Genomic DNA, 72,089 nt, shown 5'->3' with positions numbered 1-72,089 from the left:
TGTTCCATACATAAATGGCTTCTTGTATTGATAATCAGATTAGCAAGGTTATTAGATTTCAGGTTGCTACACAAAGCATTTTTCAATTTACATAGCAATGATATTAGGCTCTTTGCATTTAGCTAACATATCTGCAAGTATGCATTTCTAAAAGGTGCTTGCCATTTCAACATTTAAAGAATAAACGGTTTTAAAAGTTTCCAGGTACACATGTTTTATAGAGTCTTTTCTGACTCTAGTAGTTATACAAATTAAAGTAGTTATACAAATTATTTCAACAAGGATTTTTTGTATTCTTTGTGTATTCTTAGAAGTTTTTTTTATGGAAAGGGTAAGAAAGTCCACTTTACACCTAGATTTAGTGCTGTGATAACACAACCCTACATTCTGTTTTTACAATTAGGTCTTTTCCTAAAACATGTTTTACATGGTTGGTTTTCTTGAGATAAGAATTCCATTTGCACCAAACTGATATCTCATACAAGAGAGTGGTGTCCTGGTCTACATAAGACACTTCTTCATTCGTTTCTTGACCTAAGTGCCTTAGAGTTACAATCTTTGTTAAATACTTTGTACAAAACACAAATTTGAGTAAACAATACACCTTTTAAACATAATAACAAAGAAAGTAGTGTAAAGTTTTTAAAAGGTCAGGTTTAAAATAGAGCTTTTCTGAGTTTGGATATCACTTTTAGGGGTAATAAACATGGTTTTATGGCTATTGAGGGCTTATCTTCAGGATATTTGCTTGTCTCTAGAGTCACAGAAGCAGACACTACTTGGAATTTCTTGGATTAGCTTGAACATTTTGTAATATTAATAGCTAAACTTAATATGTATTGTTATATTTTCAAGCATCTTGGCTGTAACTATATCTTAATATTCAGTAGAGACACAGACAAGTTTCTAATGACCTAACTTAAAAAGTTAAGTTTTATTAATATCACATGTGCACCAGTATTGAGGTCTCTCCTTCATACCACATAGAGGTGCAACATTTCAGTAAGTGAAGTTCAGCAACATATATGCCTTAAATTACACTTAAACCCAAAGAACTGTATAATGAGGGATTATGTGACATGTAGTAGAGGTGTACCAGCTTTCTCTGGGATGATCTAAGAGAACCTCAGAGTTATGAACACCAGAGTTACAAACTGACTGGTCAACCACACACCTCATTTGTAAGGCTGCGAGTTTGTCAAGGAGGTCCTGGAAGTCATAGACTCTGTAACTTTTTCTGGGACATCTGTGACTTCTGCAGCAGCCAGTGGGCTGGCCTGGGGGCTGTCTGAGCAGCTCAGGCACCCCCTGGCCAGCTGCACCAGCCACTGCTAGGGCAGTCTCGGGCCACCGCATCTTCCCCCCCGCAGCAGCAGCAGGAGTTTGGGTGTGGGAGGAGGCTTGGGGTTGGGGCATGGGAGGGGATGAGGGCTCTGGGTGGTGCTTACCTCAGGGGGGCTTCCCGGAAGTGGTGACATGTCCCTCCCTCAACTCCTAGGCAGAGGCATGGCCAGACGGCTCCACGCACTGCCTCCACCTGCAGGCACCACCCCGCAGGTCACGTTGACCACAATAATAGCTGCAGAGCTGGCATTCAGGACAGAGGTAGCACACGGAGCTGTCTGGCCATGCCTCTGCCTAGGAGTTGAGGGAGGCACATGTTGCCACTTCCGGAGAGCCATGATACATCAGGTAGGGAGCCTGCCAGCCACACCAACCTCCACCCTCCAGCACCAGCATGTGTCCTGGGCCACCCCCCCAAGCCTGCCAAGCACTTGCAGTGCCCTTGGGTTGCCCCCCACCCCTGAGCACCTGGGCTGCCCTTCCTCCCAAGATTTAGTCAGGGGTATATAGTACAAGTCATGGACAGGTCACAGGCCATGAATTTTTGTTTACTGCCCATGACCTGTCCACGACTTTTACTAAAATACCTGTGACTAAAACGTAGCCTTACTCATTTTTAACCAGAAGTACACAATCAAGCAGCAGAGACCAAAATTAAAAAAAAGCAAATACTGTACAGTACTGTTAAATGTAAACTATTAAAAAAATTAAGTGAACGTTTTTTTAAAAGATCTGACAAGGTAAGGAAACTGTTTCTGTGCTTGTTTCATTTAAATTAAGATGGTTAAAAGTAGTATTTTTCTTCTGCATAGTAATTTCAAAGCTGTATTAAGTCAATGTTCAGTTGTAAACTTTTGAAAGAATAACCGTAACATTTTGTTCAGAGTTACGAACATTTCAGAGTTACAAACAACCTTCATTCCAGAGGTGTTCATAACTCTGAGGTTCTACTGTACTTGGACTCACTCTTTGTGTATATGATCAATTCTGTGATTTAAACATTCAGGTACAGTGGTGATTCAAGCCTTTCACCTCTAGCTTTTACTCATAACTACAATCAAATTACTCTTTTGGCATTGAGAATCATACAAAAATATGAATTACCCCATTTTCTGGTGCAAGGCCAACCCTTTATTGTTCAAACAAAGACATTTTGGCTTGAGCTAGCTCATTTTTTTTTTCTAAACAGAAGTATATACCTAACTCAAGGTTCTCTTTAGTACCAATTTCCATGGTACCTAAGTGTTTCTCAAACAACTAAATCTGTATGGTAAGATTCTTAGTGAATATCATGGAGTTTTCTGCTTTTTCACTTTCCTGGTTATCAAAAGTTTTTTCTTTGAGGTGTATTATCTGTAACTTTTTAATATAAATTGTTCTGTTTATGTTGGGAAAAGGTATCTCAAGCAGGAGGATCCTGAAGCATGTCCTAAAGTGGTCAGATAGGATTCCCCTACTCTTTTTGAGAGCTTGTTCCAAAGCCAAACCCTCTTGACCAAGAATGCTTTATATCCAGCTGGCAAATGCTTCATCCTGGTTTTTTAGATGCATTGTTTCAGAGGACCAGAGCTGTCTTGGTAGGTCCTGGATGGAAATTGTAGTTATGAAATAAAATTTGGTCCATTGCTGGTTCTGAAGATCAGGACAAAGGACACAAACTGGTAATGGAAGCAGAATAGGAGGTAGTGCAGGGACTGGAACATAAGAATGATGTACTCACTGCAGTCCATCCTACTGAGAGCACAGACTGCCACATTCTGTTCAAGGTACAACATCTGCACTGCTGTCATCTTCAGGCCCAAAAAAAGAAAGTTGTAGTATTTTAGTCTGAATTTGATGAATGCACGGATCACTGTAATCAGATCTTCATCTGACGGGGAATGAATGAAGAAGGTATTTCTCACCACTGATGCTCTCCGATGGAGTCATATAGGACCCTAAGTAATACTTTCACAAACAGTGGGGAGGGGATACTCTTTTGATGGAAGAGGTATTCAATACATTTCTTAGTTCTTCAAAGCGATTGCCTGTTAGAACCAGCTTCAGTCTTGCGCAGAATTAGTTTGAGCCAGTTCTTCACTCAAGTGCTAATCTTTTGTAGGCATTTTAGCATTTTTTCGATATCATAGTCAATTTCTTTTTTTGCAGCCTTGAAGCATTTAGGAGTACTAATGAAATGCAAACAACTCCATTATTTTTCAAGTAGCTTCACATTTTGTTATACATATTTTTACAGATTTGTGCGTAGTTTTTGAGATGGAAAGACTAGCAGCTGTGCAGGAAAATGATTAGCAGTGAGAGAGGCGCTGACACAGGCAAAATATATGAGGCCCTGAAACAGACAGAAGGAGACTGTGAAGAAAGAAAACCAAACAACACTTCCATGTGATTGAAACCATTTTACAAAACATGTCTTAGGCTATGTTGACAATAAATAATTTACAGCGGCATGGCTGCACCAATGCAGCTTCACTGCTGTAGCGCTTCTGGTGAAGACCCTCTAAGCTGACAGGAGAGAGCCCAGGAGACACGGGTAAGGAAGAAGGAAGTCTGTTTGCTTTTCCATTGAAGTGAAAATGGTTTCTCACAACCATCTACAACCAAGTAAGGTGGTGGCAAACAAATCTACATTGCTGCACTTTGTTGGAAATAATTTTTGAGGAACTAAGTGCAATATCTGCAGGTATTGGAGCTGGTCAGAACATGCCAACAAAAATAGTTTGATTTTAAAGGAGGAAAGGAGATTTCATGAACACCTTCTGCAATTTCCTCTCTTGGCTCAGCTTCCAACCAGCTTTACTGAATATACTGCTAAAAGAGAACAGCATTTCCACTGTGTAACTTGAGGTGGGCATCCAAAAAGCAGAGTTAATGTCCTTTAGGGGAGTTTGATTAATTGCTTGAGAATGCTTTTTTCTTTCCTTTTTCTTTTTTTTTTAAACCTGTAATCTGGTGCACATTTGCCCAAACCAAAGATGAAAAAATTTGCCCTACAGAAATGTTAAGTGACACTGGGTTAAGTCATTTTTGGCAGGGATGATAAAGTAGTATCCAAAGAGGGGAATAGACTTCATCAGCGGCTGGGAAATTGTCCCAATCTTCCAATTAGTGTAGCAGTGTAATTTTAACAAGAAAATCTAAGGAGTCTTTGATGGCTTGCTCCCGTACAGACGTGTTTTCTGTTTGCTGGCTTCTGTAACTTGTACTGTGTGTGTATAAAATGAAACAGATATTGCTGTTTATAATATTTATCTGTCATCATAATCTACAAAGTCTTCCCACTCTATTTAGGAACTTAATGACCCATGGAATGATTTATTGATCCATGCACCTTTTCTGCCACAATGACTGGTTTATAGTTGCATTTAGAAACTTGAACAGAGAATGAATTAATTTCACCTCATTAATACAAATCAGTTTTCCAAGGCTACTGGCTCTTTATTCAATGCAGAAGTCAGACATGTTTTGCTAATAATCTGGGCCTCAATTTGTGTTTGTTTTCAATTTTTATGTCAGCTGCTTGTTAAATACAGATCAGTTGCTTGATTAGCTCCTGGTGCCTCCATTTATTTGTTCCGCAGAAAACTTACTTTTTGGTTTCATTGTCTGTCTTTGGAAGTATAAGTACTAGTGTCCCTGGTCTGCAACTACTATTGCTTTAGTGTTATGCCAGTGTGTGCTTGTCTGCCCTTTTCCCTGAAGGAGGCTACTGGAAGCCAAGAAGGATGTTGTTAGTGTGGCCTTAGCAATTGGTGCCGCTGTATATTACTTGGTCTCTTTACACAGGATGAACCTGGTTAACTGGAGTAATAGTACTGAGTCAGTGACAGTGAGAGCTGTATTTAAGAGAAAAATCCGTGACCAGAATGTGTCTGTAGCAAAAACTTTGTGCAAGTGTTGCATTGTGGTGCAGGACAATTATATAGTGGGAATAATGTTCTGTGACTTCCAGCTTACTCAGTTTAGTGTTTCACTAGTGAGTAAGCTACTGCTTTTTTCACAAAGTGTTGCTAATGAACAAAGGCATCACCAGCATACAATATATGAGCTCCCCTTTCTCCTTTGCCTGCAGTTTTTTTTATTTCTCAGGTGTCCCTAGGGTCTTGAATTTTTGGCTTTCCCATCTTTTAAGCTTGAATGTAAACGATATCCTTAAATCCTTACAAAAAGTTCTCTCAATGGGAGTCTAGACCTAACATTATCCCAGGAGCTTATTCATTCTACTTGCATCAGTAGCATTCATCAGCAATGATACAGAGACACAGAAGTTGGCAGTGACTCAAGGGCAAGGAGTAATTTTTCTAATCAATGTCCCTTCAAAAAATCATTTACTACCCAAGTCTAGAAACACAGTAGAAATCTACTTTGCTTTGCTCTACTTAACATCCAATCTATTCTCTAGAAAGCTGAGAACAACTTAGATTTGCTGTGCCTCATGCAGATTTGGCATGGTGCCACATGAATTGTTAAGCTTATCAAAAACATGCCCCTGGAACTCATTTAAATAGCCTCAGCACACTTTGAGAGGCAGGACAGATTGGTTCATATCTGACTTTCATGCCTTTTATTTTTAGGATCCACTTTCTAATACAGTGGTTTATGTTGTCTTCCAATAAACATCTCCTTCACCTATTACTCTGGTGATTAACTACTGAATGGTTCGTCTAACACAGATCTCTCTGAACTCATTACAGATCTTGCAATAATAAACTGTGTTTATCAATCACATTCTTACACGTGATCTTTGTGTGTGTTGACAAAGATGTAAAAGTCTTGTAATGACTTCCTAATTCAAAATAATTTCTCCATAAACTAATCATAGTATCGAACATTTCTCAGTATGTGATTTTTCTTTTCCCTCCTAACTACTCTCTTGACTAACACTACTCCACATACCCCATTACCAGGAATAACTTATTACTCTCAGACATGTTCTCACCATGTAGGATATTGCCTTTTATTGAAAGCATTACCTGAGTGAGTCATCACTTCCTATCGATAGTGCTGTTGACTTGTATATTTCTACTGTGTCCAGTATTCCTGATAAAATTGCTCTGCTATGCAGCCATGGTACATGCTAGAACGCCATTCATTTTTGGACCTCAGAGACTTAATTCAGAGAGTCATAGAGCTGTAGAGAACAATTATATAATTTTAAGACTTTTACCTCAGTTCCCCTAAAAACCAACCCAGGGTCACACTTGTATTGGTTTTATTATGATGCCACTGTTGTGTCAGATAGAAAAGAGATGGGGCTTATCCACACACTCACATATTCACCACATTCATACCCTCATGCAATCACACACTTACTTACACAAGCGGAGAGTTACCGGAGACAGCATGGAAGCCGAGAAGCCACAGCGTGGTAGATCTGGTGTGTCTGCCTGCGGTCATGAATCCAGGCTGGTGAGCAGGTCAAGGAGCAGCAGCTTGTGTGCATGCCTTCTTCCTTTTTCTGGAACTGAGTGGCTCCTGTCACGTACACTGAGTTTTTCTTCTGTGTCCGTCAACGAGAAGCATTCTCAGACCAGTTTCTTTCATGCATACCAGATTCTTCTTTTCTTAACAGCACCCCATGATTGCCTTCCCAGGGCAGATTACATCAGGCACTCCTGGCTCCGGGCTCTTTTCTCCTTGCAGTGCCTCTCCGCCCCGTCCCACATACACTCCCTTGTTCACACTCCCTTATCTTCCCCCCACACTCCATCATTCACACTCTCTCTGATTGCGTGATGGGATATTACAAAGCTTGGAAGTTCATACAGGTGGTAACATGAAAAGGTTACAGAGCTTGCAAAGGTTACAAAACTTAAAAGGCTATGCGAACAAGAACTGAAGTTACAAAGTCTGCAAAAAGGTTGCCGAACTTAGTGATACAAGTTACAGATCTTACAATCGCATTTGAGCAGAGGATTTACATAACAAAGACTGAAATATTTATATTGCAAAAAGGTCTATTTTTAGAACTATTAGTGCATCGTTATTTTAACATATTAATTCTATTAAGAACAGATTTTTTAAGCTGATTTCTTAAAGAACAAAGTCAACCTCAATTCACTGATTCAGATGGTGTCTAAGAGGCACATGATGGAAATGGTGCAGGATTGCACTACACTACAGGATCTCCAGGAAGTCCCAATGAAGTGATCCAATGTACCTGTCAAATTTACCAAAAATAAACTAAGATTCCAGCAGGAGCATAGTCCAAGGAGAAGCTATTGCTACTTTTCTTGTCGGCATGGAAGGCTGGTGGGATCCATGAAAGGGATTTGGGCCCCTCTTTGCCACTTTTTTTCTTTAGTAGAAATAATCTAGACTGCCATTAAAACATAGGCAAAACATTTTCAGTAAGCAAACTTTTATTCTATTGTCCATGTTTTCTCTATATTTCAGCATCTTTCTTCTCTTGTTCTTAGTGACTCAGCTTTCCTGAAAACTCACTTTTTCTCTTTTATTTTTTTTTATCTGACTTTGAGTGTTCAGGTAACTGAATCTACACATGTAAATGGGAGCAGGGCCGGATAAATCTTCTGTGGGCTCGGCGCCAAACATATCTGTGGGCTCCCTCCCGTGGGAGCAATGGAACATGGTGCAGGGAGGTCGGTCTCTGGATTGAGGAGCCGGCCAGGGGCAATGGGACATTGTAAGGCAGGGGCAGCCCCACTCTGCCCAGTGTAAGGGCACTGTTTACAAACTGGCAATTGGCAGATGCACACTAGCCCACCTGGCCCTGTGCTGCCAGTGTGCCTCTTCCCCCTGGGGGCTCGGTCCATGCTGCACCACACAACACCCCCACCCAGCACCCCTGTACCCGCTATGCCCAGCCCCCCCAAATGTACAGCACCCTGCACACTATCACCTGTCCAGGGCGCCCCCACCCTCAGCCCCACCACAACTTCCCAGTACCCCTACTCCCTAGCGCTCCAACACGCACAGATCTCCTCCCCCGCCCAGTGTCCTTCCCCAAAGCCCCACCACAACTACACAGTGCCTCACATAGACCCCCCACTGCCCAGCACCCTAACACGCACAGATCTCCCCCAACCCCACTGGCCAGTGTCCCTCCCCACAGCCCCACAACTACACAGCGCCTCACATAACTGCCCCCCACTGGCCAGCACCCCAACACACACAGATCTCACCCACCCTCACTACCCAGTACCTTTCCCCACAGCCCCACCACTATGACTACACAGCGCCCCCAACAGACCCCTACTGCTTAGCACCCCAAACCACACAATCCTCCCCCACCGCGCAGCATCCTCCACCCCCTTACAGTCCAGCATCCCCTCCACAGACCCAATCCCCCACACCCTGCCCCCACAGCCCTTCTAAGCCAACACAGAGCAGGGATCCTGCCTCCCAGCACAGTGCAAGGGGGCAGGACAGCTGAAGCTTGGGAGCAGGGCCGGCTCCAGAGCCCAGCGGGGCAAGCACCCGCCTGGGGCGGCCCTTTCCCGGGGGGGCGGCAGGCTGGGCCGGCGGACCTGCCGCAGTCATGCCTGCGGGAGGTCCACCGGAGCCCCGGGAGCAGCGGACCTGCCGCAGGCATGACTGCGGAGGGGACGCTCGGCCGGCGGCTCCAGTGGACCTCCCACAGGCATGACTGCGGACGGTTCGCTGGTCCCGCGGCTCGGCTGGACCTCCCGCAGGCGTACCTGTGGTAGCTCAACCGGAGCCGCCGGAACAGCGAACCGCCCGCAGCTGCGGGAGGTCCAGCCGAGCCGCGCGACCAGCGGACCCTCCGCAGTCATGCCCGCGGGAGGTCCGCTGCTCCCGCGGCTCGGGGGCGCCTCCCGGGCATGACTGCTTGGGGCGGCCAAATTTGTAGAGCTGCCCCTGCTTGGGAGCACAGAGCATCCCTGTCCCCTGGGGCCCTAGCAGCCCTACCCACCTGGCTCTGGTGATGCCTGCGGCAGAAGAGATGTTTCCTTGCATGGGCAGGCGTGGGGGGAAGAGGCAGTCACCAACTTCCCCAGCCCGCCACTTCCACAGGGGAGCCCAAAGCAGATGGTCATCGGCCCAGAGCAGCAGCAGCTGAGGGCTCCTCTCCGTCGCCGGCAGAGATGGGCTGGAGAGAAGCCCTCAGATGGCCGGCAGCTGAGAGGAGCAAGCAGTGGATGAGGGGCCAGGAGGCAGGGAGGAGCCAGCGGGTGGGCCCAAGGGCAGAGAAAAGCCCTGGACGGCCAAGAGGAGTGGGGGAGAGTGCTGGGGGGATGGAGAGGATCCAGCTGCTCTGAGCGCAGCAGCGGAAGTGGAGCAGGCCGGGCTGAGCATGGGCCTGGTGCCGTGGTGCCATGGTAAACCCGGTACTGAATGGGAGTGTGCACAAAGAAACTAGACCCCTCCTGATACCGGCAGGCAGAGGTGATCCTTTGCACATGAATCATACAGAATAGGGAGTCAGGCACCTCCATGGATCCATTCCCTTCTTTTCCCACATCCCATGGAGTGTGTTCTGCAGAGATCCCACAGGGACAATGAGGCTTGTGTGAAGGTCCCACAACCTGTTGCATGTGGAGCAAATGCCACTTCACTAGCAGAACAATGTAGGGTAATCTCCTGAGAAATTCTTCAAGAGTTTATCCCCTCCAGCTAGAGTTCCCATAAGAGAAGGCCGTCTAGGCTAGCTTGTGTGATCAGCTAGACTCTGTAGCTGTCTAAACATCTGTTTGCACAGGTACATGCATACCCACCAAGCATAAACACACACAATTTGTGAATTTAGATAATACTTTCTGAAAATTTAGCCCTTTAAAATTGGAATCTGAGCCTGGTCTGCAGAAATCTGATTGGAATGAGATATTCTGCTCAGGTATCGGATGTGGAAGTGTATCTCTTGTGACAGAAAGTAGCTGGTATTAACCAAAACTACATGGTGGCTCAAACTAAAAGGCCATATCATTAACATTTTTTTCTGACCATTTGAGCCATTACTGGCACCTGAATGAATTAGTCATACCTCCAAGCATGTGACTGAATTTGTGACTTTGTCCCACATCCTCAAAGGTATTTAGACACCTGTCATTGATGGTGACCTTGTACCAAAACTGCCTTTCTGAAGGTTTGTGATGATCTCTTACTGACAACCTATATGTAAGCAGAGTCAGGATGAGATCTACCCTGACATCTGGTGGTACATTATGAGGAGTGGGCAAAGGAATTTTAGGAATGTGCATTTGCATTGGTAAACCCACTCCACTTAGCATAACACACAGCAGCATAGGATGGTTATTTTCACACTGTGGAATCCCCAATTTCTTTGTTATTGGGGCAGGAAGGGAAAAAAAGTGCTGTTAGCTTAATTATGTGAATGAGGAACTATGAGACTGCTTTATGACAGAAATGACTCACTCTACATTAAATAGTACTTGCTAGACAAGGGACATGGGTTCCAAAACCCAGTGAGGAGAGAGAGGCTGGGGACTGGCGTGTGTACCTGATGGTATGGGCTCCTTTTGAGGGCCTGGAACACCAATTGCACATCCTTCTCTCTCCACTGTTAAAGAGCAGAGCTAATTTTGAATCCTTTAGGAGTCCATCTGGAAGCTGCTGACCTGAATTCACGTTGGGCCAAGGTGGCACTGGGGCTCCTCTACTAAGAGCTGAAATCACTAAAAGAGCTAAGCTTACTGAGCTGAGATCACTGAGTGGGGGAGCCTGAAGATCGATCACTAAGCAGCTGGCAGAGCAGAGCAGTCTGCAGCACGTTGGCGCAGCCCGCGGAACAGTGAGCAGTGTGGAGCGGTTCGCGGGGACGGCTGATGCGGTTCATGGGTTGGCTGGAGGAGCGGCACAGCTGATGGAGTGGAGCCAGTCGTGGTGAAGGCTGCAGCAGAACTCCACGGAGAAGCGGGGCAGTCGACCCTGGCCCACGTAAGGTGTCCCTTAACACCCTGTGTGTGCCCCCCCCATTTCCACCCAGACTGGGGGGATAAAACTCGGCAGATAAACTTTTGAACTCTGGGGTGGCACTGACCAGAGACAGAGACTCTTGGGTTGTTGGACTTTGGGGTGATTGGACTTAAGACCCTAAGGGGGAAAGGACAGTGCCAAATGTACTTGGAGGTGGGTTTTTTTGCTTATGGTTTGTGTATAGTCCTGGTTGTGGTGTCTCTCCAACGTGAAGCCGCATTGTTTCCCTCCTTTATTAAAAGGATTTTGCTACACTCGGACTCTGTGCTTGCGAGTGGGGAAGTATTGCCTCCTAGAGGCGTCCTGGGGTGGGGTAGGTAATTGTCCCAGGTCACTGGGTGGGGGCTTGAGCCGGTTTTGCATTGTGTTATTGAAACGGAACCCCTAGATACTGAACCCGGCCCTTGACAGGTTACCAACTCAGAGGGGCAGAAGGGTTACATATAGAAGGTTTGCATTATATGTTAGTACTACTTGACCCCTGGCCTTGGTAATTTAGGACAGAAAATGATCTGTCTGACCTTGCTCTTTTAGTGATGTCTGCCAATTTTTCTGCCTCAGGCAGGAATATCCCACATTAGTGGAATGTTCTCCTATTCTGTTCTGTTCTATATAGGGTTTTGTGCTGTGCTCATCAACATAGTATGGGAGCGCCTTCCAGTAGTGCATTAAGCCCAAGAACTTCCAATTCTCTCCCACCAGCTCCTGCTTCCCTCAGACCTATTCTAGTTTTCTCCCTTGAAGAATAGTTCCAGAGGAGTCTATATGTTTCTTGGTGCGCAGTAAGGATTTTGTAAGTACAGGGGGATAAAGCAGAGGTGTGTGCACAATAGGGAAAAACCTACCAGAGCTAGTCAATTTAACCTGTCCTGGAGACTCCGCACAATGGGAACTCTGCTCGAGAAGCTGCAGGAGTGGAAAACAAAACAAGGAAAGGGAAGAATGAGACAAAGGAGGGAGGCAGAGGAAGAAGACAGCAATAAGATAGAGGAAGAAGCTATGGATTCAGAAGAGGGAAATGTGCAGAAAAGAGGCAAGTCAGAAGATAGAAGATTGTTACTAATGGATAAAGAAGAAAGCTGAAGTATTCGTATCACTGATACCAGTTGTCATCACTGAAGCAGCACGATCACCAGGTAATCAGCCCACTCCTCTCTTTAAGATCAATACTGCCTGAAACACGCAGGGCCAAACTAGGCAGCCAAACCCTGACAGAGTTCCTCACTCTGCTTAACACCTGGTAGTACTACTCTGAGCCCCTGCAGGAGAACTGATGATCAGTGAGGATAAAGGGTCTTTGCACCACTTAAATCCCTCACAGGCCCTGTACAATTCACACTGTGCTAGATTCTGATACCTTCCTCTGTGTGTGGTCCCACTGCAGTCGATTAGATAACTCACAGAGAAAGGTATTACTCATCATAATTAATGGATCAGAATCTGGCCCAGTGTGAATAAGTGTGGCAAAATCTTCCCTTAAGTGCAAAAATATTTTAAAGCGCTTCAGGAACACTAGACAATATGGGCTATACATGTGCAATGTATGATGAATTAAGACGTGCAATACATAAAACACCAGTCAACAATGGTCAATGTTAATGGTTTACATTATCCTCTTAAAGCTTCCTATCTTTCCAGTTTATAAAGGACTAAAATACAGTTTCCTAAGATATAATGGCAGTTTGAATAGAAAGTTGTCACAAACAATAGCCTCTGACTACTAGATAAACACCAAGAGGAAGCAGGGGCATTTGTTAAACACTAACATTTTGGCAAAGCCAAGGAAACAATGTTTAAAGGTAGAATTTTTTTCCCTGTGATGCATCTGCCTTAAAGATTTGGGGCCAGATTGTGACATCCTTATTCATGTTGAATTCAATGAGATTACTCAAGCAGTAAGGCCCTATGTGAATAAAGGTATCAGGTGTTATGACTTTTTTCCTTTCCATTATTTGTAATATGTTCTCAGACACTTCCAAGTTAAACTTCATGTCCCACCAAATTCCTCTTTCCTTCTGGTGAATAATCTTTTCTCTTTCTTTCTTTCTTTCTTTCTTTCTTTCTTTCTTTCTTTCTTTCTTTCTCACTAATGAAGCATAAATCCACAAAGCTCTTTGCTGATCTTCATATCTCTATACAATGAGGCCTGAATGAATGTTCACAGCTCTGGAAACTACCAGGTTGTTTTCTTTGAAGTTGTCACCAAAATATGGTGTGGTTTATTTTATTTTTCTTATTGGAATTTCTCAGTAACAAAATAACAAAGTAGTAGGTTAATTTAAAACTGGCAATAAATAAGTTAGCCACTAGAGGATAACATGAGAATAAGAATACACAAACACAATCTCACTCATTCTGACTTAATTCAGAAATGTCAGTGTTGTATCTGTGTGGTGATATGTAGCCATAACAGAACAACATCATTCTCTCCTGAGCAGATCACAATAGAAGTCAGTAGTGCATAGTCTGTATAGGAGACCAACAGGTACTCAGATGTGAAATATTGTAGCTATTATTTCAGAATCTAAAAAATGTAAGACTGTAAAGTTGTGTCAGGAGAGCAGATTGCATTGCTTGTAATGGACTTCTGGGTGAAAGGCTAGTGGGGACAAAAGGTGAGTTGTAGAACAAAGGGTAAAGTGGCAGACGCTCTCAGATAGGGAATTTAGTCTGAGATTTAAGGATGAGGTTCTACAAGGTTGGACAATAGCCAAACTGGCTGTGATAACACCAATGAGATTTGTGGGGGAAATATCCACACATATTACAAGAAGTATACAAGCTGCTTTTGGCCCAATGAAAGATGGAAAACTTCCTGGCAAGGAGCCAGGGTGGTGGTGCAATGATATGGAGGAGGCAGTAAAGAAGGAAAGGTTTAAGCAATGGTGGGAAGTTATGAGGAACACAAGCTGGTAAAGAAAACTGTGAAAAGAATGATTGCAGAACCTAAGGATCAGGCACTTACAGCCTTTATATGCAGCACTACTAATGAAGGAAAGGGAAAAAGGAAGATCAGCCAAAATTAGAGAAAGAAACACAGAAGAATTTGAAGCTGTGAAATGTGTGAAATAGGAAAACAGAAAACTACTAGTGAAAGACAGTGAAATCCTAAGTAAGTGGCAGCAATTTTATGAGAAACTGCTCAATGAGGAGATTGCAAAGAAACGGTTGAGGGAAATTATGCACGAGCAACAATCTCACAAGACCTATCACCATAGTGGACTCAGATAGTGCTAAAGATGATGCAATATGGCACTTTCCCAAACTTGGGATGCTGCTTGTTCAGGGAAAACCCCTGGTGGGCCGGGCTGGTTTGTTTACCTGCCATATCCCCAGGTCCGGCTGATCGCGGCTCCCACTGGCTGCGGTTCGCTTCTCCAGGCCAATGGGAGCTGCTGGAAGCAGCGCAGGCCATGGGACATACTGACCACCGCTTCCAGCAGCTCTCATTGGCCTGGAGCAGCGAACCGCAGCCAGTGGGAGCTGCAGTCGGCCGGACCTGTGGACGCGGTAGGTAAATAAACCAGCCCGGCCCGCCAGAGGCTTTCCCTACACAAGTGGTGTCCCAAGTTTGGGAAACACTGCAATATAGGAAGGCAGAGGGACTGGACAGTGTACCAAACAAAGCACATAAAGTATTAGACCCTGAGGGAGTAGTAGTGATAATGATGACAAATAACTTTTTCAGCTTTTTCCATACTGGAAAAATGCCCGACAAATGGAGATAAAACACAGTGGTTCCTATCTCCTAAGTATGAAAATGTGCAAAACTTTAGCAATTAGCACCCATGATGAAATGTCAGCAAAAAAATATCAAGAAAAGACTTCAGAAGGAGCTGCAGCATCAGGTAAACAACAATCAAGTTATATAGTCTAGTGATCTGAACTATGTGTGAAAATGTGACAAGCTTTTTGCTAGTTCAGTACTGGAAATCTGTGTTCTGACTCAGTCAAAATGCAGGCTTATAATATTTTTCAGCCTCTCAGAAATCAGCTTATTCATGAAAACTCTTTTTAAAAAATATCTACTGTACTTTTTTGAATAGGCTACTTTGGCAGAAATTTTGTTTTTGTAACTTATGATATTCTTACCAGCGTGTATATATACAAACTCTGATTTATAATGTGGTGTAACAAAAATTCTGCAAATCAAAGCTAACAACCACTAGGAATTCTCAGGCCTATTATTATCTTAGCCCTAGAGAATATAGACTCTAAGATGCACTTTTGCTCAGCTATAAAATGGCTACAAATATGATTTGTACTGTATCAGAGAAATGTTACAGATCCAAGGCCAGCTTGTCATCTTTCCACAGGGAAAACCCATGGGAGGAGGGGATTAAGAAGAAGAAAACCAATCAATTCTTCAGTCAGTGGGAGTGAGATTTGCCATCCCATAGAATGGACAGAGAATGCAGCATCCAGAACTTGCAAACCTGGTTGTATCTACTAGAGGTCAGGGTCTTCTACGCAGAGGCCCTGCACTTTTGCAGTGCTTCTCATCCCTCTATGGTTCATTTTCCCGCTATAGCCACTCCCCTTCCCTGTCAACCTGATCCTTCCAGACTCAGGCCTGGTCTACACTACGGGGTTAGGTCGAATTTAGCCACGTTAGGTCGATTTTAAAAATGAATGTGTCCACACAACCAACCCCATTATGTCGAACTAAAGAGCTCTTAAAATCAACTTCTGTACTCCCTGGCGAGGGGAGTAGTGCTAAAATCGACTTTGCTGGGTCAAATTTGGAGTAGTGAGGATGCAAATTGACGGTATTGGCCTCCAGGAGCTATCCCAGAGTGCTCCATTGTGACCACTCTGGACAGCACTTTGAATTCCAATGCACTAGCCAGGTACACAGGAAAAGCTCTGGGAACTTTTGAATTTCATTTCCTGTTTGGTCAGCATGGCAAACTCAGCAGCACAGGTGACCATGCAGTCCCCCCAGAATAGTAGAGCATAGAATGTTTCTACACTCCCCCTATCATTTCTGTCCCTGTGGTTATCACAGATTAGAAGGCGAAAAAAACCCAAACTTGCGATGACATGTTTTCCAAGCTCATGCATTCCTCCCGCATTGATGGGGCACAGCTTAATGCAGGGAGGCATTCAGTGAGAGAGGCCAGGAAAGGGTATAATGAAGCATCTGTTGGGGGAAGCAAATGGACATGATGATGAAGCATCTGTTGGAGCTGCAGGAAAGCCAACAAGAGCACAGACCCTTGCTGTATCCACTGTATAACCACTTACCCTCATCCCCATGTTCCATAGCCTCCTCACCCAGATGCCCAGTGGCTCCGGGTACCCAGCCACTCCACTGCAGAGTATGGCCAAAGCAACAGAAGGCTGTCATTCAAACAATTTGATTTTTAGTGTGGCTACAATAAGCAATGTGGCCTTGTCCTTCCCTCCTCTCCCATCCCATCCAGGCTACCTTGTCCGTTATCTCTTTTTTTTTTAATTAATAAAGAAAGAATGCATGGTTTCAAAACAATAGTTACTTTATTTCGAAGGGGGGAGGGTGGTTGGCTTACAGGGAATTAAAATCAACAAAGGGGGTGGGTTTGCATCAAGGAGAAACACACACAAGTCTGGCCAGTCATGAAACTGGTTTTCAAAGCCTCTCTGATGCGCAGCACGCCTTGCTGTGCTCTTCTAATCACCCTGGTGTCTGGCACAAAATGATTGTCTGCCATTGCTTTCACGGAGGGAGAGGCGACTGACGAAATGTACCCCAAACCACCCACGACAATGTTTTTTGTCCTATCAGGCATTGTGAGCTTAAGCCAGAATTCCAATGGGTGACGGAGACTGCAGGAACTGTGGGATAGCTACCCACAGTGCACCAGCCCATAAGTCAATGCTAGGCATGGTAGTGAGGACGCACTCTGCTGACTTAATGCGCTTAGTGTGAACATACGCAATCAACTGTATAAAATCGATTTCTAAAAATCAACTTCTATAAAATTGACCTAATTTCATAGTGTAGATATACCCTCACTGTTGCCAAACAGGGCATTACACTTAATGCAGTCTTAACTTCTGAGTGGATTCTCACTATTGCATACAGTTCCTTAGTTCTAGTGTTACTGGAAGATTTTGATTCAATTCTACTAAGCCAGTGATGTTACTTAGAAACAATGTTTTTAATTTAAAACCTTTTTTTCCAATGTATCTATTCTGGTATTAAAGGTTGTGGCCTGCCCTAAGGGATTTTCCACAGAAAGTCACAGCTAGCCAACTTTCCCTTGAAGGACACGGATACAGCCCTCCAATCAAGAATACGCAACAAGCAATAAATTCTTCAAAAACAAAAATGATATTTATTTAGAGAGAGAGATAAAGATTGGTCCTGCTTTGAGCAGGGGGTTGGACTAGATGACCTCCTGAGGTCCCTTCCAACCCTGGTATTCCATGATTCTATAAAAGTAGAGATAGAGGTAATAGTTACAGTATAAACATGGAGCGATGCGGCAAATAAAGATAACACTACAATTACAGTTTCAATTAACTCTACCACATATAACAATATAATAATTCACTTAATACTCTATACAGGATAACAATACAGCAATTACACATGTAAACTAAGCATCCAACAAGTGCTGATGAGGCAGTTATTAGATGGGTAGGGAGATCTCATTCAGACCACAGGCATCCCGCTTTATTTACACTTGAAACCCTTATGCTCAAGGATGTTAAACAGAAAAAGATTTTAACTTACAGAGGCGTCTCTAAATTCCCTCTGAATTGTCTAAAAGAGGTCCTTCTGCTCTGTCTGGTGCCTAGGGAGCATAGTCTGGTAGTGGGCTGTGAGCTGCTGCCTGCTGGGTTGCTCATGGCTGCCTCCTCCTGAGGTAAAGTGTCTCTTCCCACTGGTCAGAAGCAGCAGCAGTCATTGCCAGGGGTAACCCTGGAATCCTGGTTGGGCTGCTGCTGCAGCAGCTATCTTTCAGGCAGCTTCTCCTTTGCTAGGTTCTGCTGCTGCTGCCGCCACTGTTCGGCAAGCACCTTCTTTCTTCTGGGTGTCCTGCAGCATTCCTCGCTCTTGCTGGTCCCTATCCCTACAGAGTTTTAGCCTGCTGGCTGCTGCCTTTATATATGATTTACAGCTCATTAACATAATTTATTATCATAATTCGATCAATCAGCTTACAGCTGAGCTTAGTACATAATTTATGATGGCCAATCAGCTTGCAGCTCTTCTGTGATGTCACCTCAAGTCACATGTACTTACATGTGACAGAAGCCCCATTTACTTCTATGGGCTCAATGTATTCCTATGGGATTTTTCAGATGACCTCTGGATGAAACCTAGCTACTTCCAGTCTGGAAGTCCCATTTGTTTCGATGGGCTACAATGTATTCCAACTGGGTTTTGCTGAATCATTCTACACAGGAAGTGGAATTTACCATTGTATCAAAAGGAATAAGATTATTACATCATATCCAACAAGCACTAGAGAGGGCATTTCCCATTCTATTACTTACATCACCCTATAACGGCCATTACTAGATTCTCTGTTTTAAACTATTATTAATTTTTATTTCATTAAAGCCTTATACTTAAAACTATTACTGTTCTAAGCATGTTAAAGGGTCCTGAAATTATCACCACTCCTTAAACGTCCAGTTAAGCCAATTATAATTTCGTCAAACTTAAACCCTTTCTGAGGTTCTTCATCTCTTGTCCTACTAGTACTGTGGCAATGAAATCTCAGAGATCTACACACCCTCTTGGACCCTCTTGGACTCATTCCTAGAAAGTGTATATCTTTAACTCTGAAATGCAAATGCTTTTTCTTAACCAATATGAAATTATTCTGTTACAGTTAAATGCATCCAATGGAGCAATTTAGATAGGAACCACTGGTAATATACCAGAACACAGTTCTCTGAAAAATCAATGGGGACCTCTCTGGTGTATTGATTAGCAGACTAGTATCCATATTACCAGAGAATACAAAGTAATGTAAGCAAAGGAAAAAGAGTAGAAATAGATCAATATTAATAGTTAAGCTGGATGGCATGCCGTAAAAATTTAAATTGATTTTGGACCCTTTCAAGTAAATAGGTCTCTAGGAAGATCACATTGTAGTTTTGAAGTGGAAAACAAAGGGAATAAAGTATCTTAAAGTGTCCATTCTAAAATTGTTTAGAAACTTCCTTAAAAAAAAACCCAAAACCTTCTCTAGGTCCCCTGGTGTGTTTTTTTTGTTTTGTTTTTGTTTTTGGTTGTGGCTTTCCCCTCCCCCCCCCCATAACCTAGTAAAAAGAAACACAGCTAATATATTGAAAGTGACAACTTCATATTAAAAAGGAAGTGTCCATTCAGTTGTGCCATAGGAAATCCATGGGGGGGGGGGGTGAAGGGGATCAGTATTACCTTTATATTGAGTACTGAAGAAAAGGCTTAACATTAATATTTTATTGAAACTGCTGGTTCTTTCTCGGGTCATTCCCTCCATCCTGGCTGAGCTAGAGGGCAAGGATCTCTCCAATGGCAGGCAATAGTATCCAGCCCAATATTCAGCAGATAGAGGGCACCATCATCCCCAGAGTACAAGTGAAGGAAGTACAGTAATATCATGGGGTCAGAGGGCACTAGGCTGGAGGGAGCACACAATCAGTAAGCTGGAGCCGTGAGTCTCACCTTTCCAGACTACTATACTCCTTTCAGGATCCTGAAGCCCAAACCCTGCCTCCAGGGGCTGAAGTATGTAACTTAGCTTCACTGGGCCCCAGGCAATTGTCCTGCTTGCCATGCCTTAATAATAACCCTGAACTTGCAACCCCCCTAAACCTGTCCCGTGACCCCCTGGAGGTTGCGACACCCAGGTTGAGAACCACTGGGCTAGAGGTACAGCCTGGGAGTAGGTTTGCCAGGTGTCCAGTTTTCAACCAGAATGCCCGTCCGGGTTTTACCCAAACTGTCTGGTTTTTGGCTTCTGTGTCCGGGTGCCATTTAGGTTGCCAGGTGCTCAGTTTTTGACAAAAGTCCAGTCAAAAAGGGGACCTGGCATCCCTAAATGGCACCAGAACCAAAAGTCCAGTTACCACAGGGCAGGGGAAGGCACCGGGTCATTAACCCTCACCAGATCCTGCACAGCCAGGGCCACCCCCTACCTCCAGGCAGGCTCATTGAGATGTTCCAGCAAGCAATGGGCGGAGGGGAGGAGAGGAGCAAGTGACAGGGGTGGGACCCTAGGGAAAGAGACAGAGCATGGGCGGGCCTTTGGGGGAAGAGACTGGGCAGGGTGCGTGGCTTGAGGTCCAGTTACCAGCAATTAGAAAGGTGGCAACCTTAGTTGGGGGGTACCACCAAGACTCTTTTATCTTTGAACTCTTGTCCTGTACAGTATTGTCCCAAGGTCGGGATTAGGAAACGTTGGTTTGATTTTTTTTTTCATTGCAATCGTACCCAGGATATTTACAATCTTTAGTTTCAGGCAGCCCTAATCAAGCAATCCTGCATTACTCATGTTATGTGCAAGTGTTTACGGAAACCCTTGAAGGGCTAGGTTCTGGAGATCCTAGTGCCCCAAGTATCTACAGCACTTGCCTCCATGGCACACCTAGTCCACTATCTGATACCTAGAGGGGACAGGGTAGCACCACACACACACCAGTACCCTGCAGTGGGGTCAGTTACAATAATAATTGTAGCATTAATAATAATAATAAGGGACTCAATAATGTAAGGGACTGAGCACTCTGAGCCTGATCCAGAGAAGTACTTAAACATTTGAAGGAGATGAATAGGTCCATGGACTTCATGCGGAATTACTCACATGCTATACATTAAGCACATGCTTAGCTGGATTAGTGCCAGAATGCTCAACTCATTCTAGAATTGAATCCTAAAGTAGCTGTACATATAATTGGAGGGCTGGGGTGGATTGTCCCACTCAGATTTGTGCAGGGAGAGGACTTTCTGAGAAGGGGGGTGCAACTGAAAGGAGACAGGGTTACCTTCATGGCACGATCTGCCGGGTTCCTAAGCCCTTTGGAATTGAGATCCAGGCATGGGAAGGGTGTTGGAGCAGGAAGGGGAAGAACCATAACTCTAACCCGTTTCCTAGGTTATGTTGAACATACTCATGGATCTTTGTCTATTTTAATAGCTTCTGGTTTTGTTAACTTTGTGGTTATGATTTGCATGCCTTCCATACTGAACAATGTTTAAAAATATAAAATTGGTGGCATGGGAGTGGAAAAGTCATTTCTTAATTGTGGGAATTCCTTTTGAATATAAAACATGCTTGCTCAGAGAGCTCTGGGAAAGACCACAGCCATGCTGGCAGGGAAGATCCCACAGGAAAGGCTTGCTCCGTGGCTGCTGTAGCCCTTTCATCCACTTGGAACACAAGAACAAAACTCAAAAAGCTTCTGTGCAGTAGTGTGAGATGTGCAGCTCAGGGAGATCTGATTCTAGATCATAAACAAGCCCTTAATCTGCATCTGCTACTGAGGGATTAGTTTTGTAAACTGAAGTAGAGTGAGAGAAACCATTCAGAAGCAAATAAAACTGCTATCCTGCCTGCTTGTCTCTTCCTTACTGTGACTGGGATGGTGGCTTGCTTTCATGTTCTTAAGTATAGATTTTTTTATTTTTTAGGGAAAACTTTATATATAATTTTAAATCAGCAGACAAGGTGAAAGCTTACAAAACTTACTAAGAAATGTAACAATTTTGAACACACATCTCCATTAGGTCTGGATTTTCTGTATTTGATACTGGTTCTATTGTTTCAATAGGATTGTAATGCTCTAGTTTACAATGAGAGGTTACAACCCAAGCAGAATATTATCCTAAAAGTTAGAGATGGAAGAGATGCTAGCTCACCTTGTGCATCTACAACCCAAAAGAAAGGGTTCCTAAAAGTATATAGCATTGCCAATATCACATGTTGAAAAATCTTGTCAGTTCCCCCTAAAAAAGCTTAAGCATCATGAGGTTTTGGGGTTTTTTTTAATAAAATTGGGTTTCCTTTATTTCCCTTCTGGTTTCTGAAACTTTACAGTTCATTTGCTTTAAGATTTTTATCCACAACCATGAAGGCTAAAAACATTTTAAAAATAAAAATGGAAATTATCATGCAATCTTTTGATTGCAGCAGCTGGGGCTTTAAGAAAAACACCAGATAATGTGACATTTTCAATAAAATCACAAGAATTGGCAACACTGAATTCTTCCAACTACTTTGTCCAGTTAGAGTGTTAAATATCAGATGTTACAGATGGCTAGACAAAACAAAGCCAAAACCTAAATCTGAATCTTGGGAAACTGTGCCTACGCTACAGCTGCTTCTATTGTATCTGTTTGTATTAATAATCAAACTAAGCTTGTGAACATTATAACCACATCACACAGCATTAGCAGTAGGTCGACAGTAAACCTTTCCCTAAACTTTGGGTCTGTTTACTTAGCAAGACCTTTTACCCTGCTCTTCACTGGGATATCTGCCATTGGACAGTTCTTTGTTGCACTATACATACTTCAGAAGACACATACAAGACCAGTTTCAACAACTATAATGTAATGCTTTCTTTAGGCCTTTCTTTTTGGTTGAGATTACTTTCAACTGTGGTGAAACACTAGGGCTGATCTAATGCAATCATCAGAGCGGGCGAACAGTCCTCAGTGCCAAAGGCAGTAGGGTAAGTGTAATGTTTTGCATCTTGCTCTAAGGATTCACATGGAAGCCCTGCTACTTATACCTCTCACAGCAGCGTTGCTGTGGACAATATATTGCCCACATTTGTCACCAGCCCTGGGACAGATGCAGCTGAAACCTAGTTGTGTAGCTTTTTCAATTAAATGTCACTCTTTTCCTGAAATGAAAGCATTCCTTTACAAGTAATCTGAAAGTTACACAAAGCTAAAGAGCCGGGAGTCTCTTTAAATTCTTTAAAATTGTCTTTTATTAAAAAAAGAAAAACGATGGTCTAGGAAGTCTTCTGAGCCCCCCAAAGCCTCGTCAGTCAGGAAAACTTGACAAGATTCCCATTATCTCACCAAGCCTAAGGCAAATGTATAGAGTTGTAGGATTGCTTACATCTAATGAATAACGATCATACTGCTTCAATTCATTGCCAATTCAATTTAGTAGTAAAATTACAGTAGTAACAACAATATCACAGTGGAATTTAGTCTGCATTGACACAGAGCGATGCTAAATAATGCAATGCATTGATGCAGGCTAGAATACGAACTGCACAAAAAGTATTACACCATCATACATAAAGAGTATATATTAGCTGGCTATAATACCAATCGGAAAGCACAGCATCAAGTCAGTGGTGCTGAAAATGGTATAATTTACATAATGAGGATAGGAATGAGGGCAACTGTTCTTTGTATTACTATCAAAATGACATGGATGCCATGATAGTATTTCAGGAGCTATTTCTTCCTTTATCATTCCCGTGAGACAGCTCAGATTTATCCTTTTGACTTCAGGAGAGTAGGGGAGGTTTTAAGATGAACACTCATCGTGGTGTGTGAAACATGCACTAAGTCTCGTCATAAGCATGGCAAATTGTGATAAGTTCTTACACAGCACTCCATTTAAATAATGTGAAATCTGGTGTAAGCCAACAAAGTGCAGGGAATTTAGAGTTCGACAGATACTCCATCCTTCAACTCAGCTTCTTGTGCCTGGGTAGTGCAGCTCAGCTGTCATGCAGTTGTCGAGGTCTCAGAAATTGCAGTGCTAAGGAACAAAGGCAATAAGAGTTTGTTTCTTTGGATTTTTTCATTTTAAGGCAGGGGTTCACCTTGATCAAACCAGTTGTGAACGTATGGGCCACACAACATCTCTGTGGCAACTTAAGCAGAATTGGGAAAGTAATGGGAAAGTAATATTAGGAAATAGAGCTGGAGTGGAGGCCATATACTGGATTAACTTGACTCAGCCATTGAGACCAATACAGGAATAATGCATCCAGTTCTGGTGTCCCAATCTTTAAAAGAATTTTGAAAAAATGGAGGGTGCAGAGAAGAGTCAAAAATTATTTGAGGCCTGAGGGAAAACACTTTACAGTGAGAGAGCTCAGTCTGTGCAATTTGTCAAAAAAGAAGATCAAAAAGTGACATGATTGTGATGTAGAAGTAACTTCAGGGAGAGAAAATACCAGGTACTAAAGGGCTCTTTAACCTAGCAAAGCAAGACAGAACAGGAACCAATGACTGGAAGTTAAAGCCAGAGAAATTCAAATTAGGAAGAGGCACACGTTTTAACACTGAAGGTGATTAACCATTGGTACAAACTGCCTCAGCAAGTGGTAGATTCAAGTCTGGATTCCTTCCTGGAAGGTCTGCTTTAGTCAAACATAAGTTATTGGGCTCAATACAAGAGTAACTGGATGAAATTCTATGTTTCTGGTATACAGGAGGTCGGACTAGATCATGTAATGCTCCCTTCTGCTCTTAAAGCCTGAACTGCCTCTGCACTGAAGGAGAGAATATGAAATATGAAATATGAAAAATAATTGATATGAATAAGGAAAAAACTTAGAAAATATTTGAATAGGATTTTTGATGGACTATGTTTCGAAGTAAATCAAAGCACACAATTGGAGAAAGCAGCGCTCATTCAGAGGGTATAAATAGCTCTAGCTCTGACCATAACAATGGCTCTGTCTATGCTATTGGCAGAACAGAACCAATACAGTCTCTGTGAGAAAACAAACTATTCCAGCTATGTTTGCCAACTGAAGAAAATTTGTTCCCTTGTTTCATATGGTTTGTCTTGTGCTTAAGTCAAAATATCTTATGGTTCATCTTTTTAACTAAAGCATACAGTGGAATAGACAAATACAGACAATGGGAGGGAGGGAGGAAACAGAGGCAGAGAGATTCATATATTCTAGGACTGGAAGAGACCTCTAGAGGTCATCGAGTCCAGTCCCCTGCCCTCATGGCAGGACCAAATACTGTCTAGACCATCCCTGATAGACATTTATCTACTCTTAAATATCTCCAGAGGGGTGAGCTAGCTTGTGGTAGGGCTGGGATTTGAAGCTAGGGCACCTGACTCCCAGTCTAAGGTCCTATCACTCGATCATAGAATTTATATATTTTCCTCACATAAGTGCCTGTTGTTGTGATGGTTGCCATCTTACCTGACACACTGGGGATTGAACTAAGGCCCTTCAGAGTTAAAAGCAAGAGCTACTATATAAATCATGATTTGTGGACTTCAGTAACTCAGCCAGAGGTTAGGGGTCTACTGCAGGAGTGGGTGGGCGAGTTTCTGCAGTCTGCATTGTGCAGGATCATGATAGTGCCTTCTGGCCTTTAAGTCTGTGAGTCTATATCGTCTGCAGCTTGAGCACAGAAAGGGGAACTCTAACATACACTATACTAACTCACAATATTGATGACTCCTTCCTCTTCCTGTATGCGGGGGCGGCTCCAGGCCCCAGCATGCCAAGCGTGTGCTTGGGGCGGCACGCCGCGGGGGGCGCTCTGCCAGTCGCCGGGAGGGCGGCAGGTGGCTCTGGTGGACCTCCTGCAGGCGTGCCTGCGGAGGGTCCGCTGGTCCCAGGGCTTCGGTGGAGCATCCACAGGCACGCCTGTGGGAGGTCCACCGGAGCCACGGGACCGGCGACCGGCAGAGCACCCCCCGGTGGCGTGCCGCCGTGCTTGGGGCGGCGAAATTGCTAGAGCCGCCCCTGCCTATATGTTGTGTATTTTTCCCCTCATACCACCATAGATTAAGTTGTAGTCCACCAGATATGTTCACTCACTCAGATTTGGAATTTTGGATTGTCCAGTCCAAAACCATATTCTGGCTGGAAAGAATAGTTTTATAACCACTGCATTTTCTTTCCCATGCCTGGGCTGGCTTCCTGATGACCTCAGTCATTTCAAGAAGGACAAATTAAAGTCAATCAGAGAACCTGAAATGGAGCCAGCCAGGAATTTTCATAAAGTTCCACTCGCTGAAAATGTCAATGGAAGTTATTGCTATGTCTGACCTCAAATTTCAGTCTGAGCTCCTCCTTACAGTATAGTTCACTTTCTGGGTATCAGAACACTGTACGTGGACAGACAGGGTGCATGCTGGTTGGTATTTTACAATGCAACACTAGCTACAACTGGTACCAAAAAAAGAGGGCACTTCTCCAGTTTGTGTTGAGGAACAAATCTCTTTATTGAAAACAAATGAAGATACTCTTAACTGTTTGCTCAACCATGTTGGATACTTGCTGGGGTCAGTTCTACATCCAGACACCTTTCTACTGCATACCTAATACCTTTGCTCTCTCCCACTCATGGAATGGTCAAAAAGACAGTTGACTGAGTCACCGATGCTTCAAACCAGAGCAGCCACCTCTGAGGCCTGCCTCCAACCCTGTATATCTTCTTTCCTCTTGATTATTATCTCCCTCCAACTTTGACCCATCTGATACATGTTGCAGGGCAGAGACAATTAAATCTGTTTCCAGGAGAGACAATTAATGCCTCCATCCTCTGGCCCAGTATGTGCTTTGTACACCCCAGGAAAGGTGGTTCAATGTTATACTGCAAGCAGTACAGCATGCTTTTCATGTGAGCTTCCTTCTCCAAGTCCAGGTCAAATAGTGCTTATCGAAATTAATTATTTTTAATTCAGTGAACATACCCCCTTATCAATATTTCCAGTATCTTAGCACAAGAAGTCAGGTTTACCGCTCCACAAGTTGCTTGCTGAGATCCATATTAGCTATTTGTCCTGTAATGCTGCCATCCCTGTTCTCTTTACTGAACTATCAAAAAACATTGCCAAAAGCCTTCTATTAATCTCACTGCTTCCTTTTGAACTCTTGGGTGTAAATCATCTTGTCCTTGTGCCAGCATTTAATATTTCTAAGTGTTTAATCTTCTGGTGTGATGCAACTGCAAAGTCTCTTTGAAACATTTCATTTCCTACCCTGGGGGAATTAGATCCAGGTTTATTATGGGATGTTACCATCTCTTGAATGCATTCTTCAGCTCAGTATTCATAAAAGGAAAAAGGTAACAACCTGGAGGCTTGAATCTATTCCTCCAGAGATAAGAAATGAATGTTTCAGGACTTTATGACTGCATCATGTTGTCCGAGCAATAGTGACCTCATCTGTTACCAGTAGCTTCCTGCCCCAATCCCGTTAGCAGCAGCAGTACAGTGTCTTTACATGTCTGCCTGTTTTTTTACATGTCTTTAAAGAATTACTTATTCTTTATCTTTACTTGCTTTGCTACTCCTATTACACATGCTGGTTTAGCCACCTTTATCAATTTCCTTGCACTCCTTTAATTTTTTGCAAGCATACTGTATCCATTGATCATCTGCTCTACTTGACATTTTAGATACCCAATAAACTGACTTCCCTTTCTCATCCACACTACAAATCTCCTGATTTAGCTGGATTTTTATTTCCATTCTATTTACATACACATACAGGAATATATGTTTGTCTGCACTGCATGGCCATGAAGTAGAGTAAAGGGGAATAAGTTCCACTTTCTAACTCTCTCACAGCCACATGGGGCCTACCCCAGATCAAGTCTAGACATGATGTGCAACTTGTTTACCAGTGAAACGGGTAGTGGGGAGAGGGAGCAAGTGGAGTCATGACTCAGCCCCCTCAATCCAGGCCAAGCAACAGAGCCTAGGAGTGTGTTGTGTCTGGTAACAGACTGATGCAGCATATTCCTCTTGTTTTGTGCAATTGAACTGCAGAGAGGTGTGTGAGTCATCGTTCCATTCTAGAGCACCTCCTGGGGCAGCACACCTGTGCACTGTCTCTTACTCAGGGATGAGAGTAAATTCTCAATCTAGCTCAGAGTAGGGTGTGGTCATTAGACACACCTCATAAAATCTATGTCCTCCTGCATCTTTGTGAGTGCAAAAACTGGTGTTTGTGATTTAGTGTTTGGCACTCTTCCATTGGAACCAGCGTGACACTATGGAAACTGTGCTGCTGAGGTTGCTATCTTTCATCTTAGATGTAAAACCAAAGTCTGACCATTTGGGATCTTTAATGTCCACAGAGTGTTTTCATAAGGGCAGGTTATCTACTGAATTACTGCAAAAGGCAATTTGTGTGGTACTTATGAATTGGCTAGGTCCAAGAAGTACTAGAAATCTCAGTGGAAAACCCAGTGTAGTCCAAGATTAACCTGATTTTTAGGCTACAGAAGTTTGGAGAACCATTCATACTTTTGGATATTTACCCAAAGACACCTAATTGAACAGACACTCTGAGTCTTTCCAGCCTGCTCATCAGTGACTAGGATGCAGTATTTTAGATATCTGGTTCTTTATGAAGCTAGTAACAAAGTCCTCACCCTGAACACCATCCATTACTCAGGGTTTGCTGTAATCTGGTTTTCAATGCCTTCTAGTCAGTAAAAGAGGCATATTCTCACAATTAATTGTTCCCTCTTCTACAGACTTTACATATGGGGTTTATAGGCCCAGATTATTTCCTAAAATATCTGCACAATTATAAATTAACTCCCCATGGGAACTGGGTGTGTAAGTGATGGCAAGGACTGACACACAGTTCTTCACTTAAGTGCATTTCTTTATTGTCTGTATTCTGTCCAATACCTTTTTAAATTTACTAGACAGCGAGGCATCCGTTCTGCTCCAACACACATTTTTATGTGAGGGGATCTGCAGTTTGGGCTGCCCTGTTGTGGGGAGAACCAGAAAAGTCTTATTTTCTGAGGCTTTGAGCTAAAGTAATCCTGGAGGTCATTTTATATTTCCCCCTTTTAGTTACCACATTTGATTTAGTTAACATTTGAACTCAGCCAAGCAGCCCTCTGAACATAACTTTTCTCCTCAGTGTATTCCTATTCATTAAAATATTAGAATACCCTGTATGACCATTAACACACAGCACCATGCAAACTTCCCCTCACATCCATATTTATAATGGTATGATCTGAGCCATCCTTGCTACAGTGGTGACATTCTGCTATACCTCCCCTGAGCAGCAACTAGGTCAGGACTGTCCTAATGAAGTTATCCTGTTAACGGAGGTGCAGAAATGGATGCCACGTTGTCTTCAGTTTGGTACTTCAAGGCCAAATTTTGTGCATATATAGCTAATTGAGGCTTTTATACCCAGTGGTATTGCTCCTTCAACTAGAGTCATTAGTTACATTTTTTTTTGTCATGGCACTAAACTGATGTATATCAGTTAAGAAACAGTTTTCTCTTTTGGACAAATACAATATAAAAAATTCTTTGTCTTATTTCTGCCACTTGGGAAAATGTCTGCAGACATCTGTTTCTATCTGACCCTGTAATGGTGATCCATGACTTCAGCAATCAATTGTTGTAAGACTATGTCATCATCTTTCCTGAAGAGGTTTGTACAGTTATGGATAATGATAGCTTATACAAAATACTGATGACAGTAGTCACCATACTAGGCATTTTCATTGTTCACCCTCTGCTCTTAAGATTTTTGCAATGACTATTAACAACAAAAATCTCACATTGTGTTTACAGTTCTAGCAAATAAATCATTGCCTCGGCTCAGTTTGGGATATCCTGTGTTCTGGGCAAGATAGCGGCTATAAGCAATGTCCATGTTAAGGGTAGGGGATAAGAAAGGCATTACTGTTATATGAGACTAAATGACTGAGAACAGCCAGGTTGGGGACCTATTGTCCTAGGCACCAGAGTTTGCTCCTAAAAGTGGCTTCTTCCGTGGCAGGCACAATACTTCAAATTAAGTGGGTGAGGGTAGGTCTAAGTGACTCACTATACACTTTCACAGAAAGTCAAGTGTGCTCCCTTCCCAACCAACCCTATTTTTTTTGTCAAAACTTGACAAAAAATGACCAGTTCCACACATATATGGAAGGAAACACTCTTATTTTCTGCTTATAGATGATTATGGGAAAATTATCTCTGAAAGGTGCATAGGATTTGCTGTAGTACACTGGACCATTGGCCCATCCATCACAGCCTATATATTTATGAGTATAGCCAATGCCTGATGCTTTCAAGGAAGATGGAGAGCCCCGGATGCACTTAGCAATGCTGTGCATGGTGGGAAAGGGCCGCCTGTTCCTCATGCTGCTCAGTTAACACTCTAAAAATGAGTTTTGTTTACTCTTATCTTTGCATACATAAGTACAAATATTATTCCTGATGTCAGTGGGAGGTGGGCACATGGAGGGATATCTGATCAGAGCTGAGATCCGCTGTGCAGCTTTGAGAGCAGAAATGTGTGCTTAACCTTTGCAAAATAAGAGAGAAAAAGCAAAATAAATAATTGCCAAGGTAAGCATCTCCTTCACATCATCTATCAGTTTTGTAACACTCAACTGCTTACAGTCAGAGGGGAGTTAGCCAGTAAAATATTTCTCATACAACACTGAAGATAAATTCAAAGCATTAGCACAATTACAAAAAGGAAAATTCACCATCTCCTTGTAGAGACCATTTATATGAAAATAAACATCATTCATCAACAATTATCAATGTACCACAGTAGGAGCTTGTGATTACTTCTCTGGCTTGTGACCCCTTTTTTGCTCCAGATATAAAACAAAGAACTGTGGAAAGGAATGAAAGGCAAGAAAGAGGAAGGGAATCTGAAATTGCAGCTCCACTTCAAGTCTCTTCAAGGTGTTCTCTTCCCAGTGAATATGAGTCATCTTAGCACTTATTTCACTCCACTTTGCCTTTTGTGCTGTCTCATCTGCAAAGTGGCACAAATTATCTAGGCAACAGAATCTCAGCTTGGTAATAAAACCTCAGAGTTGTTTTTCCTTTGATTGCTTTCTGCCATTGGGACCTTAAGCTCCCCTTGAGCCTTGTGTCCAGGAACCTAAATTGGGCAGGATGTAGAAGGAAGAAAGCATGAACATGATTACAAATCACTGCTGGGGTTTCTGAAGAATCTATTTCTTGATCCTTGTCTGTGATGATTTAAATCTCTGTCCTGTGTAGATCATTTGAAAATAAAATTATATGAGTTTCATAGTAATTGTATAACGTAGTGTTAATATTATACTGTGAGATATCTTGACCAGAGGTGAATTGAGCAATTAAATATTTTTACACACACTGGCCAATCTGTTGCTTCCATCCATGCCAATGCTTACGTATAATCTTTCAAAGTAATCATGTTATTATGCACAACAGGATCACTATTGCATCAACAAAAGAGAAAGAGATCAGATTAATGTGTCAGATGAAGAATACAGTTCCCCCTAGTGTGCCATATAAAATGTGCCCCCAGAGAATTCAAGCCTGCATGACATAGCATTCATGACCTTTGCCTGCCTCCCACCCTGATATTTAGAAATACAACATGACTTTAGCTGACTTCATTCCATATTCATCCTTATAAAATTGACATCTAGTCTATTATTTCTACTGCAAATGTTACAGGCCATTTATTGTAACCTTCCTTCTATAGGGATTTCCAAATATCTTTCTCTTCTGTTTTATATAGATTCTTATACTGCACTTATCACCATAGCATCTGAGTGCCTTCTAGCAGTGCAGTAAGCAACAGAACTAACATCTGGCACATTTGTTCTCTTATCTTCTCCTCTGAGGGAAAATTAGGTGCGGTGGAGTGTCTTGGTTTAGACTTTTTAATTTTATACACACAAAATGTTCTATATGTTTCTTAGAGAAGACAAGTTCAAAGAAATGTGATCGTGCACTTGGAGTGGAAAGGGGTGAGATTTGTGATAGGCCTTATTTCCTGGAGGAGTTCATGCCATAGTCTGCCCAGCTCCCAAGAAAGCTCCATATGTAATTTATTACTTGTATTGCAGTAGCACCCAAAGGCATTGGTTAAGTTTGGGGCCCCATTCGTACCAATGCATAGAAAGAGACATCCTTGCCCACAAGAAGTTAGTCTAATCTGTTTATTTCCAGTGTGTACCTAGCTCTAACTCCTCACAAATCTGTCCATATTTCTCCCATTCTGAGTTTATTCAGAAGCAGTTCATTCTAGCTGCTCCAAAATGATTTGAGGAACCACATATCCATATTATTTCACTTTTCAAGATAGGGATTGATGGGTTTTAATATAATTCCTGTCTGGTTGAGAAATAGCAGGAAGCAGTCTCCTATTATTACTGTAGCTTTAAGTGTTGTCTGCATAGGGATGTGTTGCTACAGGTGACTGGGAATATTTTTGACTAAAGATTTTTTAATCCAAAAATGCAGATTCATCAGAATTAAAACTTGGTAGGAGAGGGTTGGTTTCAGCAGGAAGCTTCCTCAGGTCCAGGATGGAATTTTTGTGTAAGAGACACTCCCCAAAATAGCTAATAATCCAGTGGTTAGGGCACCAATCTGGGAGACTCAGGTTCAAGTCTGTTGTCTAAACAAGGCAGGACTTGAGTGTAGGTCTCCCACATCCCATGTGAGTGATCTAACCAGCAGGCTATTGACTGGTCTGGGGTAGACATCTCTCTCTCTCTCTCTCTCTCTCTCCGGTTTTGACTAGAAATTCCATCCTGGAGCTGAGAGATCTTCCTAACAAAAGTTTAGTCCAAACTGATAGAGGTGCTTTGCCTGATTCAGAATAGGGACTTGAACCTGGATCTCCCATATGATTGCCCTGACTACAGCGATACTGGCTAGTTATTCTGGGGTATCTTTCTCTCCTCCCCTTCCCCCACCCCCACATTTTTTTTTCAAAAGATTTTTGTTTCCTTCCAGTGCAGAATGAAAACACATGTCAAATCTTGAATTTTTTGTAACATGGATGTTTTCTGGTCAGACATACTTGATACTGCAAGGTGTCAAGTGTCACAGTACAGGGCAAGTGCCCCTATATTTCTTCTCAGTAGTCCAGCAAGGGCCCCCAACCTGCAGGCTTCCAGGTCCCCAGCTGCTTCCTCTCTTGGGTAGAGACCTACATCGCTCTCCCTTCTGACCAAGGTATTTCCAGGTTGCACAGTTCCCTGCCTTCACTATATGTTTCCCAGCACAAACAGGATACCTGCTTGCTTTCTCTTCAGAAATGCTTAACAGGTAAAATTGCTACAGCTATAAAGTACCATTCAGTTCTTTCTACACAAGTCAACTTTATTCTTAAGGTAAAAACATTTACAGAGAAAACATATTAAAATCAATAAAAGAACCTTAACACACATGCCAATAAGCTTACCAGAGTTAAACCAATCCCTAACATAGATTCCAGCAGGAACAGTCCTTCAAACCCCCACCCAAGGGCAATTTCATGTGGTTACAAGTTCATCACAGCTTTGGCTCAGAACAAGCACCCTGTCCTTCCAACTCTAATCGAAAAACTGGGGCTCTCTGTGGAGCAGCAGTCCTGTCCCTTTGCTGGATCAGGAAGAAGACTATGAGGCTATTTATGCAAAAGCCCTTTCTTGATCCCTGGAGAATACAGTTTGAACTAGTATATGTGCACATTTCCAGGTGGGTGGCTTCAAAGGATTGATAAGGGAGAAAGTAGATTAGCATCACCCCACTTTACTAATGAAGGTACATGCAATGCCACAATAAACCATCCACAATTACAAGGTGCCACTGGACTACTTGTTTTTGTGGATACAGACTAACACGGCTGTGTTACTATACTATGCACAATTACATGTTTAATATAATGTATCCCAAAGGTATTAACCCTAATTCAATAAGGTTTAACTTAATTCAAGAAAGTTCAGTCAGGATATTGCAGGAAATTGTCAGTCTGTCACATCTCCCACCTACAGAAGTGGGTGTAACTAGGGTACTGACCAGCACCTTATGGGAAACCACTGACTTATTTTCTGGACAGATTTATTCCCTGGATGGCATCTCTTCCATTACCTGTACAGAGTTCTCTGATAACCATCCTGCATAATATTCCTCTTTTAAAACCTATGGGGGCTGAGCTTTCACATGGCCCTTCTTACCCCCAATCAGTCTGTCACACTGAGCATCATGATCCAACAAAGTCCTTAAGCATGTGCTTAATTTTTAAATGTGTAAGTAGTCCTCTTGACTTCACTGAGATTTCACTGCAGTCAGTGGGACTATTCACATGCTTAAAGTAAAACATTCATGTAAGAATTTTGCTAGATTGGGCATTTATCATCTTCTAGGATTGAGAAATTAGCAAAGGGACTCCAGTTTGACACTGGTTGTCAAACATGGCTGTCCCACCATCAGCATTGTAAATGGTTACTGCACTGGTATGAATAGGGTCAACTGAGTTAAATCCACATTGTAGCCCTGCATGCTCTCTAATAGAACGATGATGTGACCATACTTGGCTACAGTAGATGTTTGAACTCAGTTGACAATTTCAAATCCAGAACAATGTCTTTAACATTGTTTGAGGGCTGGGAAGCTTTGTTTGATGCCATGTGTCAACTCTTTTGTTGGTATAGACATAGCCTAAAATTCCTTTTCCTGCAACTTTCATCCATGTTTTAAAAAATTTGCCTTACACTACTCCTTCAGTGAATGTAACTGATTCCTTCCAAAAGGAACCCTTTTCCCTGAGAAAAGTTTGACTATGGATGTGACATTCCAATTGGAGTGAGTTTGAAACACAAATGTGAGTGATTGAGCCAAACCAATGTAGTGCTTCATTACTGGTGAATTATGGGGTCACATTTGTGCCAGGGCAAACATTGCCTTATTGTTCAGTTGGATCACTCACGCTTGGGAAGTTTAAAACCATTTACCTTATTCCATTCCAAATATCACTTAAGTAGCCAACATCTCATTACACTTCTTTTAGCAGGCATCTTTCAACCTTATCTTAGCATCTTGAAGAACAATCAGCAAGATTTTCAAGTAATTAGTTATTTTGGATGAAAAACTTGAGACACCTTTAGGAAGACCTGATTTTTCAGACTATGTAAACATGTAGCAAACTGCATGGAACTTGGAGGAAGAAGCACAAGTTGCAGGAGGGAAGAGTTTGGAGGGGGCACCAGGAAGCCAGTATGGGTGCATATGTCTTGAATGACAGTTGCAGTCACAACAACTCTGTAAATAATTCTCCAAATGAGCTAGATTAGTTTTAGATACAGTTGAGTTCTCTCACATAGTTACCCAGCACTCATTACATGGAACAGTGTAGAGCTCCCACCTCTGATCAGGCTTCTCCTTAATTGTGTTTAAGAGCTGGCCACAGTGTTGTTTACTTGAGTTAGACACCTGAAAATTGAAGGATACAACCAATGGTCACTTCTGATAATCTTGGCCAAATCATCTGGGGTTGGTGACAGCAGGAAGAGTGTATACACCCACCTCTGCTTGCCATATAGATTGGGGCTAGGGTTACCACCTGGCCGGTATTTAACAGGCCTGGCTGTGTTTGTTTGTTTTTTCTCATGGATTTGCCAAATGCCAGAAAAATAATGTAATCTGCCAGGGTTTAAAGTTTTGCATTATTATCACAATACACTGGGATATCTAATGTTAAAAGTTTCTGTGTCCAGGTAAAGATATTTCCACTTCCTCAGTTTAAGTTAAAAAAAATTGTTGTTAATCTTATCTGTATGTGCTATCGCTCTAGATCAGGGGTTCTCAAACTGGGGGTCAGGACCCCTCAGGGGGTCGCGAGGTTATTACATGGGGGATCATGAGCTGTCAGCCTCTATCCCAAACCCCACTTTGCTTCCAGCATTTATAATGGTGTTAAATATATTTAAAAGTGTTTTTAATTTATAAGGGGGGTCACCCTCAGAGGCTAGCTGTGTGAAAGGGGTCACCAGTACAAAAGTTTGAGAACCACCACCAGAAATCTTCCACAGCCATTTGTTCAGTCATGCCATCCATCAGTTATTCAGCTGCATGGGAGTTTTTTATTCATACTTTTGCCTATTCATCTATTTTTGTTTTTGTTTTTTTTGTCCATTTTTCACTTAAGAGAAAGAAAAGCCTTCCAATATGCAACCGCAGCCGAAGTCAGGCAATGCTAAGTGATGTATGTATTTTTATCAGAGGAAGAAAACATTCCTGTTTAATATTGGCAATGAGCATGCTAAAATACCTGTAATCAAATTCATTCTTCAGGATGTAAATTGATCACTGCAAGGGTCAGGAAGGATGTAGGGTTTTTTTAACTTTCACAGGTAGCATTGATCAATTGGCTCAGAATATTATGGAGGTTTTATGCTTCCCTCTCATACATCAGTCATTGATCTCTGCCTGAGAGAAGATAAATCTTGTTTTGATGGTCTGATCTGGTATCGCAAATTCTGTGATTCTTTCTTCAGTGGCCAGTGTCTGAGGATAAGAGAACTAATTTCACTTAGGCTTATGATCTACCCATTTTCAAATTAGGAAACCAGTTGTGGTGTGCAAGTTTATTAAGCCAGGCATGAGGAAGATATATTTCTATTTAACTTGCGGTGCATTATTAAGGGATATATTGCTGTGCTTCTTTCCATGGTAGGCCATGAGTATTAGAACCATGGAAAATGAGATGTAGTTTAGACTGTTAAAATAAGGAACATTATGGGTCAACATTTCAAATGTGCAGGCAAATGCCCATTTGCTGTCACGAATGATCTTTTGTATGTATAAATAGGCACACTTCCAAAATTTCAGGTGTTGTGTATTTGGTTATCATGGTTTTTGTTGCTATGGCAACTGAGTTAGATTATTATGGGTTAGCTCAGCCAGCTTCAGCCGGCTGAGTGAGCTCTCTGTGTCTGTAAATAAAATGGTGGTTTTGTTAGCTGTCTACTGTCTGGCCTCAAGTGATTTCTTCCTAAACCGGCTGCCCCCAAGGATATAACAAGTGGCGACGATGGATGGGATCCTGGTGCTGCTCCAGTAACAGAAGGAAGTAGAAGTCAAGGTACAATACAAACAAATAAAAATACTGCTTGTTTGCACTGACTGTGAAAGTGAAACAAAAATCATGGCTACTCTGACCAGGCCACTGGAACCTTTTGATGAGAATATAGAGCAGTGGCATGTGTATACTGAGCGTTTTGAGCTTTTTGGTATTGCAAATGACATTACAGAAACAAAGAAGGTGCCAATATTCTTAAGTGTTGTAGGGGCTAAAACCTACTCCCTGCTACGCAGCTTACTACACCCTGTTAAGCCTGAGACTAAATCTTACAGTGACATTGTGGAAATCCTGGGGTCCCATTTCTCCCCAAAACCACTGGTAATTGCTGAAAGATATAGGTTCCACAAAAGAGACCAAAAGGAAGATGAAACAGTTGTACAATTTGTAGCCATTTTAAAAAAGCTAGCAGAACACTGTGAATTTAAAGAGATGTTAAATGATGCCCTGCGTGACAGGTTAGTGTGTGGCCTGTACAGTGAAGCTATACGGAAGCGCCTACTGACAGAGGCTCAGCTTACCTTACAGAAGGTTGTTGATATTGCTGTCTCCATGGAACTGGCTACAAGGGAGGCGCAATACATCGGTGCATCCCCTAGGGTGCAAAAAGTGTCACAAGAACTGACCCACAAAACGGTGCAGAGTCAAGAATGTTACCGCTGTGGTAAGCCGGGTCACCAGGCATCGGAATGCTGGTGTAAGGACCTGGTGTGTCGACACTGTGGCAAAAAGGGACACATTGAGTGTGCCTGTAAACAAAAGAAAAGGAGGCCTGTGGTCTGGCCGACAAAAAGAGGAACCTTGCATACCCTAGAGCAGACCCAGGATGATCAAGGTGACACCTCAGCGCAAGAGAAAGTGCCACTGCATGTTTTGTCTTTGGCAGTGGGCTCACATGAATACTGGGTAACCCCGTTATTGGATGGCAAACGTATACGCATGGAACTGGACACTGGTGCAGCCGTCTCACTGATCTCCGAGACTGTGTGTAAAGAAAAGCTACAGCATCTTCTGCTTAAGGCAACAAAAACTGTTCTGAAGACGTATACGGGAGAAGCTGTGCCTATGCTGGGCACTATTGATGTTAAGGTGGAGCTCAATGGACAGGTGGCTAAATTGCCACTGTTTGTGGTGAGAGGTAACTACCCAGCCTTAATGGGTAGGTCTTGGCTTGGGAAGATTCAACTGAACTGGGCAGAAGTGCACCGGATGACTAAAGAAGAAACCAGTCTAACCCCTATACTAAGGAAACATGCTGCTGTTTTTGGAGATGATTTGGGAAGTATGAAGGGAATCACTGTGACATTGAACATTAAACCTGACAGTCCACCAAAATATCTGAAAGCCCGAACTGTGCCATATGCCATCAGGCCAAAAGTTGAAGCAGACCTGGAGCGCCTGGTCACCAATGGAGTCCTAATACCAGTTACCCATAGCTCATGGGCCACTCCTATCGTTCCAATAGTGAAGAAAGATGGCTCTCTCCGGATTTGCGGTGATTTTAAAGTCACTGTCAACCCAGTGTTGTGTGCAGAGCAATACCCGCTTCCCCGCATCGATGACCTCTTCGCAGGCCTGGCTGGGGGACAAAAGTTCAGTAAGATTGATCTGAGTCAAGCATATTTACAGATGCACGTCGATGAAAAGTCCCAAGAGCTGTTGACTATTGTGACTCATAAGGGGCTTTATCGATACTGCCGCCTACCCTTCGGAATAACATCTGCTCCCGCCCTGTTCCAGAGGGCTATGGACCAGATCTTGTGTGGCTTGTCAGGAGTTCAGTGCTATCTGGATGATATCCTGGTCACTGGAAGAAATGAAGAGGATCACTTAAAGAATTTAGAGGCTACCCTACAAAGACTGGAAGAGTATGGCCTACGAGTTCGCAAAGACAAGTGTGAATTCTTCAAGCCCTCTGTTGAATATTTGGGACACATCATTGATTCTGCAGGTCTTCATAAGGCCCCTGCAAAAGTTAAAGCTATTGTGGAGGCTCCCCCACCACGAAATGTAAGCCAGCTGCGCTCGTTTCTAGGACTACTGAACTATTATGGAAAGTTCATCTCACAGTTAGCCACACTGCTAAAACCACTTCACGAGCTCCTTGGGCAGAACAAGGCCTGGAAGTGGACTGAAGCCTGTGATGTTGCATTTAACAAAGCTAAGGATGCATTGTTAAATTCTGAAGTTCTAACGCACTTTGATCCATCCTTACCCCTGCAATTGGCCTGCGATGCTTCCCCTTATGGAGTGGGAGCAGTCGTGTCACACATTATGCCTTCGGGAGAAGAGAGACCTATTGCTTTTGCTTCAGGCACTCTAAGCAAAGCAGAAACTAACTACGCCCAAATCGAACGTGAGGCATTAGGAATTGTTTTTGGAATTCAGAAGTTTCATCAGTACCTGTTTGGGCGAAAGTTTACTCTTCTTACAGACCATCGACCTCTGACGTCAATTTTTGGACCCTATACAGGCATTCCCCCATTAGCTGCTAGTCGTATGCAACGTTGGGCATTGTTACTTTCACCACACACATATGAAATCAAATATCGGAAATCCACTCTGCACGGCAATGCAGATGGCCTCTCAAGGTTGCCTTTGCCGGTCAAACATCAAGATAGTGCCCAAAAGGAAATCTTCTACTTTGAACAGGTAGAGAATACACCCATCACTGCTACTCAGATAAAGAAGGCAACTCGCGTTGACCCAGTATTGTCCCAAGTTATGGACCTGGTGATGCATGGAAAATCTCGACAAACCTCTCCGGTCTCATCCGACCTTGTTCCCTACATGTCCAAGCGGCTGGAGTTATCGGTCCAATTTGGTTGTTTGTTGTGGGGGAGACGTGTCATTATTCCACCACCACTGAGATCACAGATGTTAGAACAGCTACATTCCGGTCACTGTGGAATAGTGCGCATGAAGGAAATTGCACGAAGCTATTTTTGGTGGCCTGGATTGGACAGTGCTATTGAAGAGAAGGCAAAAGCTTGTATGTCATGTCAGGGTGTGAGGAATGCACCCCAGTGGGCACCCCTACACCCATGGGACTGGCCTGAAAACCCGTGGCAACGTATTCACGTTGACTTTGCTGGCCCCCTTGAAGGAAGCATGTTCTTGGTGGCAATAGATGCCCATTCTAAATGGCCAGAAGTCTCTATAATGCAGTCCACTTCTGCAGAGTACTATCCAAAAACTACGAGGACTCTTTAGTCGTTTTGGTCTGCCAGAACAACTTGTGAGCGACAACGGACCGCAGTTCGTTTCTCAGGAGTTTCAAAATTTTATGAAGGCAAATGGGATACACCACATCACGTCAGCACCATATCATCTGTCCACCAACGGATTAGCTGAAAGATTTGTGCAGACAATGAAAAACGCTTTGAAATCAGCAAGGGGACAACACTCCATTCAAAAGTGTCTGGATACCTTCTTACTTTCCTACAGAAACACACCTCATGCTACGACCCAGGCATCCCCAGCCTTTCTAATGTTGGGACGACAGCTGCGCACTTGCTTTGATCTGCTGAAACCTTCTGAACCCCAACAAACTGTGCAACATCAGCAGCAATATCAAGTCATCAGACGGGCACCCAGAGCAAAAGACCGAATCTTTAGCCCAGGACAGCCAGTTTTGGCTCGGAATTATACTTCCAGAGCTAAATGGGTCCCTGCCACAATCATCACTCAAACAGGACCTGTTTCCTACACAGTCCGGACTGCAGAGAATCTTACCTGGCGGCGACATGTAGATCAGCTGTTGCCAGGTCATGCCAGTCCTCAGGACCCATCTGCAGTTGAGGGGTCTGACTTCACCTCTTCTGGTGAGGCACCGAATCACGAGTCACCTGTTCCTGACTGTTCTCCTCCATTACTGCCGGCGGCTGAGATACCCCTTTGCCCAGCACGAGCTGATACCACCTCCTCACCCGTTCGTGCTGCGAACCCTGAGCCCCTAGTGCTTTCGGGTGCAATAACACCAGAAGTTCGCCGTAATCCACCTAGAGACAGAAGGCCTCCTCATCGGCTGGATCTTTAGCTAGGGCGAACCCACGGTTATGGGACAAAATAATCCCCAGGGTTTAGCCGGGAATGGAGGCAGTCTACCCTCCTTCTCTAGTCTAGTGTGTGTTTTATTTAGGGGATGTTCTTATTAGGGGGGGAGGAATATGTTGTGTATTTGGTTGTCATGGTTTTTGTTGCTATGGCAACTGAGTTAGATTATTATGGGTTAGCTCAGCCAGCTTCAGCCGGCTGAGTGAGCTCTCTGTGTCTGTAAATAAAATGGTGGTTTTGTTAGCTGTCTGCTGTCTGGCCTCAAGTGATTTCTTCCTAAACCGGCTGCCCCCAAGGATATAACATCAGGCACCAGATTGGAAGCCCTGTTTGAATGCTTGTTTCTTTCTATATGTGAGGCACACATCTGCACAACTGAAGCCAAACAGGAGTTTTGCCATGTCTTTGATAGAGTAGGCTTGGCATTGTATCAGGCTATGACCAGCTGGCTGGAAGCTTCCTATAGTTTAGAAGCAACTGTGCCAACTGAGGGACCTTTTATATACAGAACAATCACACAATCAAAAATACCAGCAATCAGTCAACTTAATAAAAATCATTCCATTGCAACTTTCTTTCCAGTCTAGGATTACAGGTTGCTATCGTCAATCACTGCTCACAGGTGCTGTCAATGAAGAGCCCAGCATCCTCTCGGTGTCACGGTAAAAGTTCTCATATACTGGTTGATAGTATGTCTGTCCACCTCTCTGAGTCCAACCAACAGGTAAGAATTTATCTGAAGAATGACATCTGAGAAGGTATTTTTTCAAGTGTTAGGGGACTGGACTCAGAGTTAGGGGACCTAAGTTCTATTCCTGGCTCTAATTGAGCATGTCACTTCATACCTCCGTACCTCAGTTTCCCCTCCCATTCTTTGTCTTGTCTATTTAGATTGTAAGCTCTTTGTACAATGGACCCCCAGTGGCAGTTGACGCCTCTAAGGGCACATCTACTTTGCAACAGAAAATCTGTGGCCCTGAGTCTCAGAGCCTGGGTCAATTGACTCAGGCTCACTGGGGCTAAAAATTGCAGTGTAGACATTTGGGCTAGGGATGGAGCCCGGGCTCTGAGATCCACCTGCCCCTCCCCCACACCTGGCCCCACACATTCAGAGCCCTCACTGCAGAACCAGCCCAAATGCCCATTGCAATTTTTAGCCTCACAGCCCGATCCCAAGTCAGCTGACCCAGGCCAGCCATGACCATTTCATGGGTCTTTTATTGCAGTGTAGACATACCGTAAGAGCTACAGTAATGGAAATCTAGACTCCGTCACTTAAAGGCTAGTACCTCATGGGTTGTCAGCAGTGTAAGCAACCTGAAATCTGCACTGATGATGGGGGGAGGGAGGAAAGGAGGTGTAAATCCACTTTAAAGCAGATTATGCCTGACACTTTTTCCAATTATGATCTTTACTGAAGTTTTCTGAATATACAAAAAATTCCACACACAACACTCTAAGTATTGTGCAAGAATAATCCAAGAACATATTGGTAGTAATATTTAAAAATATAACAGCATATAGAGAACAATAAAAATATCAGTGTTCTAAACAGATGTTACTGTATATATGAAACCACTAAGTAAAACTTCAATAAATACTGACGTTATGAAGGCTCTTAGGGAAGACAAGCATTTCACAACCTACTATAGAAATAGGAGTATCTGCCAAATGAACCCTGATGTACTAAAGTAATTTTGTATCTCTGTATCTACTTATACAATTCAGGCCTATTATCCCAAATGGGGTTTTTTTTCAGTCCATTCTATACCAAGGAGATAGTTTCAGTGTGAATGCTGTATTTGAAAATTCCTTTAGACATTCACAATATACAGGCAGAGTCTCAGTTTTCCATTTGCACAGAATAATCTGTTTGGCTACTGCCAGAGCCACTGACACCAACATTTGCCGTTTCTTAATGTTTGTCAGTGAATAGTTTTAAAAGATGGACTAAATTAGAGATCCAGCTGGGAGTTTTACTGAGGCAAATTCTTCCAACACAGTTGTCATGAAACAAGAGATTGGGAACCACTGCATGTATTTGAAGCATTTTTTGCCTAGTTTTTAGTCCCATATTAAAAGCTGCAAGTGGGCAAAGTTTGTGTCTAAAAACTGAAAGGTCTATTCCTCTAGTCAAAAGGTATGTGTGTTAGGCCTGGTCTACACTAGGAGTTTATGTTGAATTTAGCAGCGTTAATTCGATTTAACCGTGCAACCGTCCACACCAGGAAGCTAATTAGTTCGACCTAGAGGGCTCTTTAGTTCGAATTCGGTACTCCACCCCGACGAGGGGAGTAGCGCTAAATTCGACATGGCTATGTCGAGTTAGCCTATGTGTGGACGGAAATCGACCTTAGAAGCTCCGGGAGCTATCCCACAGTGCACCACTGTGTTGACGCTCTGGACAGCACTCTGAGCTCAGATGTTCTGATCAGCCATACAGGAAAAGCCCCGGGAAAATTTGAATTCCTTTTCCTGTCTGGCCAGTTTGAATCTCAATTCCTGGTTGGACATCGGGGCGAGCTCAGCAGCACCGGCAACGATGCAGAGCTCTCCAGCAGAGGGGTCCATGCAATCTCAGAGTAGAAAGAGGGCCCCAGCATGGACTGACTGGGAAGTCTTGGATCTGATCGCTGTGTGGGGCGATGAGTCTGTGCTTTCGGAGCTGCGCTCCAAAAAACGGAATGCAAAGACCTACGAGAAGGTCTCCAAAGCCATGGCACTCAGAGGATACAGCCGGGATGCAACGCAGTGCCGCGTGAAAATCAAGGACCTGAGACAAGGCTACCAAAAAATCAAAGCGGCAAACGGACGCTCCGGAGCCCAGCCCCAGACATGCCGCTTCTACGAGGCACTGCATGCCATTCTCGGTGGGTCTGCCACCACTGCCCCACCAGTGACCGTGGACTCTGAGGATGGGATAGTGTCGACGGGCAGTTTCTCGGCGATGTTCGCGGATGGGGAAGATGAGGAAGGGTTTGTGGAGGACGAGGCAGGCGACAGCGCTTACAATACTGCTTTCCCCGACAGCCAGGATCTCTTCATCAGCCTCACAGAGATCCCCTACCAACCCTCCCCGGCCGTTAACCCGGACTCTGAATCAGGGGAAGGATCAGTCGGTAAGTGCTATAAACATGTAAACATTTATTTTTTAAAAAACAGGAATAAAAACTATATGAAAAGAAGGTCAATGCATATGGGGATAGAACAGAAATCCTCTTGGGAGAGTTCCACGAAGCTCTCGTAGAGGTACTCGAAAAGCCTCCGCAGGAGGTTCCTGGGGAGAGGTGCCTTATTGGATGCTCCGTGGAAGCACACTCTTCCACGCCAGGCTATCCTCACGTACAGTGGGAGCATTGCCTCGACGAGCATGGCAGCATAGGGCCCTGGTCTGTGCAGGGTTTCACGCAGCATGCGCTCTCTGTCTCTCTTAGTGACCTGCTTCAGGGTGATCTCGCTCGGCGACTGCTGCATCTAATTAGGGGAATTAGTGTAATGTTACTATTGGGAATGCTTCACTTTTCCTTTGCATAACAATAAGCGTCGTTTAACAGCCACGTGGTGGAGGCTGCAGAGGGGAAGCATACAGGGATCTTTCCCGGGGACAGCCGCGAGGGGGTGGAACAGGGTCAGAGTTTATGCTTTCCAGATTGCCTGCAGCAGGAGGGCACTGCTATCCATTAACTTTTAAGCAGCCTAAAGTTTACGGCTTACCAGGCCTGGCTGCTACACGGATTCTGCTGTCCTGCCCCGCTTGTCTGATCTCCAGTGCAAGACCGAAAGCACACTCCACCACCATTCTGCACTTGCTCAGCTGATAGTTGAAGAGTTCTTTGTCAATGTCCAGGGCGCCTGTATAGGGCTTCATAAGCCAGGGCATTAGCAGGTAGGCTGGGTCCCCGAAGATCACTGTAGGCATCTCCACATCCCCAACAGTTATTTTGTGGTCCGGGAAGAAACTACCTTCCTGCAGGCGTCTAATCAGACAAGAGTTCCTGAAAACACGCGCGTCATGAACCTTGCCCGGCCACCCGACGTAGATGTTGGTAAAACGTCCCCTATGGTCTACCAGTGCTTGCAGCACCATTGAAAAGTAGCCCTTTCGGTTAATATACTGGCTGGCCTGGTGGGCCGGTCCCAGGATAGGGATGTGAGTGCCATCTATAGCCCCACCGCAGTTTGGGAATCCCATCGCGGCGAAGCCATCTATGACGACCTGGACGTTTCCCAGGGTCACTACCTTTGAGAGCAGTAGGTCAATGATTGTGTGGGCTACTTGCATCACAGCAACCCCCACGGTAGATTTGCCCATGCCAAAGTGGTTCGCTACTGACCGGTAGCTGTCTGGCGTTGCAAGTTTCCAGAGGGCTATGGCCACTCGCTTCTGCACACTCAGGGCTGCTCGCATCCGGGTGTCCTGGCGCTTCAGGGCAGGGGACAGCAAGTCACACAGTTCAAGGAAAGTGCCCTTACGCATCCTGAAGTTTCGCAGCCACTGTGATTCATCCCAGACCTGCAGCACTATGCGGTCCCACCAGTCCATGCTTGTTTCCCGGGCCCAGAATCGCCGTCCCATAGCATGAACATGACCCATTGCCACCATGATCTCCGCGGCGCGGGGTCCCGTGCTTTGTGAGAGGTCTGTGCCACTCTGACACTTCATGTCCTCACCGCGCTGCCGGAGCCTCCTCGCCCGATTTCTCAGCAGCTGACTGTGGAAGAGGTGGACGATAAGGTGCGAGGAGTTGACAACGGCCATAAGTGCAGCAATGATCGCAGCGGGCTCCATGCTCGCAGTGCTGTGGCGTCCGCGCTGTCACTGACCAGAAAAGTGCGCAAACAGATTTCCCGCCGGCGCTTTCAGGGAGGGAGGGCGGGAGTGACGGTTGAATGACGACAGTTACCCAAAACCACCCTCGACACATTTTTCCCCCAGCAGGCATTGGGGGCTCTACCCAGCATTCCAATGGGAAGCGGGGACTGCGGGAACTGTGGGATAGCTGCCCAGAATGCACCGCTTCCAATGTCGACGCTTGCCCCGTTAGTGTGGACTCACAAAGTCGAATTAGTGTCCTTAGTGTGGATACACAAATTCGACTTCAATAAGGTCGAATCCACAAATTCGACCTAAGTTAAATCAAACTACTCTTGTAGTGTAGACATGCCCTTAGACACCAAACAGATTTCACACACGTTTGCAATAGGAATGCCACAGGTCCAGAGACTGGCAGGACCATCCCAATGTACACAGCATCTTACATCCTCTATGGTAATTTCAGGTGTCTTGACATCATGATGTAGCATCAATGCATAAAGACATTTAATCAGTTCATGTTGTTGTGTCACAATGTGATGTCATTGTGACCCCAGGCATCCCTGTATTCATGCTCTACACTAATGCAATAATATTTGCACAAAATACGCCTTGTATTCTGCTACTAACACACTGGTTATTAATATCATTATAAAATGCATGTGTTAACCTTCCATGTGACGTTATGAATTCCCTCTCATGTTACTACAACAAGTTTAAGACAAGATATCCTAGCGTAGGCTAAGGTGATAAACAGGTCTGTACTAGCTAAAGGAAAGTGGGTTATCTCAATTTACATATTAGCAGTCAAAGCTATTCAGCTGGCTTGGTGGAGGTTATCCTGTTCCTTAACTCAAGAGAGAGAGAATTAGCACAGTTCCTACACCCCAGAGAGACTGAGTCCCCAGGAGGGCTTCCGTTCCTGATTTGTAAGACAAAGAAATCCCCTTGGGAACATAAGGAACAGAGAGAGACTCTATCTTTATCCTTCACCTTAAGAGACAAAGAAACCAAGCAATTTGATCTCTATATGATGGGCCCTGGCCAGTAAAAAAACACTAGAAAGGAGACTGTGGGTAAAAGAAACCATCTTAAACAAAGATTGTATCATGGTAGATTAAGTTTTAGACTTTTAGATGCATGTTTTCACTTTTATTTGCTTGTAGCCATCTCTACCTTTCTCTCTTTTACTTGGTATCACTTAATCCGTGCTCTTTTGTTAATGACTTAGTTTATATTAAAAGTAAAACAATCCAGGGCTGTATTTGAAGGGAGGGGTGTATTTACCCCAGTTAAATGAATAAGCTGTGAGGTACTGGCTTTTTAACAGAACAGCTAACTTGATATCTTCTATGAATGCACAGTGATTGGGGCTAAGCACTACAGAGAAATATCCCTGAGAAGCTTTGGGGCTGAAGTTCACTGAATGTTACTTGCTAGGTGAGGTTTGAGCTGGCAGAGCCTTGAGGAGTTTGCTGGTAAGGAAGACAATCTGGTGTGGCAGGGAACTGACACACACTCTCGCAAAACTCACTCTTACTGAGGCAGAGATGTGTAACAGTGACTCACAGTTCTGGGTATCCCTAGCAGCATGTTAGTCATCATACCCTTTGTCGTGGGGTAAATACATATCATGGGGTGTCCAGTCACATGCAACAAATAAAGGATTATGGCTCAAGTGGCTAGAATAGGTGCTGCTGTCCTAGCCTACAAAGCAGGGCAGTGCAGCTCAGCGGCCAAAGTCCTTGGGGCTGCCCTTGGTCTCAGGGCAGCATGGCCCAGCAGCCAGAGTCCTTGAACAGTGCCCACACTCTGCGGTAGGTGTGTGGCTGGGTAGGGGAACCCGGGCCCACCCTACTCCACCATGTCCCTACCTAGGGTCCCGTGAAACTGGTAGTCCACGGTTCGGCCCCTTTTTCCTATTTTAACAGTCATGTTCCCTAGGTTGCTTCCTACCCTTGGTTGCCGCTCTGTCAGTTCTCCTGGAGGCATCGGCTTTCCGACTCTCATCTTCCAGGATCAGTGGGGGTTCCGCTGTCAATCCCACTGGCTCGGCCTCTGCGGTCTGTACTTCCAGCCACTTCCTGGCTGGTGCCTGCAGCCTGCATCCACTCTCCTCTTCAGCGAGCCCAGACTGAGCTGGGCCACTCCAGTTTATATCCTGTCTGCACATTGAGCACGTGCAGCAGGGGTGAGTGGGCATGACCTCTTTGGCCCACAGTGTGCCGTTAACCCCAGTTGGATCAGTGCGGGGTTGATATACCTTGTCACACCCTGATGCAATGTCATAAGACAATTCTCCATGCTGCAGCTGAAGCTGTGTTAAACTCAGTTGTTTTGGTTTTCAGCTGAGGTTGTTTTTTTTGTTGTTGTTCCAGATGAGTTTGCTACCCATTTGGGGTTAAAACAGTACTGAAATTCAGTGATACACAGACAAACCCCACAAGTTTTGCCTGGTTTTGGATCAAAACCATACATAACCACAATTATATCAAGGTTTCTATGTGAAATCATAAATTAATCTCACATTTGCTCAAAACTTTGGTCCAGGTTTATTAAAAGTTCTGTAAGCCATCGGACTCACGTTTTGGGTAAATACAAAAACATGAAGTGAAGACTGAGTTTAATCTGCTTTTATATTTTGTTTAAAAGTTTCACACAGCTCTAGCTGCAATGGGATTATTTTTTCCTGCAGGAAAAAATATAAATAGGTGAGATATCTGTAACCTGAAATGCATTGTATCTTTAAGGCTGCAGTAGTATTCCAAAATTTATGGTTGGAATAACAATGTGTTTCTAAAGATTTTTAGAAGATGTTCTCTAGTTAGCAACTATTCTCTCTACTCATCCTTCTGGCTTTCCTAATTAGAAAATTACTATAATATTTTTTCTTATTAAAAGCAATGGCTGTACTTTATTCTTGAGTCTATTTACTTGCAGTCTATGTATTTCCATTCTCTGATGTGCTCTTCAGAGAACTTGCATTGTTTTAGGATGGCATAAAGAGATGTTCACTTAGATGTTGGAACTGTTTGACAGTAAAGAGAAAATGCATGCTGCCAGACCACATGTGCGATTCATTCTATAAGACTGTGGTATAACTTTCCAAGGGATGTGGTAGAAGCCCCATTTCTGATTATTGGATTGGACACAGTATTGGAAAATATAGTGTTGGGAAAAGTCTTGCATTGTCAAAGGAATATATGGGGGTAGAATCCTGGCTCTACTAAGGTCAATGGGAGTTTAGCCTTTGACTTCAATGGGGCCAGGATTTTATCCTCGATGGCCTAATACATGTTTTCCAGCTGAGTTCTAATTTCTGTGGGCCAGCTTGTGATAATTTTACTCATATGATTAGCCTCACAGACTTTGACAGCAATACATATCATGTAAGTATCAGTGCTCAGGACTGAGGAAGGGCACCTTAGAGTCTAAGACAGGGGTCCCCAACATGGTGCTCGAGGGCGCCTGCTGGGGCATCTAAGTGCACCCACATACTGGCCGGCGAATGAGCATCCGCCGAAATGCCACCGACAAGCTGCGTCATCCAGAGGTGTCACTGCTGAAATGCCACCGATTTTCAGCGGCATTTCAGCGGCGACGCCTCTGGATGACACTGCTTGTCAGCGGCATTTTGGCGGCGATGCTTATTGACGTTGCCGCTTGTCGGCGGAATTTCAGTGGATGCTCGTCCACCGCCACGGTCCTCCGTGGCTCATTGTCTGGTGCCCGCCAGACGAAAAAGGTTGGGGACCACTGGTCTAGGACATTTGAAATACTTTATTACTTATTCCACATCTGAATATTTGGCACATTGGTGACCCAAGAGAGTGGCCATTTCCAGAACCAAAGTTAAAACTAGATAGCATATCAGTGTGAGCCAACTCTGTTCTCTGAAAGGACTCTGCTCAAGAAGAACACCATATTATTCTATTGTAAAAGACTGTTTCCATTATAAGAAGCCATTAAAATGTTAAATAGGATACCGTCAAACTCAACCTAATAAAAAATTATTTACACTAGATTTTTCTTCTAGCTACTTATTCTCACTGGAATACAATAAATACAAGAGAGAAAACATTTATTCCTCTTTACATTTGTATTAACTTTGAAATGTTGATAATTTTAGCAGTCATTTAAAAATGCAAATAATCGCATTGTCTTAAAATCATTGTTGTACTGAATACAGATGGGGCATGTATATATTAATTATGCCCATGCATCCATGCATATAATTAGGGGGTTAATTAATTAAAAGGCAATTGTTATGTTCAGATTTGAACTGGGCTAATTCCAGTTCAATAAAGCAGAGATCCTCTAAACAGGAAGTTAGTGGTTGCTGGAGATTTTTCTATTTGAATAATTAATTCTGCCACTTTTATTTGTAAGGAGACTGAAGATTCATTCTCCCAAAAATAATTCCACTCAGTTATCTTATGGAGACAGGTTCTAATACCTTGTGCCAATTCTCCATTGATATTTCCTTGCTGGATGGCAACTTCCTCAGCTGAGTTATGTGCAGTAATTATACATCAGTCATGGGGGACTTTTTCATAACCTGCTTCACTAATAACTCCATCACCAACATATTTCTGGATGAAAAGCAATGATTCTTTGATGGAAATCTGAATCTGAATATATTTACCTAGAAGTAAAAGAACTCCTATTTTGCAATTAGTAATTCTTGAATTAATTGGACTGGCCCCCAAACTCCCTCCCAGAGCCTGCACCCCCTCCTCACACACCCCAGCCCCTAAACTCCCTCCCAGACCCTGCACCCCCTTCCCACACACCGCCTCCTGCCCCCAAACTCCCTCCCAGAACCTGCACCCCAGAGCCCCTCCCCCACCCAAATGCCCTTCCCAGAACCCAACCTTTCACCTCTTCTGCACCCAAACTCCCTCCCAGAGCTTGCACCCCAATCCCTGCAGATCTCCTCCCCCACGCAAACTCCATCTCAGAGCCTTAGGCAGGTGTAGGGCGGAGTTTTTTGGGGGGCAGATTCTGGGCAGCATGAATGACATTGGCCCGCTGGGAGGATTTGAGGACTGGCACTGGCCCTGAAGTAAATTGAGTTTGAGACCCTTGATCTACACAATCTGCATCTCCACAGATTTTTGTAGATACCCATGCCTAATTTTGTGCCAGATCCTGCAAACAATTATGTACATATTTAACTCTATTCCCATAAGTAGTCCAGTTGACTGCAATGGGACTACTCACGTGTATTTGCAGAGCTGGGTCCTTTGTTAGTTTGGCAAAGGGAGCGAGCACTGAGCAAGCCCCTATTAGTTCAAATCTCTTCATCCCCACAACTCCACATTACAGCCACTATGATTTCCACTGGCAGGAGGTATATTACTAGTGGCGGACAAAGGGTTTGCTTTGCATTGCACAACAATGGCCCTCTCAAGCTGACTAAGAAACCGTTTTGATGGACAGAAATTGTTCACTCCTCCATGGTTGGAAAAATGATGCTTCTAACATAGGCCTCAATGATGATGGATTTAATCAGGAGAGGGAGTGTGATGGAATACATCCCAGTATTCACATCCTGGACTCTATTGTTATAATCTCTGTACAAGAGCTGCCTTGTAAGGTATAATTTAAAAACTCATAATTTGCTGGTCAGTATTGTCCTGATAAAATATGTGTGGCAATATTGTATGTGAAGTTATTAACACATGTTCCAAACCCCACAGCCCTGCCCAAACAGATGGCTGAAAACAGGTCTGTCCTAAACAAAGGATTGTGTTCTTGCCTTAATTTGTATTTAAGCAGTAAACAGAGTCATCAAGCAGGAAGAGAAAACAAAGAAATCTCAAACAGGTGGGAAAAACCCAGCAGGCAAAATTGTTCCACATAGACTTTTAGTCTCTCAGTTGTCAGCTGGAAATGTTTTTCAGGCAGGGGACTAACTATAAAAAGCAGGGGCAAACACCCCAAGACACCCCTCTCTCTCTCTCCCCCCCCTGCCCATTGCATTCTCTGCACCTAAGAAGACAAAAAGAAATCGCTGTTGGACCGTGTGTATGTGGGAGGATCCTGACCTGAAGAGTTTAGTCAGTAACCTTGCTGAAAACATATGGTGAGAAATGTTGTTTGAATCTAATATAGTTTTAGGCACCAGTAAGCATTTTATCTTTATTTTTCTTGTAACCATTTCTAACTTTTATGCCTCATTACTTCAAAACATCTCCCTTTGTAGTTAATAAATCTGTTATACTGTTTTATCTAATCCAGGGTATTTAAATTGAAGTGTCTGGGTTACTCTAAAATAATAAACTGGCATATTATTCCCTTAAAAGAATAACAGATTTAATATATTTGTTCTGTCCAGGAGAGGACTAGAAGGTACAGGAAATCAGGGACTGGGACTGGGATCACCCTGCAGTATAACCAAGCCTAGTGAGAGCCAGGCAGTAAGTGGCAGGCTGCAGTTACACACAAACACTCAGGATGTCGCTTGCATGCTGGAACGCTGTTGTGAGTGGCCCAGGGGTCTGCTTCAGCAAGATATCGTAAGGCACCTGAGGTTGCAGGCACCAGCGGCTCCAGGCACCAGCACAGCAAACACGTGCCTGGGGCAGCAAGCCGCAGAGGGCACCCTGCTGGTCCCTGCGAGGGTGGCAGTCAGGCAGCCTTCGGTGGCTTGCCTGTGGGAGGTCCACTGGTCCTGTGGATTCAGCGGCGGGTACGCCGAAGCCACGGGATCGGTGGACCTCCCGCAGGCAAGCCGCCGAATCCGCGGGACTAGGGACCTCCCACAGGCAAACCGCCGAAGGCTGCCTGACTGCCATGCTTGGGGCTGCAAAAAAGCTAGAGCTTTGCTGGTTGCAGGGCAGGAGTGACTCAGCCCCCCTCTAGTCTGGATAGTGCCTCTGTATGTCACAAGGGGAAATCAGGAATCATCCTCAGCTGCATATTTCACAAGAAGAACCTTCCAGAGAATGGGGCTAACCAAAGGCACTCACTTAAAATAAATGCACAGTTCAAAGATTCTCAAATCTTCCAAGAGGCAACAGGCAGCAACCAGCACTAGCCAAAAAAAGTTCTAACCTGTAAGGAAATCTCTAGAGGAAAAGCCAACTCCAGTCCACTTTTATTTTTAGGTGTTCAAATGCTACAGTGAGAGATATAATATGTAAATCTAGCTAGCTACATTCCATTGAATCCTCCACATCTTCCATAAGGAATACAAATGGCCCTTTCTTCATAATGTCCTTGTTTCAAGCATTTACATTATGGCTGTAGTTGTGTTGCAGTAGCTGCTATATTGTAGCAATACCCTTTAAAATGCCTTCTCTTAAAAGAGTTAGATCATCTTAACAAGGTATTTATCTCTATTCTCCTTCACTTACCAGGCATCTTGCATGCTTGGAACATTCTTCATGAGCTGACTGCTAGCGTAGCAGCAACCACATGAGGTGGTAAAGGGGGACATGTCCCAACACATTACTGTTCATTTCTGTTCTTGAATGGAAGTGTTTGACAAATGTTTGCTGAACGATACCATAGCACTGCTTACAGCAGCCATTTACTGTGTTTTCCTAAAGCTACAGGCTTATGTCTCCCCAGCTATAAAATTTTATGTTCTGTGCCCATGCATCTTGTTTTATATTAATATTCCCCAAGTACCTAGATTCAAATTTCTTGCTCCTCCAAGCTCATATTCTCCCTGCATTCAAGTTGCTTGATGGCCCTAAAGTTATGTGTTAGGCCTCAGACAGATCACTATAAGGGGAATTCTCAGTAGAGAATTGTAGAACTGGAGTAAGGAGTCCTGTACCACTCCCATTCTATTTGTTTGTTTTTTTTTCAGAAAGACAAGCATTGTGCATCAAAGATGAGAATCTGCCCCCTAATTATAATAATAAAAATATACACTTGCTTATATGTAAGGCTGGGTGACCTAGTTCACCTGAAGTAAGAGCCAATGCAAGATTCATGTAATGTTCACAGCAATGCAAACAGAGAAATTAGATAAAAACACATACAAAAAATACAGTCCCTGGAATGTTGCAACAGAACACTATTTTATTTCTTAAAAATCCAGAACCTTAACACGCAAGAACAAAAACCAGAGAGAGACAAGGCAGGTTGTTCTCTGAGGCAAAGAAGCACAACTCACCCCTTGCAGTATGGTTGGTTGGCTCTTTGTGGAATGACTACTGTGAGACCTAGATTGCATGTTTCCTACAGAGCCCCATAGTCTGCAAGCAGGACCAGGAAACCCACCCGAGAATTTAAAGTGATAGCTTACAATTTTAACACAGTTTTCAATAAACTACAGTTCAATTAATACTCCCAAAAGAATTGTGAATCTCTGCAGCTGTGTTTGGCTGGGACTCATTGCAGAAGTAATAAAATTCAGGGAAAAACTAGTTTATATACAGTTAATATACTTTTAATGAGCAGCTGGTATTTAACATATTCCTATTATCCTTATTAAAATGAAATTAAATAGGAGACCCTTAGATGTAAACATTTCATGCTTTCAGTTATCAAAGAAATACCAATTTTACCCAATTTAAGGACTTTTCAACTATTGTTAAAGTCCATTTTCTTAGCTGTTCCAAAAAATGTTTAACAATGGAGAATTATTTATAAATATATCCTACTGAAAGATCAAATGAAAGATAAACAGGGTACATGATTTGAAAAGCTGAGACACTGATATCTTGAATGATCAGTGCACTTTTTATCTCTGCAGACCAACTATCTAATAATGTGTGTGTCAAGCAATAATGTGTAGGTCTGATAGTGCTGCCAGTAAGTCTGAATGTGAAGGGATTAAAGCATTACCTTTCTGTAAAGATTTATTTTTAGTTATAACGTGGACACGGATAGCCATTCCCTTCATTTTTTTAAAGACTAATGCCAGGTTTGTAAATTTGGAAGAAAGCGTCCAGGAATCTAAGCACACACCACCAGCATTAAACTTCCCAAAAGGACAAGACACCAACTCTGCCTCCTTCCCTGCTGGCTGTTGAACCAACACTGAGGCAGAGAAGTACACTCTGTACCTTTCAATCAGTATAGCAGTTGCTTTTCTGTTACACCCTCACCCAGCATCCCTGGTGGGATCTGACTGCCCTCAGTTCTAGAGCTGTGTGAACAACTGACTTTTCCGTTTGCTGCCAGTCCTGATTTAAAAAAAAAAATCTATTTTGGGTCAAACTGACATGAAAATTGTTCAAAATTTTCAGTGAACCAAAAAAGTAAAAATAACTGAATAAATAAATCATTTTGAGACAAAACATTTTGTTTTGCTTTCAAGAGCTTAACTTTTTTATTGTAATAAAACAAAGAAACCTGGACTTCATCGGGGGAGGAGGCAAAGCGGGGTGCACACTGGAGGAATCTGTGGTGGCACCTTCGCCTCCATGAGCTTTCTGCCTCCCATTGACAACCAGAGGGAGAGGGAGCTGATTGGCTCTGTGCTCTCCCCCCTCATTAATTTAAACACATGCCTGAGGATTTGGGGGCTTTTACCCCAAAATTTAATTTAATTTTAGCTGCCCCATCCTCTTTCCCTGTAGTAGCAGTATTGGAGCTGTATTTATTAGGATGCTGCAGGTTTAACCAATGCCATGTTGGGGGTCAGAAAGGAATTTTTCCCATTCAGCCAAATTGGCAGTGGCATGGTAGGGTTCTTTTGCCTTCTTCACAGTATCATGAACCCACCATTAAGTTAAATAGGAAAAGGACTTTGAATTTAATATTAGTAATTTGTGTGAATGTTTACTTTTGTCTCAAATTGTGGTTAGCATGCAGTGCAGATAAAAGGCCAAAAGGGTCAGCTTCCAGAAGTAAAATAGATCTGGGATTTTGCTGGTGGACCTCAGGGTTTGGGAAAAGTGAGAAATGAAGCCTTCACAAACTGAGGTCCCGCTTTTGATACCTCCTGTCCCCCTCACAAGTGGGGAGGAGGGTGAGACGATTCAGCATAGTGAGCTGAATCTTAGAGGTAGGCTGAGGAAAGATGTGGCACAGAGATTTTTGAGGGATTCCTTTAGTCTTAATTGCCAGAGAAAAAATACCCACAACAACTCTAGTAGCTTGCTTTTCACTTTTGTGAACACCACATCTTTCTCGAAATATCTGTTTATTATTCCATATGTGTTATATGTCACTGGATTTGGGGATTAAATTGTCTGCACCCGCTTGCACTGTAAATAAAAACCTGCTTTCTTTACCTCTGAGACTGTCATGAGGTACAGCAGTATAACACATTCCAAGTCCCTAATCAACAGTGCTTGCACATTGCTGCCTTGTACTGTGTTTACTGGGAACCTGCAAAAATCAAAAATAAAAGCATTTTATACACTTTTCCTTACCAGGGCCTGCAAATAAGATTACTATAAATCCTTCTTTTTGGCCCTTCATGCAAAAGGGGAAGTATTAAAATCTGGGAAAGGAATTGCAAGCTTGTTTCAGGCGAGCATGCTAAAAATCTGTTTGATTTCTAATGGTCCATGATTATGAATATACTGTGTTACTACCATCATGATCCAGAAACTAAGTGTGCCTGTTAGCAAATCCCTGGCAGACACTTACGACAAACTTCCGTGGTTCCATATCAAGGCAAATGTGTTGTGATGTTGTCATCCAGCCTCCTATGAAATTAGTTGAGCCCATTTGTTCTTTTGGCACATGCTCAATTGAATCCTTCTGGCACCATAGGTGTGCACTACTTTCCATCAATGGGAATGGAGTAACAATTTGTTTATATAATGTGGTTGTCCAGGGGATGAAGCAAAAAGGCAGGGATCTTTTCTCCTATGTTAGGATTAACTCCACAGCAACAGAGCTGTGGAAACCTGCAGAGACCCTGCTGCCAACGCTGCTTAATTTCTGCCGTGTAAGGTTCCTTGTTATTGGATACACTAAATGTTTATGTGGAAGAAAAACGTTCCATTAAATGTAACATTTCCCATAAGATGAAATCTTTCTTTGACCCCTGAGTTTGTCAGTTTCATTTATTTTCCACTGTTTGAATTAATACTGTGCTTTGGAGAATAAAACTGCCAGAGGCTGTAGGAATCAAATTCTGCTATTTACCTATAGACCGTGTTTTCAGAAAGACAAGGTAGATGAGGTAATATCTCTTATTGGACCAACTTCTGTTGGTGAAAGAGACAAACTTTCAAACTTACACAGAGCTATTTCTTGGGTCTGGGAAAGGTACTCAGAATGTCACAGCTAAATACAAGGTGGAACAGATTGTTTAGCATAAGTAGTTAAACCCTACTAGGGGAAGTTTCACTGTAAGTGCTCCCATGATGCTGTGCCAGGTTGTACAGGTCATGCCTTCAGAGTCCTATTCACATCCAAAGAAAGACCAATTAATTACAGATTTAACACTTTCTGGCAGTCTCAGACACAGAAACCACACAGAGGTCTCCCAATTAACAATGCTTCCTTCTACATGTTGCAGTACAGTGAGCTGCCCTAATGACAGAAAATTACTAGGTTTAACATAGCTAATCAAGAAACAGCAGCATCTAGGGGACTGTGTTCAGGCCTGGACACCAAGAGCGCCTGATTTGAAGTCAGTGGGAACTATGGAGGCTCTGAAAAATGGGCCATTTCTTTAAGTGCCTAACTTTATGCACCCAAATTTGAAAGACTTGGCTTAAGTGATTCACCCAAGGTCAATCAAATCAATGGCACAAGCAAGATTTCAAATCAGGCACTCCTGGCTACACTTGATAACATTATCTAGGTTTAATGTAGAAGTTGTCTGTCACCAGAGTTGCTCAGCAAAACAAAATGTGTACTGAAAAGCTCTGGACAAGTCTTGTGATGTCTGTGGTTGAGACTCTGAGAGTGTAGAGGAACTAACTCCTTGGCAATCTAGATGCCTCACTTAGGCACCAGAGTTTGAAAATATTGGCCTTAATCTCTCTGCATCATTTACCCTATCCATACAATGGGGATAACAAAACCTAGCTATCTCACCTGGGTGAACTGGAGGTTAAATAGTTAATGATGTCTGTACAGCACTCTGAAACTATTAGGTGCTAAGTAATATTATTTAATAGAAGAGCTAATCTTAAAAAAAATTACTTGTTCTGATCATTCATTTTCATATCTCCCATATTTAAATCTCTGCCCATCATAAAATAGCATCCCTGTTAACCTTTGCCTCATGTACATTAAATAATATAATTGTGACAGTTAAATAGCATAAACAGCTATCTTTCCAGGAACAATTTATCATAGTACTTACAGATATGCTATATTCATTTGCAGTCTAAATAGTGGTGTAAGATGCATGTTAGGTGTTGATAGTGAAAATTGCATCAAATTCATTTAGTTATTCAAGGATTTGCAATGAGGATTTTAGATTCAGAAAGGTATTTATTTATCAAAGTATTTTATTTCTTTAGATTTGCACTGTAAACTGCGTCGCCTGGCCTACCACCGCTAGGGGCGGTGGTGAGCTACTTTTCCCCTGGCTGGCCTGAGTCCCGCCCGGTCTCGGAAGGAACCCGGGGCAGGGGGAACACCGGCAAACGGCTGCGGCGCGTCCCTCAGGCAGGGGAGCGCCGGCAAGAGTCCGTAGCGCGCCCCTCAGACAGGGGAGCGCCGGCAAGAGTTTGTAGCGTGCCCCTCAGGCGGGGGAGCGCCGGCAAGAGTCTGTGGCGCGCCCCTCAGGCAGGGGAGCGCCGGCAAGAGTCTGTGGCGCGCCCCTCAGGCAGGGGAGCGCCGGCAAGAGTCTGTGGCGCGCCCCTCAGGCAGGGGAGCGCCGGCAAGAGTCTGTGGCGCTGTCGGGGCCCGGTTCCTGAGGTGGACTGGCCGGGTAGGGGAACGCAGGCCCGCCTTACACCTCTGCGTTCCAGCCCAGGGCCCTGGCCGGGGCGAGACGAGGGTCCCGCCGCTGGGTTAGCGGGGGTCTGTCCGCAACGTAGACTCACCGCAGTGTCGTTCTGTCCCTGGGCTACTTCCTACCCGATTGCGCGTCCCTCTGGTCCCTCCAGTTCCTCCGGGTAGACCGCTGCTGGCAGCTCAAGCTCTCCCCCTGGCTCTGGCTCCTCCAGTTCGTCTGAGTACTCGGCGGCAGGCAGTCCTGGTAGGCCCAGTCCTTCCTCCAGCTCAATTTTTCCCCTGATCCAGGGCCTCCCCTGGTGTGGCAGCAGGGTCTGAAGGGAGCAGCGTGCAGTCTGCATCTGCCTCCCTCCCTGGTGCTGCCCTGACTGAGCTAAGGGCCCCGCCCTTTGTACTTCCTGTTCCACCCCTCCCCTTCCGGGGGGTGGAGCAAGCTTGGCCTGGCCCCGCCCACTCAGGTTGAGAGAGTGGCTTTTTACCCTCAGGCTCGGAGGGAAGCCACCCTGGCTCCCTACATGCACCTTAAAAAGAACACCCACTCAAAGGCTCTGAGCATCCTGACAATTGTTCGACTTGCAATAACTACCCAGCAACATTAATCCTAATATACAAATAAACTACTCTGCCAATCAGCAACCTTCACTTACCAATGGAGATCACAATGTACTTCAGTCAGATGGCAAGAAAAATATATAAACTCCAGGCAAACGTCTCATCCCCAAATCATAATGTAGAGAAGATAACCTTCTCTTCCCCCAGTCAAGAAGGATAAAAGAACTCCTGTGATCACACTCAGCTCCAACCCACTGCATCTGTGTGGCTTGCTGGGCCTGGGGGAGGGTCCTTAAAAGGAAAGAACTCAGCCCAGTTGGGGTGGCATTCTGAAACGAGGAGACCTAGTGCTCCCAGACTTCCATGTTGAAGAATGGCTTGAGTGTACCACTAGCCTGTGCCCTCTGAAGAAAGAAGCTTGGCCAATTTTCTTTCTTTCATCGGAAGCCCTGGGCCTCAGTCTTGGCCTTTTGCTTGTAAACATCCAAAAATATTTAATAAATTTCATTTGGGATTCTATTGTTTAACAGTGCAACTTAAAACTACAATTAATCACAATTAATTTTTTTAACCGCTGTGACACCCTCACCCAGTATTTACCATTATCATGTAAGTAGGATATGTTTTGTACAAAATATATCTTGTGATGTATCATTCTAAAAGTCTTGATCTGCTAGACGGTAATATCTTGTTGAATTGCATGTGCTATCGTCGTATGTGAAGTTATGAAGTTTGGCTATGTATGTGTTAGTGAAACATGTTGTGAGGTTGAAAACACCCACAAGCAGCCTTTCAGGTACAACAGTAAAAAGGCCAAACAATGTTAATGGCTTATTGAGGAAATGCACACAAGCACAAGGTTTACCCCAGGAATTGTGTACAATAGAAACCTCTCAGAGACAGCACTACCCAATGGGAACTGTTTGACCCAGGAAACAGCAAAAGAGCTTTCCAGAAAGTGGGAAGAAGATATAGAAGGGGGACAATGACATCATGAGGTGACCTGAGTCTCCCTTCAACAACACACCGGGAAACACCCGAGGGGCGAGGACTGAACTGTAGGAATTGATGATCCCAGGTTAGAAGGATCTTTAGCCTGTGTGTGAAAACCTGGAAAAGCCAAAGCAACTTGTGCCTTAAGAATCTGCCAGCCTGTTTATCACTCAGGGTGAAAATTTTATAATTTATATCCTACCTATATAGTGTGGTAAGCTCAGTTTGAGGTTTTTGTTTCTTTTCCAAGGTAATCTGCTTTGATCTGTTTGCTATCCCTTATAATCATTTAAAATCTATCCTTTGTAGTTAATAAACTTGTTTTTGTTTTCTATAAACCTGTTTGTGCGATTCATGATGGAGAGGGGCAAAAAGCCGTGCATATCTTTCTCCACATTGAGGGAGGGGGAGAATTTCATGAGCTTACGCTGTACAAATTTCTGTGCAGTGCAAGACAAGACAATTTTGGGTTTACACTCCAGAGGGGGTGTGCACTTGAGTGCTGGGTAATTCCTTAGCTGAGTCTTTCCGCGCAGAGCTGATCTCAGTGTCTGTGTCTTTCTGCAGCTGGGTGTGGCCCTACTTGTGTGTGTGCTAGAGGAGGTTTGAGAGCCTGGCTCAGCAGGCAGTGTAAGCAAACCCAGACTGGTGGAACTGGCGAGCTCAATGGTACCCCAGTATATCAGGTGGCACCCTGGAGTGGGGGTGGACAACTCATCACAATCATGATTAATTTTTTTGAGTTAATCTCGTGAATAAACTGCCATTAATCAACAGCCCTAATTATAAGAAATTCCAAATTTATATAACATTTAAATTACATCAATATTTTATATGCCTCTCTCTTACAGGTGGGAGTAGGCCCTGCACCATATGTGTGACCCTCTGATTTTTCCTGTTTCCTGAGCAGCTTCCAGGCCTTGTCTCTCTCTCTGCCTCTGTTCCCCTGAGTTATCTGCTGCCTCTTCCAAGTGCTGTGTCAGTGTCCTCTTGGCCTCTGAAAGTTAGTCTGTCACTCACATTCTTGCCCACTCACTCACTGTGCCTTGGACTTCATTTGCAAATTCTGTATCACTGAATCCCAGCTGGGATTTACGTGCTTGTAAATGAGTTATTTACATGTACGGGCTTATTATTATGCCGTTATGCCCCTCCAGTTCTGATTTTGGTCTACCATATGTAGTCTGTTCTTTGTTTAAAAACATCCCCCTTCCCTTGCCTCTTACCCACACACAGCCACACACGGTTGTTTCTCCATAAGATTTTCCCCAAGGGTAAGTTTCCTTGGCTCTAAGCCTTGCTAGATCAATATCTCCCCGTGCACTGCTTCTACAAGATCTCTCATCCTACAGAGAAAATATCACTCTTACTTACAGACCAGTGGTGAGGTTAGGTGGCTTAGCAGTCTCTGCCTTAAAACATAGGGCTTAAAAACAAAGGTCCTGATCCTGTGAAATACTCCTGGCAGCTGAGGGTGTCTGACAAAAGGAACAAAGGATTTCTTACCTTTTATGTCAAGGTCGCACTTCTAAAGGTTAGCGAGATGGCTGGACTGCTGGCTACCTATCCTAACTTGATTCAGAGCTGCATACAAGCAGGGGGTATTATTTAAGTATTTGTATAGAACAATTGTGTCCTAGGCTCTTTACAAATAATTATGAAGACAAAGGGCCTGATGTTTGTGCCACTGTGGTGGCACACAGCAGTCAAACTGAGGATTCAGCCCCCTTTCTCTCAGGATCCTCTTTAAACAGTTGTTGTCGCTGTCATAGTGGCTTTATATCACACTCTCCCTGTCAGAGGGGGTGTGGTAAGGTGGAAAAAAGGCATGGCTGGATTGGAGTGCCTCCAGTAATCCCTAGTTGCCTGAATAGCCCTGGGCAGTGTCAAAGTTAGACTCAGGACTCACAGTTTGTCAGACCACTCTGTTTTATTAGCACAGCGCTCTGCTAATAACACCTAGATAATGTGAGCACCATGCAAGACACAAACTATCTTATTTATACAGATAAAAGGGTGAGAATTTAACAAGCTAACAAAGGAAGCAGAATCAGATAAGTTTACCTGGGCTAGGCATGCATCTCTTATTTCCTTACTAACTATTACCCATCTTCTGTTAATGTTTCGCCATTAGCACCATTGTTTATGCCTAATGTTTCTTTTCCTGGCACCTGTATTTCAACATTTCTTATTTCTGCTTAAAGGTACATACAACATTTCTTTAATCCATTCTTATTTTTACAACATAATTCATTCTACTTTCACAGCAGTAGTCAGTATTTGGGTGTGAATTAGAACACCCTTCAAGCAACTCTAGCTTACACCAACCTAACCCCATCATTGAAAAAACATAAAGACGATGTGAAGTACTGATTACAGTCAGCCAGGCCAAAGAATGTGGACCAAGGTCCCAGCTTCTGGGACTAGTTTAGAATCTAAATATGCCACACAATCCCTCCACCCCTTTGTTTGTATTTGTGTGGATTTTTTTTTGTGTGGATTTGTATTTGTGTGGATGCTTTTGTGTGGATTTTTTTTGGCACATCTTTTTCAGTAAATGGGGTGAGGTGATCGTGGGTTCTAGGGATAGGCATGTGTTTTAAAGAGGCTCTTGAAGAGGACTGTCAGAGTGGATTGTGTGGGGAGGGAGGCCCAGGAGTATAAGGCAGAGAAGCATGTGAGAAGGACATGTAGGGGTGGTTAGATTTTTTATTATGAGTGGAGTAATGTGAAGGTGAGAACTTGGAAGAGCATGAGAAGAAAGAGATGAGCAGGGAGACAGGCAGGGGAGAGTGGTGTCTTGAAATAATGCCTTCTATAGACAGTGAGGGTTGTGATGAATTATGTATCACTAATTGTTACTGAAGCCTGAGTGCAACCATGCACTTCATTTCAAGCATCAAAATTGGCATTTAAAGGGGATTTCATAGTGGAGGGTGGGTGGGAAAGGGTGGATGTGTAAAAATTTTACGAACACTGATTTACTTTGCTAATAATTGTGTATATTGCTGGTTTTGATACAAGCTTTCTCCCTCAGAGCCCAGCTTCTCCCTCTCTTTATCCAGCAGGAAAGCCATAATCCTTTGTTTGTGAAATAGCAATCTGTTTCCATGGAAATGAATGGGATATCACAAACGTAGCCCTATGACTTCACTTCAAGTATGAGGAGAAGATGATCTGCAAAGAAGAGAGCTCAGATATGTCCAGTAACTTATGAATATACACTGTAAATCCCATGTGTTGGACAGATGTTTGGGGCAGGCTAAGATTTTGGGGGTTGATTCCTTTTGTTGGTGCAGGGTAGGATTTTGTGAAAGCTGATACGGGCAGACTCTATTTTTGTGGACTGACTTTTTTTGTGTAGAGAGAGGTTGTTGGTTTGTTACTGTCTGTTTCCTAGCTGGCTTGCATTTTCAGTTATTTGCTAGAGCCTGTGATAAGTATTCTTGTTATACTGTGTGTTGAAATCAAAATAAATGAATAAACTAAGTGTGGCAAGAAAATTAGAAAGGGGAGTAGAAAATAGATGGGGTGGTTTTGTTTGTTTGGTTTTTTTACAGGAAATAGACTGTTTATAGATAAATAACCATCTTTCAAGCAGTAAGCCAGGAAGTAAAAAGGCATATACTGTATCTGCAAAGACAAGCAACCCCCCCTCCCCACACACCCATTACATGTTATGAACTGAAGTGGCACAGTGAGCTCTACTTGAGAGAGTAGCTACCAGAGCTGCTTTTGGTCAAATACACATGCTTACCTTCATACGGTTGCCAACTTTCTATTGACTGAAAACTTGACCCCAGAGGCCCCACCCCGTTCACTTCTCCCCCACCCCGTGGCTGGATTGTCTCCACCTCTCTCCCACGGCCAGCTGGGCTCCCTCTGCTCTGGGGCTGGGACAAGAGATGCTGCAGCCTGACATGAAGCCTGCTAGCAGGTAGGAGGCAGCCCTGGGTAACCTCTCTCCCCTTCACTTACCAGACTTTTGGTGTCCGGTCAGTACATCTGACGGGACAGTGCCAGGTCCCCTTTTTGACCAGACTTTCTGGTCGAAAACTGCGCACCTGGCACCCCTACCTTCAAACCTGATCTTTTCACAAGATGCCACTGTCACAGTTGTGGGGCTAGGTGCACCTCTGTCTCATCTCAGTTCGGAGTGCCTCCCCCTCAGGAGACAGCCCTTGTGCCTTTACCTCTCCTGGAATGGAGTTCTGCCATTTTCACACCCGTAGACCAGGCCCTGGGCTACAGCATCCTCTGTGTCCCAGCAAGTCCAAATGGGTTCAGTACCAGAAGCTCTTCCCTTCGGGCGTCTGTGACCAGTGGTGAAGATAGTGATCAAACAGCCTTCTTAAAACTAAAATACTGTTTGTTTTTAAGAGTAGGAACAAAGCATTAAGAGGAAAAGGGGGAGTTAAAAACAACACGTCTATTTTACTGTGGTAATTTAGGCAAGCCTAACTTCTTCAGACACCCCTATCTGGGGCCTTGTCTCTCAATCTGGTCCACTCAACCAACTCCTCTCACCTCCCCTGTCCCGAGTCTCTTCTTTTTTAAACCTGCCACAGTTCTTTCTTCTGGTTCTCATGCCTTTTCCTGCCCTGAAACTGCTCTTAACAACTTTCAAGTGTTTGCTGTGAAGTGGATTAGCTGATCCATTCTTCTTCTCTTCCTGCTTGGTTTTTTTTTCCTTCTTACAATCCTGTATTAAACTAAACTGATATTTGTATGCAGTAGCATGGTTTTTTGTGTTATTTAACATGTAATTCAAAAGTGTGTGTGTGTGTGTTTGTTTTTCATGTGTGGGCAATGCAAGTAGTTGCCTACCTGTGCTCCTGCACAGAAAACAAGGACAAAATCATGAAGTCTGCCTCTTTGGCTTACGTTTCTCTCCTTTGGAATGCTCAGTCAATGCCAAAACATTTTACCGGCTTTCCTGGGTGCTTCTGAACAATTCATCCATTGTTATCTGATGCAACAGCTGGGAACAACCTGGCCTTTACTTGTTTAGAATATTTTGGGAAGTATTTGCTACAATGGGGGGAGAATCAACCCTTTTTTTTATTTTTTAGTTATATGGCTAACATGTATTAATACACGTAAGAAGCTGGGGTAGCTGAGGTTTTGTTGGCACTGTACTCTTCAAATATATCAGATTTAAGATAAATGTGATCATCAGAAAGCAAATATCAAATTCTGAACGTCAGTATTTACCTTCATGGACCAGAAATCATGACAGTCACTGATATAGATGTAATCAGGTATTCTGACTGCTTTCATCAGAAATATCACCCACCAAGTATTTTTTGGCCAGGGATGGCCTAAAGTTAAACATTTTAAACTAATGTTCTGATTTTTTTAAATTCCATTTCAGAACTATTATACTGGTATCCTTTACCTCAAATAAGCTAATCAGAGGGCAGAGATGTCCATGTTATCTGATGGGCTGCAGCATGAGTTCCGTTAACCTGATGAACCAATTCAAATGTAATTCATAGAATCATAGAATCATAGAATTCAAGATCAGAAGGGACCATTATGATCATCTAGTCTGACCTCCTGCAAGATGCAGGCCACATAAGCTGATCCACCCACTCCTTAAGCAAGCGACCCCTGCCCCATGCTTCGGAGGAAGGCGAAAAATTATTTGCCTTGACCCAGGATTTTCTATCTGGTGTGTAACAATTTCAAATGGCTGTAACACACTGACAAATATCAGTGCTGAAGTTAACAGCTACTCCTGAGTTGCAAGGAATTTCTAGAACTACATCGTAAGAAGTTGCATCCATGGAGTGGGTTTTTTTTAAACAAGCCTGAAGTGTAAATCAATGCAGCTTAATTGGAAAGATAAAGGCTCAAATGGGGTTGAAGCCATGTAAGAACACTGCTCGATGGGAATATTTGATGAGCCTCTAAGGAATGCTTAGAGATGTTCTAGAATGGAAATACTCTGCCCATATGTACTTTACTGCACATGGCCCTATATTCTCACAGATCCACTCTGATGACCACCAGTGTACGGATATGGCTGGCCAGCACTCTGCCTTGCCATCACCTTCTAATGTCTCTGAAATGTGTCCGTTCCATCTCTACCAGTAATCACAGTCACCAGCACTGCTAAGCATGCAGCGATATATTCTAGTCCGGGAGTGGGGGGATGGAACTTCTTCAGAAGGTCAAGAGCCAGGCATGCCTGCTGGGGCTCAGGGCTTCAGCCCTGTGGGTGGGGTGGGGGGGGCTTTGGTCTTCTGTCTTGCAGGGATGGAGGTCTTGGGGCTTCAGCCACACTCCTGCTGAAGATCCAAGCAATGGAAGGTGCCTCCTGCAGGGCTGAAGCCCCTAGAACCTCCCTCCCCCCACTAGGCAGAAGTCCCTAGCCCCACTACAGGGCAGAAGTGAAATCTGGGGGGTGGTAGGAGGTAAGGGAAGAATAGGGGGTGACATGAGGGTCTCCACGAGCCACACTTTAACTGTAAAAGAGCCACATGCGGCTCACAAGCTGCAGTTTGACCACCCCTGTTCTAGTTCTTCACAAGTGACGGGGCAGGATGAACAGAGACCATGAGAGCTGAGTGAATTTGAACTCTCCAAACATCCACTTCATCAACAAATTAAAACAAAATGTGGCTGTGTCCAAGCCCTCCTATTTTATACGCACGTGTCCAACCCAGCACTGCCTCAGACAGGCTGCCTAATCATTGACTCCTACTCTTCTCCCTGACTCATCAATTTGTTTAGAAACCACATTTCTTTCCTCTCACTTTTTGACGGGGGAAAATTTCTGCTGTCATGCTGCACTCATGATTGAAACCTTTGGCTTGAAAATGGAGTATGAGCCATTACAATTTATTCTTAAGAGTATTCTCTCCTGTTGTCTGCTCTGTAAATGGGAGCAGAAAATGAGAATCCATTTTCATGGGGACCACAATTTTTCTTTATTTTTGCAAAATGTGGCAGATAAAGGGTGGGAAATGAGTTTGCCACAGCATTTTTAAAGCAGATCAATGTAAATAACAGGAATACCGCTTCTTCTTAATTCTTCTTAATTGCCAGCTGCAATTAAGCATCATGTATCTTTTATTATTAAAATATCTGGGGTTTCAGCAATGCCTTGTAGGATGGATTTTTTTCTCTAAATTTGGACAGATTCCATACAATTATGAAGCATCTCATGCTGTGCACAATTCATTTTGCACATTACTACACCCCATTGTGTATCTTACTTCTAATTTTATTTCTCAGAAAATGGTGGCTATAATTTTAGTCTTACTACTTTCATGTGTCTAATTTTTTAAATCTTGGAATTACTTGAAACTATGAGAGGCTGCATTGCCTGCATTCATTATTTGTTCTTCACCTTACAGATTGTTGGAATGTTTGGTTTGCTGAACTGAATGTTTGAAATTCATGAGGGTTAATGTGCTGTGCTAGCTTTCTCACCTTCACTTCTGCATACCTGGCTTCTGGTCTGTTTTAAGTAATTGAAGTTAGCTTGGGTGGTTAATTAAACAGCCATAGTTTATTAGCCAAGAACCATATACCCTGAAAGCAGAGACAAATACGGTAGAATACAAAAGCAGAGTCTCAGAGTTTATTGTTATGCAAATAATCCAAAATGCTAGTTGCCTGCCTTTTTAAATAGTAACAACAACAACATTTTTTTTGTTTATTTACTTTTCCCACTGTTTAGGAAAAATACAATATATTTATCTGTGAAATATCAGGGTGACTATTATAAAACATTCCTCATAGATCATCTCACAGGCAGATATTAAGCCAGATCTTCAGATAGTGTAAATCACTATAGTTCCATTGAAGTTAGAGGCATCCCAGATGACTCCAACCTGAAGGTCTGACCCATCTCTCTATCCTCCACAAGCATCAAATAGCAAAACTGACTACAAAGATTAGACAGGTCTTCTGATGACATAGTATAGAACATCCAGCTGTGAATAGCAAACTATAATAAAAACGTATAGGCATTACTGGAACCCCCAAGGTGTGCAGATGCCAAAACTGATAATTGCACAATCCTATTACTGGAACTCTTGTCCTTCAGCCTTTACCATTCCATTAATTGTAGGGTCTAGTCCAGGGGTCGGCAACCTTTCAGAAGTGTTGTGCCGGATCTTCATTTATTCACTCTAATTTAAGGTTTCACATGCCAGTAATACATTTTAACGTTTTTAGAAGGTCTCTTTCTATATGTCTATAATATATAACTAAACTATTGTTGTATGTAAAGTAAATAAGGTTTTTAAAATGTTTAAGAAGCTTCATTTAAAATTAAATTAAAATGCAGAGCCCCCTGGACTGGTGGCCAGGACACGGGCATTGTGAGTGCCACTGAAAATCAGCTCGCGTGCTGCCTTCGGCACCCGTGCCATAGGTTGCCTACCCCTGGTCTAGTCCAAGTTTTAAATGTAATACTACTGAATATTGTACCTACTACCACAAGTAGTTCCATTGATGGTAAGCTGTTTGCAGAATGGATTGTGTCTTGTTTTATGAATATAACGTAAAGCACTTACCATACTTCTGGGTAGAGTGTAACAGCATATAGATTATTAGTAAGTTATACTTAGACAAAATAGCTAAAGCTTCTTCTAATTCACCAGCTAAAGCACCTTCTTAGTTTAAGCAACTGAGAAGATTAAAAAAAAGAAATCTTTGGCTTGAATGTAGTAATAAAATACTGATACTTTGTCATTTTTAATCTAAATTTTGCCATGATCCAGAGTGAAGTATGGAAGCTGAAAGACTAAAATTCTGCCTGTAGAGCCAATATCACGTTTTGTGCCACGGTGACTTTACTCACATCAGAGAAGATATACATCTATATCACTGGAAAAATATTACTTCTTAAGTGCCTATATTTGAATCATAATACCATCACAAAGGGTTACAGAGCTGTCACAATAACTATTCTAGTATCTTAGAACTAATAAGCGCTAAGGAAATTTGAATAGATAATTCTGAAATATCAAATTCAATAGGTAGCATAGTTCAATGGACAGAGAACTGGACTGGAACTCAGAACATCTGAGTTCTGTGTCTGACTTGGCCGCCAGTTTACTATGTGACCAAGTTATTTCACCTTTCTAATTTTCTTTTCCCTCCTCTATTTTGTTTGTCTTGCCTATTTAAATTGGGCAGGGCAGGGATTGTCTCTAGCAGTGCCTAGTGCCAATGACGTAGCTACAGTACTGCAATCATGCCACGGCCCATCAGGTTATGGAGGCACAACCACATGAGCAGTGCTCTGGCATTTCACTTGGCACAAGAGGTTACAAAGTCACTTATTCAAATTTGGTCTGGATGGAGGGGCAGTCAGGCCAAATTTGATTGGCGTTGTGACCAGGTGCGGGGGGAAGTGTCACAGTGCCGCCACTCAGGTTTGGCCCGGTTTCCTTTCCATCATGACAAAGAAGGACAGCTGGGCCAAACCTGTGACCCCATGCATCCAAATTTGGCCTGTGCTGTGTCAGTGCAGGATTGGCGATGGGAACAAGCAGAGCCGCTGGATGGCTGGGATCAGGATGAGCTGCCCTAGCCTGGGGTGGGAGCGAAGTACTGTGCCACGGGCATGCTGGTGAGTGGGGAGCAAGGGTCTAGGGGTGAGAGGTGAGTTGTTAATGAGCTATGGGGGTGAGTGGGGAGTGTTGGGGGGCAGGGTGAGGGCTTGGGGTGACCCAGGCAAATGGGGATGTGAGTGACAGTGGGATGAATTGTGGGGGCTATAACGTTGGGGGTAAGTAACATTTCTGATTTTGGAATCTGGAAGGGGGGCCTCTAACTTACTCTTGCCCCAGGGCCCTCTGGGGCCTTGTGCCACTGCCTGGGGCAATAGGCCCCAATCTCAGTCCCAAAAGGTTATGTAAAATAAATGAAACAACAGAAGTGATTCTACGTAACTCATCATCATTAAGAATGTAAAGATTTCCAAGGTTGCAAATAATGCTAGACTTATTTTTTTTCTGGCTCTCCTATGTACTAATGTATTGTCTTAGATTAGTATTCAAGCAAAAAATGTCATTTTGAGATTTGCAGTTTGAGAACCTTATCTGAATTTGACTAAGATTGTTTAACTAGCTTTGTATGTTGCTCCAGATTGTTGGTGGAAATTAATCCCCTCTTGATTCCAAGGTGTCAGATTCTGTCTGTAAGGACTGAATTGCAGAAATCTTAGAAGAACCTTCACTTATTGATCTAGAAGCATATTATTTTTCTGCTGACTATATAACTTCCCTTACAATTGGAGATAATGGAGGATGCAAAAGGGACTGGGATGAGACAATTTCTTCACATTATCAATTCCCTTGGGTATCGCTGGAGATTTTGTAGATTAGCATTTGCATCTCTCTCCTTATCCCTCTGCCTCATGCCAGGAAAAAAAGGTAAAGGAAAGTAGGTGAAGAAGATCACTATGAGAGAAAAAATTGGAAGAACAGAGAGGCACTTTAAACCCCCACAGGGTCAGCAGTGTCACCAGGTGGACTAAGCAAGATAACACTGATCCAAGACTCCAGCAGCCCTGCTAGCAAAGCTTTCTAGCTTGAATTATGCCAGACCAAGTTCAATTTCAAAGAGTAAAAGAATATAAACACAGCAGCAGAGGGAATGCATCTATCAAGTGGTACCTTTGCTCCTGTGAGCTCTGGTCAGTGGGTTTACAGGAAATAGCAGGAATAGTAACCAGAAGCAGTGGCAATAAGCCACCCCAAGTCCTAATTAAAATAAAGCCTAGGGGCCATATTTACAAAGGTATTTATGTGACTAAAGATCTAGATAGGAGCCTAGTGGGAATTTCAAAAGTGCCTAAGCAGGGTAGGCCTCTAAATCCCAACTACTCAAAAACATACACCAGCCCTTCCAATGAGCAGGTTGCAGCATTTGCCACAACACACACACCCCTCTCTCTCTGTCTCTGTCTCTGTCTCTCTCTCACACAGAATGGCTCTGCTTTTGGCCCATTACTAGCAGTGACAGAAAGCTTCTAACAGTACATGCTGCTTTAGTGGCCCATTTGAAATCATGGCCACATAATAAACACGATACTAATTGCCCGCCTTATTGTCAGTCTCAGCAGTGATCCCAAAGATTGACTGGGAACAGGGTGTGAATTATCCTTAAAACCTTTAAAGTTCTGCTGCCAGTGCATATCTTGTATCAGAGCAGCCGCCTTGGTGCTAAACGTTTCATGAGCAATGCATTTGGCCAAGTACATTTACAAAAGAAATTTAAACTGCAGCTGTAGTCCACTGACTGAACTCTTACAAACTGGGAGGAACATTTCATCCAACACCACACAACTTCATTTAGGAGCTGATCCTTATTCTGTGTTGGTGCACACCCACCCACCTCCCATTCATTTCAATAGGAAGTCTCCGGAGTGCGGGTCCTCTCCTCCTATTTTTTATTTCCCTGTACCCCTCCAAACCTCAAATAGGAAGGAAAATAACATTAAGACTAATATCTACCTTTTATATAGTGTGTTATCAGTAACTGAAGGAAGAATACAAATATCTATAGTATCAATGATACCTGTGCACAGCCACCCTACACACACACACACACACACACACACACACACACACAGCTTTTAAGGCAGTTATGCAAATGACTGGGAATGAGTTACCAATTGGGTTAGTGCAGAGAAAGGATGGAATCCATCTCCCTATCCTAACTGTGTTGGGTCTCCAGGGCTAGCAGAAGTAAACAAAACTGACAAGCCTGTTTTTTGTCACTAAGATCAACAAATGTTGGTTCTCAATATTTATTATTATATAAG

At 43.4% G+C, this 72,089-nt stretch overlaps 1 long non-coding RNA gene across 1 annotated transcript; it reads right to left on the bottom strand.

The window, feature by feature from the left end:
• Positions 1-30,785: 30,785 nt before the first annotated feature.
• On the bottom strand, positions 30,786-65,771 carry LOC123362461. The gene is made up of 3 exons (XR_006576454.1): positions 65,697-65,771; positions 35,335-35,402; positions 30,786-31,086 (listed from the first exon to the last, which is right to left on the bottom strand). It is a non-coding gene; the product is annotated as an uncharacterized LOC123362461 (long non-coding RNA).
• Positions 65,772-72,089: the final 6,318 nt, after the last annotated feature.

This window comes from Mauremys mutica, chromosome 2 (genome assembly GCF_020497125.1).
Source record: "Mauremys mutica isolate MM-2020 ecotype Southern chromosome 2, ASM2049712v1, whole genome shotgun sequence".
Taxonomy (NCBI): domain Eukaryota; kingdom Metazoa; phylum Chordata; order Testudines; family Geoemydidae; genus Mauremys; species Mauremys mutica.
This window is presented reverse-complemented; position numbering and strand designations above follow the sequence as displayed.